The sequence below is a fragment of the Egretta garzetta genome, unplaced genomic scaffold (genome assembly GCF_000687185.1).
Source record: "Egretta garzetta isolate BGI_Z169 unplaced genomic scaffold, ASM68718v1 scaffold367, whole genome shotgun sequence".
NCBI classification, from domain to species: Eukaryota; Metazoa; Chordata; class Aves; order Pelecaniformes; family Ardeidae; genus Egretta; species Egretta garzetta.
The window spans coordinates 1,718,455-1,778,310 of record NW_009260192.1 but is presented as its reverse complement, the minus strand read 5'-3'; the positions used below and the strand labels follow the sequence as shown (position 1 = coordinate 1,778,310).

Genomic DNA, 59,856 nt, shown 5'->3' with positions numbered 1-59,856 from the left:
TTAGGACCAAAAGAATGATTTTTTCGGGCAGAGGCTGTGTGAAAGGAGGTGGTCCACAAATGTTTGTTATTTTTTCAAGAGCTTCTAACTGCTGCTGGCTTTTGTTGCCAGACTTGTACTTCTTACCCCTGCCTGTAATATGTGTAAAAATTCCAGTGCAAAACCTCCATTGTTCCTGATATATTTAGGATTAGGAAAATCTGGGACCCAGCACTGTGCAGAAGACACACAGCAAACCCAGACTGCACTGCAAAATGGATTACTTCAAGGTACAGAAAGCAGGGGTTAGAGCGACATTGCTCAGAGAATTGAAACTACCTTATTCCACACGCTGGCAGTCTTGCTAACTCTAATTTTATCAGAAGGTCTGTCTGATCCAATTTCCATATCCTGTTTCTTTCTGTTTAGTAAGTGCAGTCACTTTGGCCAGTTGTGTTTGCTGTGTGTCCTTACTTCCTTAAATTCACGGAAATGAGTGTGATCTTTCTTTATTTGGAGTAATAAAAGCAGAGAGGGGTTTTCTATCAACATCACTGAAACTGAATTTGTGGAAATATATTGTCTATATGAGGTTTTGATTCTTTAATTCATTTCATTTCCTGAATTTAGATTCAATTATGTTCCTCCTTTTAAATGTATTCTGTTGTCCATGCTAGACTAGCTCTTCTTGTGACGGATGCAAATATTAATGAAATCGTGGATCTGGTGCATAGACATTATTGAACACTTACAGCGCAATCTGAATTTGTATTTGCCTTCTGGCTCCGGAGAAAGCAAATTGTCATCAGTGATGTACCTATGCAGATGATTACTTACCTGACTGCTATGGTGAGAATCTCTGGGGGGGGGGGAAGGATTAGGATGATGTGAGTTTGAGCTGAGAGAAGCAATGCTCCTGTTCTGGAGTCGGCCTCTTTTAATATAAGCTTTATTCTATAGTTTTTCTGAGTGAGGTTGAATGTAGTAGGCTTGTATTGAAAGAAGGACTGCTTTTTTCTACAAAAAGTAAATGGGTAGGAATTACTATATTTAAATAGAATTTAATCTGCTACTTCTGAAGAGCAATAGGATGTTACTTTCTTCTCTCTGCTCTCTTGAGTCCAGGGCTGGGTAGTATGCAATAAATCTTTTCAGCGCACCTACATGGATTGAAATGTATGAAAAAAGATCCCATCCTTAAACATAAGACTTGTGCTGGTCTTCCAGTACAAAGATTCCTAATGTTATTTATTTAACGTTATTTCTAGTTGTATTAGTGACAGGAAAAGTTAGCCAAAAAAAAAAAAAAGGGGGAGTGAAAGGCTTAGGCACGTTGGTGCTATAGGTATGTGTTACAGTATTACAGTTAAGCCTTTGTAATGTGGATTAGATTTTGTGTGATTTTTTTTTTTTTTTTCACCAAAGGGGGAAACTCCATAAGAATGGATATGAACGCGTACAAGCCCAAGCATGGGAAGTTGGGTATGTTTCTATTTTTTTTCCTCCTGTTTCACAGCCCATTTTATGTTTATAGTTGTGTTAAACTGCTGGTTATTTATCTCAAGGTGCTTTGGCACTTCTGAATTAACATCCTACAAATAAACAGATGATGGTGAGGGCAGTAGAGAATCAATCTCTACAGCGCAGGAGACGGTTGGTTGGTTTGTTTGCAAGCTGTCTACCTCCCTTCCTACCCTCCTGCTGCAGAAAGGTGGTGCCCTCCCTCCCTGGCAGACGACCGTGAGGGGAGGGCTGAAGTCACAGCCTTGCTCAGCATGGAATTATGTCAGCTTGGGGATGCCACCCCTTTCCAGAAGAGTGTGGGAGCCCTTCAGGGGTCAGGAGAAGCAGGTAACTACAAGTTATATACCCCCTGTGTTTCTTCCATCTTCTTCTGCCTGGAGGAGAAATCTGTTTGAAAAACCCTTATTGGGCAATTCTTGGAAGAAGAGACCTGGAGATGCATTCTCATCAAAAGAAAACCCAGGAAACATTTGCACAGATGTGGTTGACACAGGAGGTCATGAGCTCATTTCATATGTCACTGCTTAATCTTAGCTGAGATAATTACATACATATGGCTGTCTGAACATGAAGTCAACAGGAAGGTATCCAGCTGCATGTGGTACTACAAGTAAATCAGATTTAACTGCAACTGCCAGCAGCTGAGGATATTAGGTGAGTATCTGATGTTCCCTGAAGAAATTTATCTGGAACAAAAAAAAAAAACCCCAACAAATTTACTTGTATTTGTTCTTTGTCTACCTCTACGGGCTGGTACCAGTATGGATAAAACTCATGGTAGTATCTCATAATGGCCAAGTACTAATCAATATAGAATTTACTTACTTATTTGTATACATATTTTAAACCACGACAGAACGAAAACTCTTTGTCCAGGAAAAGGTGTAACGTTGCCTAAACCATCTGTAGTGCTGGGTTGATGTTGCCAAGTCCTGGATAATACAGAGATGATCAGGTGCTGATCGTTTGTTTCACTGGCAAGCAGTCGGGTAAGCATTTCACAGGATTGAAGGCCCTGCCCAGCTGCCCGCCCCAGCAGGGCGGTGAGTGTGGTAGAGCCCTAGAAAGGGGGCTGTTCTGTAGCACTCGGAACCGCTACAAAACGTCCCCAGTGCTTTGCCTTTTGTTGTATTGCCTGCCGAGTACTTAGTTTACTCCAGAAGGCCTCACCATTACCACATTTCCATGCGAGTGGTTTAATAGCAGCTCACGCCCGCTGCAGTGCAGCCATCGGCTTGGTATGATGGCTTCTGGGGACTTACAGAGTTCCTGGGGAAGCCCATGGGGTATTTTTGTACAATGCTGCCTTTGCAGCATACAGATAAACCTGTTGGTTTGTTCCAAGCTCAGTGGCAGTTTCCTGGACAGCCATGAACAGACACCACAAGCTGACTTAATTTCCCAACCTTAAAACAAGAGATCAGTGCCCTCCCACTCCCTCGTGCCCTGTTTTTAAACTCTGTGTGAGCAGGGATATTTTTTTTTTCTTCCCATGGGTAGTAAACTGAAGTTGAACTCTGGAGTAGTGTACAAAATCAGATTTGAACAGCACCCCTCCCCCCCAGGATTCACTGCTAGGGTATTTTATTTAACCAGGCCACCAGCAGAGACCTGCATGATGAACTTGCGGAAGGTTTCACGTGCCTGCCGGCCACGTGCCTTTTTGTCTAAGTGAGTGCTTATGCTTGCTAGGTCCTGACCCTCTGGTCCACAAGAAGGCCCATACACCCCACACTGAGCCCCCCTGGGCTTCGCCGGACTTTTCACCCCAGCCAGAGGCTACGGAGGCGTATTTGCAGGACGGGAGACAGCAACAGGGCGAGCTGCAGGTAAGCACCCTCCCTCGCATTCATACGTGTTCTTGGAAACTGAGATTTCAGACAAGCGAGTGAAGACATACTTCGGTTTTATTGTTGTTTAGGCATGGATAGAAACATTAATTCTTTTGCACTCTCGGTTCTTGAAACGTGCCTATAGTGAACTCGGAGCAGTGAAAAACCCAGCTCCTTAGGATTGACGATTTAAAGTGCATAGGAGATCTAGCAGAATCCCAAAAGGCGAGGAGTTGTTTTTATTCCTTTTTCGTAGCTGTGGAAGTTGAAGGACTCTCTTTCTTTCTTCTCCTCTCCCCTGTATTCCCCAGACAGTGGTATGAAAATTTTCAGCCCTTCCCTATGCTTCCCTTATGATCTTTGGAGGTTTCTTCTCTGTATTTAAGAACTATTTGTAGTGCTATAAACAAAGACAGGTGATGTTTGCACACTCCTTCACAGGACTCTGTTACAACTCTTCCTGTTCAGAGTCACGCCCACTGCTGTTTTTTGTTTTTTTAAAAAAATGTGTATCACTTGGCAGTGTTCTCGCACCAAAAGAAAAAGATATATTTGTATATAAAGTAACTTTTTTGTGTGTTCACGTTTTATTTTGGAAAAACAGGTGTTTAAAAATTTTAGAATTTTTTTAACAAAATTCTAAAAAGAAAAAAATCACAATATTTACAGAGATAACAGAATGGCTTAGCCATGCAAAACAAATTACTTTGGTTTTTCCCCCATTTTACTTTGGTTTAAATATTGACCAAGATTATAATTTTTTTCTTTTTGCCAAATAAAACAGTAACAAATCAAAGTTTAGAGGCTTGTAACAGGATTTCCCTCTAACATTTTATACAGCATAGAGTTTATAGGACATCTTATGTATTTAATCCATGCCAATGCACTACAGGAAGCTTTTATTAAGACATCAGTCACTACTGCCCAGACATTTAACATTTTACAAATTTACAAGTAACAGTGTTTTCTTCCCCCTAAATAATGCAAAAGTGGCAAAATACATTTCCTAACGTCCATCTTTTTCTTTTTAATTATTTATTTATTTTTGCCTACCAGTCTATAAAAACTTACTTTTTCCCTGGATATTTGTAAATGGAAACCTGATGTTCTGCTTGCTCTACCACTCCTCTCCATCAAAGCTGCCTGTTACTTTCTTCCAGAAACCAACCTTCCCCGTAAGATGAAACTGCTCTCCCTCAAGTACAACCTTCTATCGCCCATTTACCCTAAAACGTTTACCATTCTAAAAATTCCCTCAAGCGTAAAACATGTTTATAAAGTTACAAACTTGAATGTAACTAAAGATACATAGACATTTCATTGTTACAATTATATGTACTGTTTGATAAATTAGGTACCAGTTAAAAACACTAAAATTATCTCAAGGTGCATTCAATATCCGTAGCATAGTTAACAAAAACACACAAAAAATATATATATATTCTATTTTCGTGGGGAAAAAAATGCAGCTTTGATATGACTTTGATACCACTTTTCAAAAAAAGTTTCCAATTCTGACTGGTATCTTTCTGAAATGAAGAAAAGGTACAGTACTTTAAGGCAGCGTATAACATAAAGGAATCAAAATTAATCCAGAATTCCAGTTCCTTATTCTAACTCTAACATGAAAGACGACTGATAACGTATCAATAAAACGTGTGTCTCACTCTAGAAGAAAAGGATTATTAGCCACCGTCTGTACGCAGGCTAGGAAGTTTTCATTGTGTTCCTTGCTCAATACCCAGCCTTCTCCAAGGAAACTCTTTATTCCCTTTCTGGCTGTTTAGCTTTGCATGTTTTTTTTTTTTTAAATGTTCGCTTTTATTAACAATTTAGTCTATTCTTGTCACAGCTGTCACCCTTCCTCTTCACTGTTGATTTCAAAGAATGAAAAAGGAGCTGGACATTTTCCTTTAAGACACTTTTACACTCTAGGTACTTGCTACAAAGCAGAGGCTTCACTGATAACAATCAGAATTAGACATGTACCTGCTCAAAGGGTGTCATAAAACCAACTGAAATGAAACCATTACACTATACATCGGATTAACAGCAACTCCCAGAACAAAGCCTTACAGTGTATAAAAATAGCTACGTAAAAAATTTACATAAAGGCAAACAAAAAGAAATCTTCAGTGCAGACATTTACAAAAAAATATTTCAAACAGAACACAACATGGTGACCTATTATCATGGCTGTTGCCAAAATTAGTTTGTGGGGTTTTTTTTAGCTTGAGATAATTGTGTCTAAAATCCCTTTGAAAACTTGGTAGTATGATCTGTTTAATACTTGAACCATGAATAGCTGTCACTTCTTTGTATATGTTTAAATACAATCCACGTTCATGCTTCAGTTGGTCTACATGTATTCTCTGAAAATATGAAAGATAAAGCCAGTTAAACATTTTTAAATATGTTAACCAAGATAACTCCGCAGTATCTAACCTTCAAATAAAACAGCTGCAGGAATAGTACTTTCTTCTGCTGTTCAGTGGTGAGAATACTTTCTTTCGTGGTAAGAATAGCTGTTGCGACAGTGTTCCCAGTAAATCCAGGAAGTTTATCTGGTAAGTAATGGATTTATGGATAAGCTTTCCTTTATGTAGATCTACTGATCCAAAGAAATAAAATAGAGTAAAAGGTTGCACTGGAGGCACATGATAGTATTTGAACTCCTATATTCAATAAATACCCTCAGCTAAGTTCAGCTCCATCTAATCACCTCAATATTGCAGTGTTGCAGAAGGTACCAGGTCGGGGAAAAAAAATACAGAAGCAGCCAAAAAGGCTTACAGATTTTTCCCGTAGAATTGCAGTAGAAATGCTGGGTATTTACACTGCAACTTTTCCAAGATCCAAATTTGTTTTCCACTTTGAAGTCATTCATAGGGCATAGTGGTGATATTCCCGTTTCCCTCTTTCAAACTAGTGAAATGGTGCTATGGCCAGCGAAGTGCAAACCACGATGCTCCATCTCTTTATATGCTATATAGGCACTCTACCTAGTGATTTCTGAGTATTTGGCACAAAAATAGGGCTTTGTACTTTTAAAATTTCAGACAACACTAATATATTGAAATTATTAAGGAGAGCTGTCTTTATTTAAATAAGACATTTTTAAAACCTCAATATGAAATGTGGTAACTCCACTCACAAGGCACCACCACTGAACGCTTACTACTCTCATTTTTAAGAAGAGTTGATGACTCAGTCAAGAAACCCCAGTACAGTTTAGCTGGTTTCCACACTGGCGTGCTACCACAGTGTTCATGTAAAATGGCCTTAGTTGGTCTGAAAAATGGTCTAAACCCCTACTTTGGGCACTAAGGGGAGAGACGCAGCAGTGGCACATACATATGCAGCAGCGGTGTATATCTATGTGAACACCGGGTGGTGCTGTTGGTGCTTTACAGAACTTCTGCATCTACCTCGTTATTTGCATAAAGTTTATTTTAGCTAGATCCCAGCTGGGGAAACTTTTGTACCTGTTGCACTGTTACTAGCTTAACTTAATATACAGTGTCTCTTTCCAAGATAAAATCAGTAATAGCAAGAGTATGTGAAATCTTGAGTAGAAGAATGATTTTGTTCCACGGGAAGCATCACGCCTCTTGCGGTGACTATGAATAAAGCTGACCAGGAACTTAGAAACTGTTGTTGAGGGAGGAAGGTTCCTGTAAACATTTTGAGTCATAGCTCAAAAACCTTCTAAACTATACCTAGACATACTCTTTATATATACACACACACACACAACACCGCAGCGACACATTATACAAATTTGTATTTTCATTTCCCTGAGTGTGTATGTGGACTAAAATAAAGCCAAGTACTAATTTATGTCTAAATGCCAGGCTGCTTTAATAGGTGCGTATACAGGTATGAATTCTTAACTGGCCCAGGGGCTTGAGTGAGTCTGTCCTAATCCTACACTGCTCAGAATCACTCCACTCCAGCCTCACCTCTGAAAGGTGAGCAACAGGCTCCAAGCTACCACTGTGATTGCCAGACACAGATCACTAGAGAGAAATGGTGGACAAAGAGGTGTTAAACAATGAAACACGTACCTGGAATGATGACTGACATGTTTTGTCTCTTAAGTTTCAGATTTATGATTGTTTTCTTCTAGTTTTTTGTTTTCTTCTATATTTCCAAGATCTTTGTCTACATGTTTGGATGCTGTCCTATAATGAAAAATTAACGTCATTTTTACAGGTCTACAGCATTTTGTTCCATCCTCACATTAATGACAGTCTACTCCCCTCTCAGTAATACATAACATTTCTCACGGTTCTGGTCTGGGCAGAGCAATAGGCTTGCATATGGCTGTACGTATATACCAATAGCACCAGTTCCCCCCCGGAGCTGGGACCACAGGAAGCACCGCAGTAGGGCTGTGTATGTGTGTTTTACTTCTTGAGGAATTCATAATCATTCTGAGCTAGCAGACATTTAGTAAGGTTAAACCAGTCGCGCAGATCCGTGTTTCTTGACGTATTAATTGCGTAACTTGTTTCAATAAACAAGAGTTTGCTTTAAGGCGTACTAAAACATTACAAGTAAGTGTGGCTGAGGTATCTTGATCAACACAGCACTCTTATGTGTACTTGTAGTAATTGACTTTCAGAGCCTGTGCCAAACGGAGGCTCTTTAACTGTGAAGAAATTAATGAAAATTCTGGCAACACCGAAAAAACCCCACTCCGGCTTCCAGATCTGTGCTGGCTATGCCTGACAAGTTTTGGGTAAAGAAGAGATTGTGTAAATGTTTGGGCGGGGGGGGGAAAGAGGTATGTCTCATTTAAACCAGCAGGTCTTCCTTAATGCAAGTAGTGGAGATGAATTAATGAGTTAAGTGCTTAGTTTAGCTTAGCACAATAAGAACTGCTAAGCCATTCATTTAACGTGTGAGAAGCCTCACTGTCTGCCAAGGTGAAAGATTCCTGCAGTGCTGCGATAACATTTTTGAAGGCCACAATTTTTAAAATGCAAATGGGCAAACGTGTTTGAGTGGGACAAAGTAAATCCCTTGTGTCAAAGCAGATTATTGTATACGCATTTTCTCTACGGATAATTTGTTTCCCCTACAGAAAAGTAACGTCTGTTGTGACAGATTCGTGCATATGCTCACCCTTGCTTCAGGGTAAAGACCCGTAGTGACACTGACTGGCAAAATACAATGAAGACACAGGTTAGCAAGATAGTGTGACATGTCACGCTGACACCATGCAGGTATGTACCTCCCAAACCCGCTGCTCTGAGTGTTGTTTGCTAGCGGAGTGTTTCTGTGCACGTCCTCCATCTGAGCAAAGGCCGCCAGCCAGTGGCCAAGCACTGCGTGTGCCCCGAGTGGCAGTAGCCTCGACCGGTACCGTTAGGAGAGTACAGTTTAGTTCTTGTCTCAGAAGAGCTTCTGATGGGGTGCAAACGCACCCAAGCCTCAACGCTTCTGGCAGCGCTGCCGAAATGCTGCTCTCTGGGCTGGGGAGCAGCGTGTGAGGTGGAGTGCCGGGGGGCATGGGATTCTGGGCCCCAAATCCCGCCCATTACTCTGAATGGGGCCATTCTAAAATCTTTTCGGTTTTACAGTAGGTTATTTCCTCAAGGGCTCTAAGTTTTAATGCTTCAAAGCTGTATTTACCTTTTAGCTGTTGGTTTTAGAGTGCCTCTGTTCTGTTTGTGTGGCTGACAGCAAGGTGTGTCTGTGCTGAAAACCCACTCACTGCAAAGATCCAAACTTCTGCTTATCGCAGGCAAATTTTATTTTTAAAATGCTGATGTTATATCACAAAGTAACTTGTCCTACAGTGGTAAACTTCTATTGTGCAGTAACTTTCTACTTTCTTCTGGTATTCAAAACCTGAAGCACCTGATGTGCACAGAAGGAAAGGATGTAAGATGCCACGCAGAAGAAAATTCAGTGCTTTGGTAGGGATTGACCTTCTGTGATCTTAATAACCTTTCACAAATCTCTTTAATCCTAGTAAAGAAGAAACAAACCCTCAAACAAATCCCTTAAAAATTAAGAATTTTTTCTTTTTTTAAATTAAAAAAAAATGTTCAGTTTAGGTAGAGCACAGCATCTGGCTTGTCATGTGGCTAACGCGCCTCTTGAAAAATTGGAGATGGAAAGGAAAAGAGATGAAAAGCTGAAAGAATCTGGACTCGGGCAATCACCTGAGATGAAACGAGTTGGAGGTGAGAAAGCAGAACTGTGCACACCTGCCCTCGTGTAACCGCTTACGCCTGCTCTTGGAGACAAGAGCGCGGCCTGGACAGACTACGGGCAGGGCTCAATGTGATCCTTTTTTTTTTTTTTTGGCCTCTTATCAAGAGTTTTACAGTGCCCAAAGCAGACTGGATTTCACAAGACCTGACACTTAACAGAGGTGGGAACTCTAACTAGCATTACTGGTCTTTTGATTAGGTTAAAATTGTTCAATGACGAAACCTGGGAGGTTCTGCAATGCGATCGGGTTTTGATTTTTGAAGTGTTCTATTTTAGTTCTGCATTCAGTGAAACTGTTCTCCTTGCTAAACATCACCTCTTCACCTCTATTTTCCTAAAGCCAAAATGGGGGAAAAAGGGAGATTTAAAAGGCAGGCAATCCAGAACTCTTTTGGAGGACGGTTGCTTTAAATGAGAGCAGCAGCAGTTTTTCATGTCTGACAGTCAGACAGATTTAGATTCTCAGTGCCCAAGACTAAAATACAGCAGTTTAATTCTGGCCGTTTGGTGAGCTTGATGGCTTTTTTTGTTGTTGTTGTTGTTTTGTTGCCCAAGTACTGATATCTAGGCAGATTTACCACCTCAGCACAAGCAATACTGCTGCCTTTTTTTAATCTAAGTAGTGCTATTAAAAGACAGAAGAGGAATTTTGCACTGAGTTGCAGCAGCGTGATCCACTGGCAGTGCCCTGGCCGACAGCAGAGGAATAGACGACCCTGGCATGGCACCAATCCTCAGGGCTCGACAGACGTGGCCTGGGTTTGTAACAGAGAAATGGCTCAAAACATGGTTTCCATCGCTTCCTGAGGTGACTTGAGGCACAGGACCAGTGGCCCTTTGCCAGCTTAACATTCAACCACAGTTGTGCCTTACTTTTTTTTCTGCATTAACAGCTTGCTCCATTTGCAGCTCAAGAGCGACTTCCTGATGATAGCGGAGCAGCTGGGCAGTGCGGTCCGGACGGATGGAAACATTCCAGTGGATTTGCTGAAAAGGGCAAGACAGCCCGCTTGGCCCGGGCCCTCCCGCACACCTTCACCTTATCTACAGCTCCACAACCAAAGCCCACGCCTTAGCACTGTCTGGCCGTATTGTTCTGAAGAGTGAGAAGTGGATTGTGTGAGTATGAGCCGAGTCTCTCAGCTGTTTATTTTTTTAAATCCATTTGTAAAACGTGGATCATTCTGAGCTCTTGCTAAAATTATGACTCGTATTTTACACTCACTCATGCTTGCTCTTCAGGAAAATAGCTATTCTCAGGTAATCCTAATCAAAATCTCTCCTGTAAGTAGTACCAAAGTGAGGTTTTCAGCTTTCTTTGGAGGGTGTGTATGTGCTGAGGGGCTGCTGTTTTCACGGATTTTGTTTGGATACTGTTCACAGCATTGTTTTCAACATAAAGACCACTTTCCATCTCAATTGTTTTGCCTGCTGTAGACATAGACTGCATATAGATGACTCAAAAATTGCTGATGGGTTTTAATTCCTGATTTCTTTCTATCTATCTCCCAAGTCTAGGCCTCACCATCAATACTGAATAAGGAAGAAAATCTGCAGTGCTCTTTCTCCTCGTTACCCAAGCTTGAGATAACGACAGGTAGGAGAATTACTTGTAGGTGCAGTTCTGGGTGCTGAAGCAAGAGCCACGAATTTCATTAACGCTTGTATTACTTTTGAAAGGCATGTTAGACACTCAACTGCACTGCTGCAGAAGATTTTCTAGGACCTAACAGTCTTATATATCCAATTCTGGATTATTTGCAACCTTTTTCTATTTCCGTCCGTCTTGCTAGCAGGAAAATTGCAGAGATATCAGAAAAGTATTCCAGTCATCAAGAAATGAGTGACCATTGTTTAATTTGTGCCACTTTACAGACGTTTTGTGACATGAGCTGATGTTTTCAGAGATGTTTGTAACTTTGTCTTTTCTCTGGAAGGTAATTGCACAAATCCCAATACAAATGCTGAGTCTCGTTCAAAACATAATACAGCAAGTATTTGACCTGCCACATTTGGATTCATATGCTGGTTTCCTATAAAGTATCAGAAAAGCACAATTGTTATGCTTCAAGCGTTCCGTTTCAGAGACACTAGTAACATTCTTGATTACTCCGACCTAAGAACAATTTCAAGAGTTTGGTGTGCTCTGAGTATGAACAATTTTAAGGCTGCTGCTGTGTTTCAATCTGCCCGGCTGAATTTTCCCTCACTGCATTTTAAACCACTTTAACCTTGATCTAGCCTCGTGTGACTTGAGATTTGTGTACCTCCAAACCCAAGGAGCAAAAATGGGACAAAGGTCCTATCCACACGCAGAACTTCCCTGCCTAGAGAACAGGGATACAAGGTATTGGGTGCATTATTTTCTTTCTAAACCTTTAATTTGTGCTGTACTCTCAGCTGTTTCTGGCAAAGTGAAAATTTCATATATGAAGGATTTACTGAAGATGGGTGTCCTGGAATCACCTGAGGTCTGACACAAAAATTTAGAAAGAGCTAAGTTATATTCTGTTTGGTGCAAATTAGTTTAAAATAACCTTTTTGGAAAAAGGAGAAATCTGTAGAAAACAAGTCTTTGGCCTTCTGCTCAGATGAAGGAAAAACATAGCATGCTAGGGCAGGTAGCCTCAACTCTATTCAAGAGGGGGCTGGTTGCAGGATGTGGAATACAGATGAGTCCCTGATTTACAGGATAATATTCATAGTGAAAAGAATGTGTGGCGATAATCAGCTTTTGCATCAAGTGGAGCTGAGGCAGTGAATAACTACAGAAGTGATTTATTGTGAATATATTCCAAGGCTACAAGTATAATTCCTACTTTGTGTGGATGACAAGACAATAGAAGATTATACAAACCACAACACCAATAATGAAAAAAAGTAATGTTTTTCTTGCCTCGGCAGACTTGGAAAGTTCTGTGCTGCTGCCTTCTCAGACTTTCCTTTGGCGTCACTTTGGGGATAGAGATTAGGTGAGTTACTGTTCAAGGGTGGGTTCAAAAAATAACTACTAACACTGTTGGCCTGTATGGAGATGGAGGGGTTGTGATGAGACACATGTTGTGTCTAAAGGTGCAGGGTGGTTTTTTCAAGGTCTACTTCGATTTCGAGGCTATAATTTGTGCTGAAAACTTTGTCAGAATAGGTACTGACACGCTGCTTGCTCTTGCAAGTACGGCGTGCAGAAAGCAAGGAGGGTAACAACAGAACAACTTAAGTATATGCTGAGAACAGGAGATTGTCAGTGGTGATGCATCAATTAAGGGTTTCAGAGGCCAGCAACCATGTATCATATACGAAGACTATTATTTAACTATAAAGGAATTTTTATTTTCTTCCCAGTGAACCTGTCCGATCAATTCCAGCTCTAATTTTTACTCTAAGCTTGTAGGAGAGAAGTTAAGCATGAGGAAAGGAAGTGTTGTGCATTTAAAATATGTTGTATCCTATCTTTGAAGCTGAAAAAGTTACCTTAAGTAAGTCAAACTCATCTCAACAAAGGACATGCTACATTCTAAGATTCTGGTTAGCTCTCCCCACACCACATAATGGTACAAGAAAAGATAAGTCCATCTTTTCTGCCCTCCTTATACCCAAACCACCTTTTCCAAAAAAACCCAAATCAGTGAATCACAGTTTCATGATTCCACATTCTCACATCCAAAAGGAAAGACAAAAGAAAGCGATTCTAGACATTATTACACTAGCAGCAAACTGTGGGAGGAGCAGCTCAACATGATTAGTACTTTTTAATTTCTACCATTTTTTTTCCCTGTATAATATCTGAATGTGGTTCTGTGCTTGGGTAATTTATAGCAGCTCTATTTGAAAAACTCCCAAAACCTTCTCAATTATGACTAGAGTAAAATCCTTATGTATTACCCAAAAAAGAGTGTCTGCAAGCAGATGGAGAATTCCTTGCTGTACTTTCACATCAATGCAAACACATTTGTTCATAGTAAAATCCCACTGGTATATTTTAGATCTCATTTCATCTAATTTTAATGAAAGGTCATAGAAAGAACAATTGAACTTTAAGATTGTTTCTATACCTGTACTGATTTGTGCATGTCACGCTTAACTACCTTAATCTTCCCTGTTAAAAAGCAGCTAGAAGGAACAAGCCTGCCCTCAGTTTTCCCTGGAGACAAATGTATGGGGATAAGGCCAAATGATGCAGAGTCATGGCCATTTTTAAAAGGAAATATGGTTACTTTTTGAGATCATCCAGTTTATTTTCTAAAGTGAGCCCGTGTGATTATAAAGAAACTTGAAAGCAAGTAAGACTCACTGGGAAATCCTGTTCTATGCCTAGGATGTCTAAATTGTATTGATTCGGATGATAGCTTCTAGGTTCTCAGCAACACAAGGTCTATCTTTACCATTTTTAACTTCAGAGATCCCAAACTATACATGAAGAAATTAAGGATATCTCTTCTCCCTGAGATGGTTTAGACTTATTCTGTAATTTATTCCATTTTTAAAGCGAATGAGCTACCTAACTTCTAAATGAAGACAGTTTCTAGTGCCAGTAAAGCCACACAGAGGTAATATCCCAATTAATTAGCAGGTATTATATTTAAATGCAAGAATCGGCACAGACTTGGCTGTCAGGAAACAGAACCTCATTACAGGTGATGATCTATGAAAAGTCTTGGAGTCCCACCTCCAGGAGATGCGTTTTGTTAAGCATTAGGACAAGCTGATCAGAGGTACTGAGCTTCCTTTCTCTAGTAAATGCACCTACTGTAACAACAGCTTTTCCCCACTCAGACTACTGGAATGCTGCAGGAAGGAAAACTGGTAAACATACATGTCTGCTTGTGATTATCTTTCTTCTTTTTAAATTTAGTATCAAGTTTTCCATAAATTCTTACTTTGATTTCTTCACGTAGAGCCAGTAGACAACACCTGCAACCAGAGCAGCCAGCAGAAGACCGACTACAATCCCCACTATTAGCTTTGCCTGGTCATTAACCTTTTCGCTATTGTCATCTGAAGCAAAGAAGAAAAGTTAATGAGGTGACCTATGATAAAGCAAAGCATAATACCATTTCTAAAGAATTTCCATCAGAAACAAGAAAAGGGGTCAGAAAGTAAAAATTAAAAAAAAAAAAAAGTAGGCATTGTTCTGAAAACCACATTTAAATCTTAAAAAAAGTCACACTCTTAGTCAATCACAGCACTGGCTATTTCAAATGAAGTCCAGCTTTGAGGGACTGTTGAAATCGTTCAGTGACACTAAATGGGTCTTGAACTGAGACAATCAACAGAAAGGGTTACAGAGACAGAAAACCATACATACCACCTCTATCCTCTGGCTCATCGTATTCTGGAATACTTACTGAAATGAAAAATGTTAAAATTAAATTAAAGACAAAATGCATTATACCTAAACATCACCTTTAATTGCCTATTGTCAGGGGTTGAACTAGATGACCTCTAGGGGTCCCTTCCAACCCAAAACATTCTATGATTCTATTTACAGCAATGGCAGAAACACTGAAACTCAATTCAGCAGTTGCCAAACAACAAGGTAATTAATCTTTAAGCAGAAGTCTTTCCCTTGCAACTATTAAATATCTAATTGAAGAATCTTATCCAAAACCTGTAATACTAATCTCAGAAACGTTTCTGACTGAGTATTTCTGTGCTACCTACCCTTCCACAACCTTTCATCACTGAAGTTATATTTGATTAAAGTCCAGTATGGCTGGTTCCTGTTCTGAATCAAGTCATACCAGTAATAACGAACTGGAGTTTGGGAACTAAAAGATGATGTTAATTTAGTAATAAAGACTTCGGTCTTCATAAAAAAAAAAAAAAGTATTATTTTGCATGATTACGTTGTAGTATTATTTGCAAAAGTAAATAAGATATTGCATACATGAAATAGCTAGCCAAGAAAGTCACGAAGATGAAGTGACTTCATCCAGAAAGCTATCAATAAATTTTATGTACTACTGATCCAGCCTGGATTTACAATTGCTTGACTTAAGACAAAAAGGTTCAACATCTCAGCATCAGCATTAATATACAGACCTACTCTTCATATGAGTGTGAAGTGTGGGTACTTTATGTGAAACTATGACTTTAAGGAAACGCTCTCTAGAAGACACTCACTAGCAGAGACGTTCAGGGAGGTCACAGTCCTTTCTAGCTCATTTTCTGCGATGCAAGTTAAAGTCACATTTTCCTCGGGAGCAATTACAATTTTACTGGAAAATTTTCCATTAACATATTTGGTCTCCTCTGTCTGAAAAGGTAAAAAATGAAGATTGAAAAATGCAAAGAATAATACATGCATTGCTGGCATTACATACTGAAAATGTTCAGAGGGAAATAACTTTCAACTAATATTTCAGTCCTCCAAACAATAACGATAGAAATAATGCATTATTTTACTAAATGGTAATGTGAGGATTTGCAAGAAAACACTTTGGCCAACGTATCCAGTCATAGCTACATTGTGCGTAGCGTGCACTGTAAGACCACTGATAAAGAGGCACTTTTGAGAAAGTTCACCACATTCTATATTTGCTTTTGTTTCTTTCGACTATTTAAAAAATATTCCAAGGGACAGAATTCTGAAAGAAAACCCAAACTTCTAAGTTCTCATTTCTTCCACCTTGCTGTTTTTTTCATTTATGTCTTTATAAGGAAAATAATCACTGTAAATCTTCCGCTTTCTGGCATTCCAAGTTATTTCCACACTAAGCATTATTTTGCCAAGCTACATATATTTAGTAGTACCTGCAGTATCTGTCCTGTAATAGTGAGCGAAGTTGTTCCTTAAATTTGCAGTACATCACTCTTAGATTAATACAATGTCCAGAGAAAATTATTTTCAGTCATTTATATAGCTTCAAGACAATTCCTGCCCTATAACTTCAAGTAAATGAACAACTTTTGACAGCTATACATAATTTCTGTAGGATTAAAACAAAACCTAATGGAGTAATGAAATCTACAGCAGCACTGTGCATTGTAATTCCAGTCTCTGACTGCTTGTATAGATGGCATTTATTTTTCCTGCTAAGGCAAAATGTGGCGATGCTTTGCATGTGATTCAGTAATCAATACGAAAACACTTCAGTTTGCTTTTTTCCGGGTATTCTTCCTGCTGCGTATGGGTACTCCTTATTTCTCCCCCAGGACGACTGCATTATGGCTCTGCTTCCAGTAAGAAACAAGTAGGATAAACATACAGAAACGACTATAAAAATTAGGATAAAAACTGCAAAGCCCATAAGGAACTATATTGACTGTATTTTCTGACATGCACTTGCCACATTTCATTACATTTCACTCAGTTAATGCCTGTATCAAGTACCCATTTGCTTTCTAATTTAAGTTCTATAGTTCCATCATTATTTGTAAATTCTTTATGAAATGGTAAAATCACCACATTACCCAGATAAAATGACTAAGTACCCCCACTTAAAAACGCTTATTTCATTTGTAACCTTTTCTTTTTCCTTCCAGCTTCGGCTTGTAGCCAGTGGATCTGCCGTGCCTTCACCTGCTCTATACAAAAGACCTTTACCATCAGAAATCATCCATGGAAGTACCATGTAGCTACAGCTACCACTTAACCTTTTCTTAGATAAATTGAATAGACTTAGCTTCTTCAATCTCACTGGCTGGAAAATGTTCCTTGATTTTAAATCGCATCTCCTATGCCCCTATCTTTTGGTGAATAAAGTAGTAAGAGAGATACTTGCTTTATTTATGATGCTTCCACTACCAGTAACTGTCCATTGCACCGCTGGTTTGGGGAAACCTTCCACGTGGCAGACAATTGTTTTAGACATTTTATTTGTGTTGGTTTTCTTTGTCATTTTGATTTGAGGTTTTCCTACAAGAACAATATTACAGTTAAGCATTTTGTTTGAAAAGAACAATTAATAAATCATAGCTATCTGCTCCCTTACCTTCCACAATAAGTTTAAGTGTCTTTCTTTTCTTTAACCCTTCAACCTCCTGTAGAGTAGTTTCGCAGATGTAGTTTCCAGCGTCTTGATACTGAAGACTTGAAAATGATGGACTTGTTTGCATTCTGGTATTGTCCTGATAAAGTAAGGAGTTAATCTCTGAATACATTAACCTCTAAATTACAAATGTGACTACTACCAACAGAATTTTTCACATGCTTTGGTCGATTACAGCCTCACTCTAAAAGCGTTCCCCCATTAATCACTACATTTGAATAGCTGACAAACTACTGGAGGTTTGTGAAAGCCACCTCCCTTCTTCTTGAACAACTTCACTTCCAAATCAAGGCCGTAGATGTGATCACTTGTTAGTTCTGAGCTTTTCTAGTGGGCTAGACAAAACCATGAGTGGTACAAGCCGTTTGAGACAGACAACTCTCCTCTAGGAACAAAGCTTATGAGATCAACCTATGCTACTAAATAACCATCAGGTATCATTATTTTCTGTTTCCAGCTGCACAGGTTTAATTTAAACACACCATGTGTGATAGCTACGTTTTTCAGCAACCACTGAACACCAGTTGCTAACATCCAATCTCTCAACCTGCCTTACCATTTCATTATGTGTACTGGAACCAAAACCAAGCTTGCCTCTGAGAAAACGATTAATGAATCCAAATTCCTCCAAATGGGCTTTCCTTCTTAGAAGGATCTGATTCTTGAAGGGCCTTGTATAGACCGTTTCAGAAAAGCTGTATTTGTTTTACAGCAGGCATTACTTCTCTCCATTTGAAAACTGAGCTGATAATTACAGTAACTGATTTTCAGTCATCAGCTTCAGTCAGTAGCTCTCATTTTAGCAATATGTGTAAGACTAATTTTAACAATATTCTTTAAAAAGCCCAATGAATGAATGACTTCCTTCCTTCCTTCCAAACCAAAACACTGAAGTAGCAGCAGTAATATGAAGAGGTGAACGCTCAGATGAAGTGTGAAGTAGAAGAATTACCAACCTTTATCCAAAACACAGTTGCGTTTCTACTAGAAGAAATCGTGCATGACACAGGCAGGTCCTCTCCAATCTGTTTGGTGACTTCTCCACTAGGAGTAAGCTGCAAATCCAAATCTGGGATAGAAAGAACATTTGTCAAAAGTTCATCTCAGAATGCCTGGCCCATTTCAAAGGCTTCCCAAGAAAAGAAAATGTGACTAATTGCACTCATTAAATTCAAGATTTCAGTTCTTCAATAAAATCTAAATCAATTTTACAAGGGAGAAGAGAGAATTAGTCTAAAATAGGCACTGCAGAACATTCACGTTTTTACTGTAATTACAGGGTAAAAGGAAAAGCAAAAACTCACTAATCACTAGACAAATGGATACATTTTTTTCCCCTTGTACTGCTGAAAGAATGACAGAGGAGGTACAAGCAGCTGAACGAGTACTTCACATAGCAGCGTGTGCATCTTGAAAGAGGAAGCACAGACTGCTCTGCGGGTAGCTTGCCACGTGCCAGGTAGGAACCTATCTTCAGGGGAGGACTCGTGCAGGTGGGGACAGATTAACTGAAACTAAGTGTGGGGAAGAGGATAGGAGGATAATGGGGCAACTTTCTCAAATCCGATAAAAGAAGTTGATTTTTATCCTCAGCATCTGGAGAGGATAAGGACGGTCAGTACAGGGTGCGTGTGACTTGATACTGACTGAAGGGGTGAGGGGTCTGAGTTATAGGGTTGGGGGGCCACCTATGAGGCCCTTTGATTTATTTGTTTTCATTCGTAACCTAAAAAGCCATTTTGGTGTAACTCAGAGTCCAAGCTTTGCCTGATCTGTTTTGGCTCCAGAGAAACTGCAGAGTCAGCGATAGCTGTGTTTGACACACGGCAGGGTGAGAGCCAGTAACAGAAAGGTCAGGAAACACTGCTTTAGATTCTTCCTCGTATATGGATTTGGTGGGCTAGCCATTTATTTTTCAAGAAGAAAAAAAAAACCAACCCTACACTGAAAGAAAAGCAGAGTTTGCCAAGCTAAACCTCTATTTTGCTTCCCCTCTCACAGTGCCTTGCTTGTAAGCCAAGTTGCCTGCTTGAATGACTATCACAGATGCACAGGCACACACAGACTGAAATGGCAAGCCCACATGATTTCATCACAAATATAGTACTTGCTGGAAAAGGACTGCAAAAGATCCTTTTGGCTTTTAAGCAGAGTTTAAAAAAAGCTTAAGGCAAAATCGCAGTTGGTAGGGAAAAGCGAAAATAGTGAGTTTTCCTTAACAAAACATTGAACTTCGCTACTGGCTTCATTCAGTGGTTGCCCTGGGAACACCATTATAATTAGAGGCAGAACTTCAGGGAACAACTAGGGTCCATCCTGTACTATTAGTCTGTATTATTATCTGAGTTACGAGTCTAATGCCTAGTCCGAGAGGTCACAAAAAAACGTACTTTCATCTGCGCATGAGTAAAGCAAAGATCTTACCGAAGAGATAAAATGGCATTTTGTTTCTGTATCCCTACTGGGATTTCTCCCCCTGCCTCCCCAAACTAGTAAATCCAACCCAAGTAACAAGGCTCTCCAGATGTTACCATTGCTTCCACAAGAAGAAAAAAAAAAAAAAAAAAAAAAAGACAAGACTCAGCCAGTGAGCATTTGTATATAGATTAAGGTGGGTGCATGGGATGTGTTTCTTCTTGCTCTGCTACTCTTGAGCACACACTACCAAAGCAGAGGGGTGGTTGAAGAAAAAGGTAAGTTTCTTTTTTTTTCCCCTTCCCCTCAGGGTGACGTTCCTTCAATATCTACTTAACCTTTTGTTCTTTGAAGCAAGATAGCACCTCAAACCCAAGAGATCACCAAAGACCATACAGGAGGGATTCCTCTCACATACGCCACAGGAAGCAGAAACTCATTAAATTTTTGGTCTTCATCTCAAGGAAGACTGACACTGAGCCCAGAGCAATCCTTCAACCCAGCCTTCCTCCAGCGTAGCATGCCTGCGCCCCCCCACCTCTCCCCTTTTTGTGGTATAACTGAGACTACAATCCCTCGCACACAGTGGTCTTGGTTACTATACAAGTTTGAGAAAATTTACAGCGTGTGAGATGAGCTGCATAGCTCAGAGCAGTGTTTGTAAGGTGATTTATGAGGCAAGTACAGAATTAAGCTACCGTTTAACATAGGATCCCCTCTAGGAACTCTATATAGAGCAATTTTATTTGGATTAATATTCTGCCTGTTTATCTGTAGGGTCCACAAAGAAACATGACATAGATACTTTTACCTCTCAACTTATACGGTCCATTAGTAAATAATCTCTTATTGGTATAGAAGTATGAGGAGAAGATATTTCTTGCATAGAGAAGACTGTCAAAATTCATTTTCCTTGCCGTTGAAAGAAGAACTTTGTTGCAAGAATTTTCCATACATTTCCCGTTTGGCTTTAAAATGTTCTTCATAAACAAACTTCTCATCAGGCACCATTTTCAATATATACTAGCTCTTAATGTGGTCTCACTTGAAGTCTTGCATTGATTTCAGTGCTGTCTTTGCATACCAAGTAGCACAGGGAAGAACCAACGAATGCATTCTCTATGTATTACCACATCATGCAAGAGAGGTATGGAATTACTGTGGGGAAGACTGGAGCAAACATTTTGGTTTTGAAACTCTATTGCACATACAGGACGGGCTCCCAGCATTTAAAGGAGGCCTCTGATGGAATACTGTGCTACGACTGGGAAAACTATGTACAGCACTTGCCTGTAGTCTGAACTCCCCAAATAAAGTAGCAGACAACCAGAAACTTCTCCTAGTGTACTGAGAATAGATTTTTTTCGCTTGCAACATTCAAAAGGTGATTCCCCCTGTATTTTCAACGAGTCTGTAGCACAAGAAAAGACTATAAAAAATACCTATGGAGAAACACAAATGCTAAATTTCTAAAACCTTTACTTTACTGGAAGGTTTGCAAATCTATTTTCCCAGAAAACACATTTTAGCAGAAAGGAAAGTGTCACTAAGAGGACGTTCCACAGCCCTACTCCGTACCAGGTTGTACGTGCAGAAACAATTCTAGCAAGAGAGAAAGAAAAGGGCCTGTGGGTTGAAACAGTCACCTGCTTCTTCATAGCTGAGGGAAGGTACAGCTGTCCTCTACTGCTAGGTGCTTTCCTTGTCTTGCGCGGCGTGTGCTTCTATAGCAGTTTAAGTGGTTGTAAACAGATTTTGCCCTGGCTCCCTCCTTTTTTCCTTCCTGGCCTCTGCCAGTTTTGCTCACCCAATCCTGGGCAAACTCACTCCAGGCACAGAGCTGGCAGAAAATTAATGACCTAGTGTAAAAAAACCCAAACCTACAACATAAATCCTGTTCTGTTGCTCCCGCTGTTAAGGGATAAATCATGCCAACCACAAGCACTCAGTTCTGCCTGACTTCAAACTGGGACCTTGCTGCACAGATCCTGTGCCTGCTCTGAGGGACAAGAGCCCAGTTTGTCCCTTACGTTCTGTGGGTAACGAACAGACTTTTTCTTCCCCCCTCAATTTGCTTTATAAACAAAGTATTTCCCTAAACACTATGGGTAACTCAGATGCTTCAATGTCAATTTTCAGCTTTCTGTGAATCTCATAATTTACATTTACCTTGGAAAAAAAGAGCTTGGTATTGAGCCAGAATATTTTGCTACAAAAATATTTAAGGGCTATAATGTGCTAATATATTTTCATACCAGCAAGAAGCTTTCCCCACCTAGACACTGAAAGGAACCAGTGTCATGATAATGCTCAATAAAATCTGTTTGGGAAAAAGCACTACAGTTGAAATGTAACAAGTACTATAAATAGATTCACAGATTTAAACTAAAATTATTATATTGCCTGTTTTTTGTTGTGTTGGTTGTTTTTTTTAAGTGAAAATGAAAAAATCTAAAGTGGCAAGATCAGACATGAGGAAACAAAAAGCCCTGACTCAGAATGAAGGTTTTTTCAGCATAACAGCATAGACAGAAATATTCATCCATATGTGAAAGGTAAGCAATAAAGCAGAAGAGGGAGAAAAAGTAAGATTTGATAGGCATTAATAAGTATTATTTGAAGAGGAAAAAACATCATGGCGGCATAAAAATAAAAATCTGAATTTCTAACACCAAAAATATGTAAGTACATTAGAATCAGAAAGTGCTAAAATTAGGGAGTTATGCTGGGAAGTTAGTATAAAGTAAGCAACTGGAAGATGGAGGGGGATATTATAAAGGATCTATGGATTTTACGACTTTTTCAGAGGCGTTCCCCTCATGAGAGGAGAGGCTACAGAAATGCTTTAAACCAGCATAAGACAAGACACCGAAGTAGCTTTAAGGCAGATCGTCACAGAGCTACAAAGGTCTGGGCATTCAGGAAATTACAGAACTACTCCAGGCCACTGCGCCTCACTAAGCAAAGGCTTTATTGCAGATAGAGGTGTTTAAGAAAAACAAAACAAAATGAACCCTACGTGAAGTGAAGCAGTAGGGTACTAGACTGTACCAGCGAGTTCTGAGTAGCTGCACTAGCTGCCAACACTGCAAGGACTTCTGTCAAGAAAATACATGCTTCTCTTGTGTAGGAAAGCTCTTCCAACATGCAGACAAAATAGCAGAAAAGAAAACTGGCTTGTTATAAATAACTTGGAGCTGAGGAAGCCATTCTTCAAAGTAACTATTTATGGAAGTACAAGTAGACGTGCAATCCACTTGGAGTAAAATAAAAGGGTCAGTTATACCACAACAAATTACCAGCAAGCTGCCTTTGATACTGGGCAGCTAGCGGCAGTAGTAGAGAGCTCTCTTCAGATCTTACATACCCTGACTCTCGGCAAAGAGAAGGGGTGGGTAGGAAAACAGCAGCTGACCTTATTAAATACAAAATATTCATTAAATGGAACAGTGTCATTATTCATGTACAGATACATTCTGCATGCACTGTACCTCTTCCAGGTAAAAAAAAAAAAAAAAAAATCAGAACCAAGTACATGAACATGAAATTTATTTTTATGTAAAGTAGTCTGGAAGCCTTTAAACTTCATTATCCATCACGTCCCTCTGAACCTGTAAACTATTAAAGGTATTTATGCTATTGGGGAAGACTACAGACCACCAGTGTTTCTAGGGGAAATCTAGAACCATTGGACTGAGTCTCACGTCACAGCCTGTGATAGTACTGCAAAGTTTGAAAGTGTTCCTGCTCTTGTTTTCTCATATAAAGAGATTAAAAGCACCCATTGAAAAGCACCCATTGCTTCAAGGGTTCAACCAGTTCAATGGCTGCTTTTAAAGTGGTGCTGATAAAGTGTGACTAAATACTGTACTATCCAGCTTAAGAAACTTCACTGAGCTCTGTAGCTCTCGTGCTTCTGGGCAAAGTGAAAAAAGCAACTTGCCCTATGTGAACATAATGCACTCCTAAGTCTCTTCCTAGACTACCTTAACCTCATTGAGTTAAGATGAAAGGATGTTACACTAATGTGAATTTAACTATGAAGAATGACCTTCAGTGGTATCGCTGTGGGCCAGTTTGTGTGTTTGAGTATAATCTAAGGCACAGCTGGAGGAGAATAATTTGCCATATATATGTTCTCATGAGTGAAACATAAAATACCAGAATTTTCACTGTATGTGGCAGTGCAAGAATATCATGTACTATACAAAGGCTACATAAAGTGAATCTGTATCTAAGCCAATGAATTGAGAAAGTTAAGGTTTTCAAACAGAAATACATTAGGGAGAAAAAAAAATACAAAAAGAAATGACCTGACACTACTTCAAACGAACCACATCCTTCAGTTCTCCTGCAGGTTAACTGGCTTAATCTATGTGAAGCAGAGAGAGACCATCCCAGAAGGTGCAAGATAGGTTTGTACCCTAACTAGGAGTGCAAAATGCAATGACTTACAGTGCACAGTGATGATGGTCGAGTCCATCATGCTTTTGTCAGTCAGAGAGCACTTGTATTCTCCCGTTGCATTTCGCTTCACATCTGTCATTATGTAAGTATCTGAGCTTCTTATACCTTCTGCTTCTCCCTGTGGATGGAAAATAAAACTTCTGTTGTATATGGGCCTGGTAAAAACATACATTTTTGCCGAGTTTTTTTATTATTATAAGGATCCTGAAATACTCCAAAGTATGGATAGACACAGCATGATTGAAGTGTAGTTGCTACTAACAATGTTCAGGTTTATTTCCTGCATGACGACATGTTCTAGAAAACACCTACCATTAAAAGCTTACTCTTTAATTGAATGACTAACTTATTTTAAGAGAACATTAAAATACAAAACCTGAAAGTTTAGCAGAAAGAAAATGGGGAGAAAACAAAAGACTGAAAACAGCCTACAAATAAGAGCGTTAGAGAAATCGCAACAGCAAAATAAATTGTGGTTCTAAATCTGTATCTGAAATGCTATATTCAGTTTAGGAAAAATCGTAAAATAGTGTGCTCCCTTACACATTTCTGAATAGCGCAAGCAAACCTTGCTCCATCCATATCATAGAATGGAGCCTGTAAGGGTATACACTGACTTACATGCTGCTACCTACAGAAACTTGTGTTTTGAATTAGCCAGAAAATGTTGCTTTCTGGCTGTCCAGTTCCCCAGTTTCCACCTGATCACAACCGAGTGACTTACATCAGCTGTGAAACAAGCATAGAATGAAACCCTAATCCGTATCTCTGAATCCAGGAAAAGATTTACCAGGTCTCTCATGACACCCATAAGTCTTGCAAAGAAACCACCAATTCCAGCTCTCTTTGAGAGAAAGGACGAGTATCAAGTAGCAGGGAAAATTAAAATAAGACACACTGGGGTGTTTAGCTCACTCATTGTGATCCTGGAGCGAGGAGAGATACCATACACTTTTTCCCTGGTGTATAGTGAGTTCTTAGGGTGACTCACTGAACCTAAATGGCTGCTCTGAGAGAAGAGGACTTCAGCTCCTAGTTTCTTTTGCTGCTCTTCAGTGATTCAAACATGCCAGGAGTCCAAAGTACATGGTCAAAGGGTGACATGCAGTTTTGGAAATACGCAAAAGCATGCCACTGTTTTTGGCCTCTCTCAAGATCAGCTCTGCTCACTACAGCAGCAAGAACAAAAAAAGGCATATAAAATAGGAGAGAGGGAAGCAGGACGTGGGACGCAGGACTAGGAATCTCAGAATATAAAGCCACATCTGTCTGTGGATTTCACCAACACTAAGATTAATGGAACCAAAGTCTCTGTTTTTCCCAATTTGCATCTTATGCATTTGACAGATTTGTCCTACACTTTCTCCTGTGCTGTCATACTGGTTCTTCTTTGTATTGTTACATCACCAAACAATTAATTAATTAAAAGACATTGCACAAAGATTCATCTGTGAAAGTCCAAAACAAGCTCAATTAATTTCCTGTACTTTCATTGCTGGATCTTTGGCTGTTATGACAACAGATGAGATGATTTTATTCAAGGTGCTAAACCCCCTTTTGTCAAAACTGCTTCTTATCAAAATATCTGAATGTTGGGAAATGAAACCTAACACTTTTTAGCCGATCTAAGCCCCAAAAAACTTTGGGCGGGGTGGGGGGGGAAGGAGACATTCTTTCAAAATATTTTGCCAACTTGGGTGAGGTGTTCTCAGAGAGTCTGGCATTATGGCCAACGTCTGTCTTCAGTTTTAGTCACATCGAATTCCTTCCTTCATTTGTTATAAAATCACGTATACAGTGACACACAGCGATGTCTGTAGGAAGGGATGATACAGAATATTTCACTATGCAGTGACAGTGAGGCAGGACTTACTGGAATGTAAAACAGGAACTCCTGTGGAGGAGGGTTGCCATTTCCTGAGCACTTCAGAGTGATGTTATCGCCTTCTTTAACAGTAGTACTTTGTGGCAGCACTTCAATAGTCACCTTCTCTGTTGGATCTGTGAAAATAATGTACACATTTAATAGCTTCTGCAAAAAACCACATGGTGATACTATGCATATGATATTCATGGCCAAAGATAATGCAATTTTATCATCAAGCAGGTGAAGGTATTTGCAGGTGTAGATCTTTTTACAATAGAACTGATGTTAATCACATTTTCTATATTTTTGCAAATGAAGTAAGTGCAAAGAAGCCATATAATACAAAATTCATCTTTCTTTGCCAAAATACCTGTAACTGAAACGGCAATGATTACGCCCATGTCATGTGCTTAAAAGAAAAAAAACCCTGATCAGTATGAACAGTTTCATGGTGTGATTTCATTATGAGGGATTAACTTGTCCTCTGTGAAGCTCACTATGTGAAGGACTGCAGCAATCAGAAAAACAACTGAAGCTCTCAACGCCTTGCGTTAGTACTAGATAATAGCCTTCTTGCATTAAAAAGAAAGAAATATGAACTACACGACTACGTTCAGCCTATTCTATATGCTGATCACTACAGGCTTTCAGAAAGATGAATTTGGTGAACATAATAGGACCCTTAACGTAGTCAACAGAACTGTAAATGTAACATATTTCTGTCATGTTCAGTGAAGTTGAACTATAACTTACATTTTACTTGGATAATTTTTTTAAGGCAAAGACAGAGTATACTTTAATAGATGCTATTCTTTCTAAGTAGAAGCCTAAATATAATTTTCCAAAACCAAAGTAAAATGAACAAAGGAAATAATATGGGCAGATAACTATCACTGTTTTAATTTCAATGAATAAACAAAATTCTACCAAAGATGCTAGTCATGCATTAAGACACAGGACATTGCACGCTATTAGACACTAAAAAAAAAAATCCACACAGCAGAGAAACCCTTGCCTGACAGTCGATTTTGGGTGTTTAGTGAAGCATGTGCTCTACAGCCCCTTCTGACCCTTAAGGCATTCATCATGTCTGTCTTCTGCTACTGGATTTCTCAATAACAGGAGCTGCATTCTGCTGTGGCCTCTCAGTGACTGAGAGCCCTAACACGGCTTCTCACTCCTCCTCAGAGGAGCAGTAGGAGCGGTGGTACCAGCCTTCAAGAAGCCACATCCTCCCTCCTTCAGATGCAACAGCCTCGGCTCCCTCCCATGTCCAAACAGCTTCCAGCTCAAGACCTTCAGAGCTGAAGCACAACTTTGCCTGCTTAGGAAAGGTTAGCCCAGCATCGCTGCTGCTGTGGAATACAACAGATGTGATGAAGCAGCTGGCCAGGAATCATGTGCACACGCCTCTGGGCGGCTGCTGGGCCAAAAACCCCATTTCAGGGGCTGTCTGGTGAGCTAGCCTGCTGCAGGAGCTCACCTCTCCCTCTGTCAAGTTTATGTGAAGGTGACAAAATATGAAGAAGTTACCATAAAAGGAAAAGTTATCATAAAGGACATCTAGATATACCCTGCAATTGTTTAGGCTTTGTTTCAAGACTGAAAAGGGATGAATTATAATGAGAAAGACTTTAGGACTTTAATTTGGAACAAGTTTTCCAACAGAGATGAACAGAACTGGATTAAAAATGGATGCAATTAAACAAGAATGACACATGCAAACCACCAAACTTTCCTATAGAAATATCTTACCCTTCCTATGTACTGCAATCAACCAGGAGGAAGTTTTTAATTTCATTCTCTGAACTGCTAAGGAAAAATAAATCTACAGAAGCAAATAGCAAACGACTAATTAAATTGTTCTCTAAGTGGAACAGGTCACCCTTCTGAGGAAGACACAACCTGATGACTGGAAGACACCATGTTCAATGCAGTGCTGAGTGCTGCTGAGCAGCAGTAATGTGCTCCCCTGCTTTCACTAACAGACAGCAGCAGCCTGGTGAAGGTGCATCTTGCCTCCCAGTGGCACATACCCCTGGCTCGGCCCATCTTACCTTGTGCTTTTGTAAACCTGAGACTTTGCACCCACTTTCTGCAAGTGCAGAATTCCGGGAGCCAGCACCAAAAGGCAGTTACTTAGTAAATGAACGCTGCTATCCCAGACCAGCCATGGCCACGACTGACACAATTCTGCATAATTTTAAGAAAAATACCACTGCTGGAAGCAGCATTAAGTACAAAGTGTCTTTGAGTCTAACCTGTTAGGTAAAGGAGTTTATCCATTACAAGAGAGAGGCTTAACAACAGGGCACGACTGCAAAGTTTGCCTGACAAACACTATCTTTTCACACTGAGTAGTGCTGAGCAGAGCCCAACACAACTGGAGTCTAGATAATTTAGATACCTGAGATACCAACTAACCGTCCAGCTCCAACAGTTCCTTTGTATCACTCTGGTTACTTTGAGTAGCTTGCTTGCCACAGCTGCAAACCAGAGCCCACAGTTAAGTGCTGGTAACTACTGCTAGCTGAGCTAAGTTACCCATCTCCAACTAGCACCCAGCTGGGCAGGAACTAATTTACTCTTCTTCTTCCACTATGTTACAGTGGCAGGCTGCTTCCAGCTATTAAACACTTGAGTACTAGAGACTGCACTGACCCAGAGCTAAAAAAAACCCCAGTAAAACATTTCTTAAATTCTGACTGAACAAGGCTTTAAAAAAATCTTGTGCGCGCATAGTTCTAAGCATGCACTCCCCATTTCTTTAAGATAAATGGGTAAGAAGCAAGGAATCTCACTAGATACCAGAAGGAACAGCAGGTCGTCTTTACGATTTTTTTTTCTAATTGCTTCAGAGATGCAAAACATTAGAATTTTGACAGCCAGTCTGAAAAAAACAAAAAAGGCTGAAAGAAAGACTACCGTTTCTTACAGTTGGAGTCTTCCATTTTTTTTCATCTGCATTACATCTGACTCATAATAAAATCACATTTAGCGAGAAAGAAACTAATTAGGATCACTGAACCAAATTAAAAACAAAACCAAATCAGACATGTCATTATCATCACCTAACATCACTTAAGAAATCCATCTGTTGAAGCTTTGGACATCTATTAATAGTTTCAAAAATTCATTCGGAGATGCATTTGAGCAGAGTCAGGAATGGAAATTACAGCAAATGAAAACACTCAGAAAGGAAATTTGGTAACCCCATACTCTAAGGCCAAACAAAATTGATACTTGAGGCCTCTTCAGGGGTACCGAAGGGTGTGCCTGCCTCCCACTGCTGGCTAATGAGCAGTACAACAATACTGCCCATCTCTGGAGGAAGAACTATCTAAATTAAATTGTGTGTTACTAGACCAGGATTAGAAGAGCTAGTTTAGCAAACATTAAATCTTTAATACAGAGCACACACGATACCTGGCGCAGTGACTGTTCTGCAGTACTGTGCAGCCTTCTTTTTCCTTCACGTTGGGTAGTTCTTAATGGCAGGCGCACATAGTGCACGCACCACAGAAATCTGCAAGAGCCTCCTCCTCAACAGGTGAAGTAGCCCAATGTGTGCAAGTGGTGGGGAAATGGGGACAGCAGAGTATCTCTTGGCAAGTAACAGCAACAAGTGCTTTCTGGTCATTCCGCTTCTGTAACACCGCTGTGAACAGCTGCCATTCACAGCAGGAGTTATTCACGGTCGTGGGGCTCCACAGATGACAGAAAAAAACCCCAGTGAAATTTGGTACCCAACTTTAAAGCAAAACCAAAACCTGAAAAAACCCTCTAGCTTTAAAGTGATGGGATAGGTGTCTGCAGGCTTGAAATCTCTATGTTATTTCCAAGGATAATGGTTACTGTCCCAGAGGTTTTCTTCTCCATTAGTTCTGCAGTTGTCATTTTGAAGGAACAGCTGGTGAAAATAAGGCCTTAATTTACTCTGGCTTCTCCAGGTGAAAACAAGAAGCAACTGCTCCAAGGTTTGATTTGATTTGACCGAGGTCAAAACTGATCCCCTACCTTGCTGCTCAACAAGCTCTAGCTGTGAAGGAGAAGCAACTAATCATCTAGGTAGAACATACCCTGCCCCTTTCAAGCCTGCAGCTTTCGTTTTCAAGGCAAAGGAGCACGCTTGCTAGCTGGAGAAATCCAGTGCCTTCCTGATTTTCCTTGTATTCAGCTGGATTACAGCGTTGTAACACAATATACACTAAGACCCAATCAGATGTCTGGAGCGTATACTTAGACCCTATCATTCCCAAAACAGTGTGTTCTCTTTTCTAAGCTGAGGTATTACTTGAAGCATATAGGAAGAGAACACCTGACTGGGCATCTTGCATATCTTCTGTTTCTCTTCATTCTGCTGTGACCTGCTGCCTTCTACAGTCCTTCAGAAGTGTCATTTTATAAGACTTTGAAATACCTCTTCCCCCCTCCCCCCAACTGCTACCACCTACTCTGACCTTTCCTCGCCAACTGCCTGTTTTGTTTACTCAAAGGAGAATTATGATTTCCACATCAGTCAGTAACACAGTAAGGGAGTTGCTTTAGGACTTAAGCCAACTAGAAGTAATTATTTACACAAATCCTCTACTTAAAAGCCTACCAATATTCAAATGATACATTTTAAATGTAAAAATCAGCATCTTACAGCTGTAGAGAAGCTACTGCATTTTGTGCAAGGCAGTCTTGCCCGCATTAGCTATTTGGTGCTGACTGCAAAAACAAAAAACATTGGAGTATACTAAAAACTATATCGTGTATTTATTGCATATTTCAGAGGGCACAGACAGTCACTCTAATCAACACTCTAACTTCTGTTAGAGTTCTAAAAAGCCCATTCCACTGTAACTTTCTGTAGTTACCACTTTCCTCTGGTCAATGCAATCTTGATATGTGGCATTCTACTGTTAGAGAGAAAGAATTCTCAAGTAAATCTCAAGATAAGTAAAAATTGCACAGACAATGTACTCTGACCTTCTTGCTGCAAACCAGCTTTGAAGAAACTGTCTCGACAGCCAAGCAGCAATGTCTCTGTAATTCTGTAAACCGTCTCTGATTTTGCTTTTCCCCACAAGGTAGACTTTGCACAGCAACAGACGCTTCTTAGTAACTTACAGTGAACATCGAAGACAACCGGTTCAGACTGTATTGTTTTCTGGCCAGATGGTCCAAAATACGTCACAATGCAAGAAAACTTGGCATTTGCATCTTCCTTTGTTGGCATGTACTGAAGAGATGACGTCATGGTGAAGAGTCCAGTTGATTTGTCCACAGTCTTTTGCAAATTTATGACCACAACTGAAAAGGAAATGCTGTTTCAGTGTCACACAGACAGAATTTGCAACATTTTTTCCTACACTTTCTTGTCTGCTCTGTATTTGTTATCAGGCTGCAAACGTGGAAGCAACGTGACAAATTGCCCAACAGACTGTATAAACAGTTTTCCTCCAGTATTGCCACTGATGTAGACCAGGAACATTTTATCACCATGCTCCTAACATACTGTACATTTAAAATCAAATCAAAAAACTAATTGCAAACTGATTGGATTTATTTAATATAAATCTCAGCTTACTTCGTAAGCCAGAAAGAAGGCCTCAAAAATGCTGGCAAAACCAATTTTTAGGATCATATTTTTAATATCTTCATTTTGTAAGCATTCTCTGTTTTACGGAAAGTAAAATACTGTGGTCTGACCAGCCTGTCAAAATCAAAGTTGAAAGGGAGGGGAAAAAAGTATTTTCCCTAAACATCCTGGACAGTAAATACCTGTATAAGGAGACAATGTTCCCGAAGGTCTGAAACACAGTATTGGACAGGTGTGAGATTGAGACAGTTAATACCTTATAAGAAGTTGGATATTAGATACAGGTTTCTACTAGCTACATAGGCTCAAGAACAACTTTGCAATAGCATTAACAAAGGCAACCCTTGCCATGATGAGGTTTTAAAGCTGGAACCGAAAGAGACAGATTATAGGGTGTAGCTTGGACGCTCTGAAAGGCCTAGAAGTTTCTGTCCAGTTTCGTCTCTCCATATCAGTAGTCTTCCTCAGAGGAACAGTATGTTACACTAAAGCAAAACAACTCTCACAAGCACAGTTCTTCACAAAGGCATCTCTCTGTGGATTCAGGGACATTGGCCATTACTGAAATGTACCTTTATCCACGGGCTGCAAAACTCTCCCATTTTTGTACCACGTAACATTGCCTTCAGGATAACTCTCCCGTGCGACGCACTCCCCGAGCTGCAAAACAGATAGGAATTATTTGCTGGTTTTCTCCACTATGTTTTAGTGTAATTCTATTTTCATTTATGCGGCTTTGGGCAAAAATTTCTAGAAAGTTCAAAAGCTTAACCCTAACCATTTCTCTTAAATAGGACAAATCCCATCAGTGAGGCTTAGCTACAACTTGGAAGAGGGTTCGGTGGTGGGTCTGCTTGCAGAATCAGGCAGGGCCAATAGAGTAGTGGTGAGGGAACTACTCTGTGCTCAGCCTGGCTACAGACCACGATCTCCTGCAGGCAGGCGTGCACGCACAAATGCACGCACCCTCTCTGAGCCTAAGTTCATCGCCTCTCTCCATCTTGACTATAAAGGGACTTCAGGCAGCTGTCAGGCATATAACTTGGAGGGAGAATGCTGCTCTTACCGTTTGTAGCTTCTCTGTTTCCAAGAAGTCTGCTTGATGTAGGATTTCTGGTTGAGAGGGTTGTTCTAAAACATAAATAGGATAAAAGTACTAGTGAAGGGAGCACAAACAGCTGTTTGAAAAACAGAAAGTTACTGAAAGATACATGGGCTTTAAGACTAAATAGAACAATCTGGTCCGGTATAGTCTTACCTACACTTCTACCTCAATATTAACAAATGGATAGAAAAGGAAAAACCATCACCTTAAAATGTGTCATACTTCCCACAATGAATCCTGTGCATTCTGACAATATATATTTTAGCCAGGCAGAGTAGTTCAGCACCTGGGAGGAGAGAACCTGATCTGATCGATCTGATTTATGAGATACACATGCTGGAGAGGGAACCAGTGGTACAGAAACTATAGCAACAGAAAAGCAGCTTTACTGTGGATATTACTGTAGCTGAGCTGTCATGTTAAAAAGGAACAAATTCAGCCTAATCATTCTTCTAATGTTTATTTTTCCTAACTGGGATTCTTACATTTAAGAAATTCAGATGATAGAGATAAGTGTAATTACTTTAACTGATTCTGAGTTAGTTACGACTCTCTTAAAAAAACAACCTTTTACTTCAGTGCCAGTATGTCGTCTTATTTACTTTTATTATGGTAGATGGACCTCTTAGCTCGCCAAAGTGGAGGATCTATCAGTGTTTCCATCATAAAAAACTACTTTCTAGAGACTATATAACTTGTCTGTTAAAATAGTTTGGCCTGAAGCCCGGAATGCAAATTTTTATCTCCAAGAGAGAGAGTTTTCCCCACAATTTTAGAAGAAGAGGGGAAGAGTGAGGGGAAAAAAAATAAATCAATGTTTATACAGTCAAAGAAAGCCTCTGCACCCTAGCTATGCTGCTTAAATAAGCCTACACATTATATACTTTTACAGACTGAAACATCCTTAACCATGCCAGCTTACAGAACCTTTTTCCCAAATCAAGCTCCCTAAGAAATAACGTATGTATGTCAGTAATCCCACAGCCCAAAGTGAACTTCACACCATCTTGCCCAAATCTCAGCATGCTGATGAAGTTACCAATGCGCAGGTGTACTGCTCTGGCTGTTGCAAAACCAGCAAGCCTACATGTTTCCACAACAACCCGTTCGCTCTGTCTGTGTGTGCGTGCATGTGCTTGCGTGCACACAAATGCACAGACATTCTTCACTTGGAAGGCTACGCCAGGATGGAACGAGAACAGCAGCACAAGAGGGAAATGAAAGGCAATAGGAGAAGCTGTTCATTTGACATTTTCAAACAACTTTGCTTGTGGCAAAAAAACAGACAAGTTGAAGCTATACACCAAGACCATCACAATTTCTTCAAAGTGCTAACAAAGATTTTTTTTTTTCTTTAAATAGTGCATTTTTTAAAGGAAGAATGTTAACCTGTTTTCTGTAAGAACCTGTCAAGGATAAAGCATTTTCATTTCAGTTCAAGCAAATTTGGTTTTACAAGACCATTACCAGGCCTTCTGGTTCAGATTTTCAGGTCCCATAAGCAGGCATAGTTGGCTGCCCGTCACAGTCACCAGCTGATCAAACCACAAACACCACCACCTTCCCCCACCTCAGCTTTGCTTCTTGTCATCTCTCATCTCCCCCAGGAGCGGTTCGGGAAGACCTGCTCTGTGCCTTGGACCTCTGCCCACCACAACATTCCTACTGAGGGATGGGGAGGAGCTCCTGCCCCATGGCCCCTGTACGGCTCTCCCTATTTTGAGCGCTCTGGTGACTGAGCCGATGCTCCAGTTGAGAGGTCACCACCTGCTCTCTCAGAGCAGCCTCCGAAAGGAAACGCCTGCTGCCAGATCCCCACAGCCACGGCACGTGCACTAATGGAGCAATTACAGGTAATTCACTACAAAAGACTTATTTGGCATTTACTAGCTCGGCATCTGAAGCGAGAAGAAATTTTAAACTTGGCAACAGCAGAGCCAACTTTGGTGGGTTTGCAACTTCAGCACACTGCTTATCTCTCAGCTTAAGAGCTTGCCAGAGTACTTTGCAGGTCTATATGGGCCCGATAATAAGAGGGAAAAGAGCCCACTGCCTGCAAAAGCCAAGCATCGGAGCAGCAGGACAGCAGCTCGTGTCCGCTGGGCTGCTCCACTTTGGAAACTGGCCATTTAATTCCAGAAAAAAGATGCTGACAGGATCCATCTGGAAAGCTGGTAGAGCTTGTTCAAGTAGTCCAGCAAGTGAGGCTAGCAGGTGGTACCTGTGCAATGAGCCATTTCAGCTCGTTAGTTCTGAGTTAATCAGGTAACACAGCTGAGGACATGACAAGCTCCAGCGAAACCCAGCTTCAGTCACAACTCCTGGGATACAGCTGAGTTTCAGGTGCACAAGACTTTTGGGTTCTGAGGGTTTGCACTGCTGCAGCCTAGCTCTTTATCTGTGATTCAGAGAGTTAGAAACTCCACTGGTTAAATAAATGAAACTTGGAGGCTCCTCTTAACTCTTTTGTGGTTAGAACAAGCAAGCAATAACAAAAAATGAAACTGCAAAACCCAGAATCAAGGAAGTTAAACACAAAGAAACGTTACAAGAACCCTAAATAAAGTTGTGAACTCCAAATGAAAAACTGAAAAGGTAATGTTTTCTTTCAGTGCTAAATCAGCCATATTACACGTGTGGCATCCTCCATTCTTATCTTGCTTAGTAAATAGACGCTTTCTCTATTAGTATTAATGCATACAATAAAACATACAAGCTGTGCTCCATGGCTGAGTTGGCATTGTGTTAATATTTAGTACAGTACACAGTAATTCAAGCAGTTAGCATTTCGTCTCACCATATAGCACTGCCTCATCTACATATTTACTGCTGTGCGATAAGTAAACGTGATAATTCTTTATCATTTCCTTTGAAGCACTGTGTTTACTATGCGTGCTAGGAGCACACTCCTTCCCGTTGTCATTAATTCGATTGTTCTTGCAGTCAAACGGGAAGTGAAACGAGGGAAAGGAATTAACTGTTGACTCCTAAACTAGCTTCAGACTCATTTGTGCCGCTAACGAACTTCTGCCTAGACACTGCCGACAACTCCCTGACACCTTTCTTCCTGAGAGTAAGGGTGCCCTTCCAAAACACGAATTCATGTTTTTCAAGCAAAGTGCGATCTGTTTGAAACTGTCCATCCCTGCAAGCAATGCACTCCCACAACAGAGTCTTGCTTTGACTGTGTAAGTCTGCACCTGAAGAGTGACAAAGGCCAAAAAGAGCCATATGAAAGCACGAAGCCGAGGACAATACCCACTGCAGTCCCAGGGCAGCATTTACAAACGCTACCCTCAGCCTCAACAGACCTGTACCCTGAAAGAGGCGTGACAGATGCCTCCAGGAGCCGAGGCAGGGTTTGGGGGATTACATGGCTGCTCTGGATCAGCAGCAGGAAGAGGCCAGGTTTGCCCATGATCTTGTGCAAGCTCAGAGCAAGACTGCACTTCAGAGCACCGGGGTTCGCACTGCGGATCAGCCTTGGGATCCGTTTATAGCGATATCAAACGCTAATAAACTCTTCCCTTGCTCTAAAGCAGAACTGCAGCTAGCAACTGGTTTTCCAGCCTCTTGCTCGCTTGCTCACAGTTCATACCATTGCATATCAGCTGCTTGGAGCTGGCTTAAGCCTCTCCACTGATCTAATCCTGCAGACCGCACACAGTTAATGCTTCCCTCCTGCAGAAAAATTTGCGCAGAGAACAAATGGAAAATAATCAGTGCTAATTTTACATTTTTCATTTCCAAGGCCAAATGACATCACGTAAGTGAGTCATTATCAAAGCCTAAAATTCTCTTTGAGCCAGCACTTATCATGAATAAACTGCAAGTGCAGGCAGTCCTGTTACGTAAATGCCACCAGTAGATTACATTTCTGAAAGCTGCAGAAATTTGCTAGTCTTAGTAATTTACTCAGCCAAACTTACTTTCTTGGCTTTAATCCTTCCCTTAAATAAAAGTTTCTGTAATTTACGATTCAGATGATGATGAATGTTCATGGTAGTAACAACTAGATTTACTTACTGAAGACTTTGACTATCGTTGGCTCTTCGGAAACGTCATCTTCTGTAACTAGCATACATACAAATCTCTTTTCATCACTGATTCTTGCATTCTTGATGGATAATGTATAGTTTTCTGAGAGACTCAACCTGTCTTTGTAGTCTGGTACATCATCATACTGTACATTTTTTTTTGTTGATGATCTGAAGGCAATAAATACTGGAGATCCATTTGGCATTTCCTATAATAAAAGGATAAACACCTCTATTTGCATAAACACTCATTTAGAAGTTCCTGAAGATCTGCAATTGGTACAAACCCATAATTCAGAAGAAATCTGAAGACTACACCAGATGGCTTTTTTCCTGATTAATTTCTCCTGTACAAACAAGAAATTCAGTGTAATACAAAACCTAGTTTAAGACTGCCATGGTACACACTGAGACTATCATCAGTAGAAATAATTTCAATCCCTTGGCTCAATCTCAGCGTAGCACAGGGCTTTCTCTGATGCAGGCTGGTGGTTCTGGCAGCACTCACCTCTGTGTGTATGAAAAAGTACTTGAAATAGAAGCGTTTGTGAGCTAGGCTCAGAAGCTTCAGTTTCTTTTTTTTTTATGATTCTTTTACATATTCATATTGTTTGTCTGGGATATTCAGACTTCATTCCAAATGCAGGATTTAATCAGGCATAACTGCCTATTTTATTCTAAATTAGTTTTTGGCTTTTTTTTCCCCTTTGTTTTTAAAGGACCCAAGAGCTTGTGGCATGGGAATATACATACAATCAAATATTGTTATTTATGCATCTCAGGATAATCTGCAAAATATAATTTTCTAGACATCCTCCTTATATTAATAAGTATTCAGGTGCCATCCTAAGAAGGAATACAAAGTTGACAGCCTTGCACAATCCTACCATATAAAAAATTTATTTTCGTGAAAGACAAAGATACAGGCTGAGTTCTGCAGGATTTTATTCTCCCACCACCACCAAACACACACACAGAGCAGGGACAGACACTGTCTGCCTTTAGATAAAGTGAGGTGAAAGGCTGACTCCATCTTTACGTTCAGTATTGTGCTGGGGGCTGGAAGAGCTTTTCATTCCCTTTTATCCCTTGCACCTTGCGGCACTGATGCGAGCAGTACTCCCAGCACAATACCTCAGCTTGACTGCAGAGCCCACAAAAGCATGACGATGCTGTGACAAGAGATGATGCAAAGTTTAGATTCCCTTACAGTCTTTCTCCCTCTCCCACTTTTAACTCTCGGATTACTCTAGATGTCTGTCACACAGGAAGGGAAGCTTTGCCTTTACTTGATACACACAAAGTTGGCTGTCAAACACAAACAAGCTCTTAACTCCATAAGCCTGCCCAGCGCACGAGCATGCACAGGTAGACGCTGAAGGGAGCAAAACTTGCCCCTGACAGGATGCAAGTCTCCCAGTGCCCCCAGGCTCCCACCAGCAACCCAAATTGCTACTCCCAAGGCAGCACAACAGAAAACAAGAGTTCCTCCTTCTTCCAATGAAAAAATAATCACCTGACCAAAAAAACCTCCCCCTGCTAAAAACAAGTGCTGCCAATGCTAGGAGCTGCCCCGGGAGAACGGGTAGCACTTTCACTTGGTTGTGCAGGCTGCGTCAACAATTTCATGCAATAGCAGTCGGACGGGCTTTTCTGCACTCTAGGTTTTGTGTCCCTTTCCATTTAGGGGAAGCTACAACGTCTCCATGTGCTGCTTGGTACTTGCCAGAGATGAGCAATCCAAATGTACCGGAAAGAAATAATGCATTTTTCTCAAAATAGCCTTGCGTCTGCATACAGATGGACTTCTTCCCAAGAAAAGTCATCAGACTAAAAAGCACATTGCAAAATGTAGGCCCTGCATCTTCTGAACGCTTATATGAAACAGTTTCACTGATCCTTTTAGGGAAACGTTCTCCACAGACTTCTGACTTCATTTCCCAGAACATGTTTGTGGGCAGGAACTCTTGAGTGGAGCGGATGAGGGCTGCAAAAGCTGCAAACTTCCACGTCCAAGGGAAGGAGCCAGGAGGGATTCTGAAACATCCCCAGGGGCAGACCAGTTTGCTGTAAAATAGGCAGGCGGATGCCATTTAAAAAGAGAGAGAACGACGTAATTTTAAATCCGCTGTCAGAGTAAACACCACCTGTTATTGCTGGTGACATTTTGGTTTGAGCACGAGAGGAGATGGAGACGAGCTTTATAGTAGCAGGAAAGCTGATTGTCCCAATGTCAGTCTGAGAAGCAGAAGGGTTTTGGTGTCCTGGCGGTTTCTTCCATGTACGCTTCCAGGTTTCATTTGACTGTGGCACGCTTATTCTCCTTTTGATCCCGGATACCAATCGCATGCAGGTGAAGGGCATCCTGCGGTGTTCCCACTGCAGGCTGACCGAGACAACCAGGAGAGCATTGGTGCTTTTGCCTCTCTTCTCTCCACACACCAGAAATGCCAGAGCGAAACCACCAGTAACTCTACTAAGGTCAGCTCTGCCCTCTTCTTTGCTGTGCATTAAACACACTGAAGCACGAAATGGTACCGAGTGACTGTCAGATCAACCAGACCCGGGGAAAGCGCTTTCCCAAGGATGAAGCACACCTTGCTTCAGGCAGCCTGCTTCAAAAATATTCAAATGTACCACGATGGCTCTGTCAAGCGGGTGAGGCACCACTGGGTAACACGCCAGATCTCTAATACAGGTTGGCAGAGAACTCCTGGATAATTATTTCTCTTGAACAATGAGATTAATTCCTCAAAACTCTAATCTATGCTTGGCAGAAATTATGCAGATTGGAATCTTGCAATCTTACAAACACATGAATGAATGTCTTCGTATCCGAGCCAGAAATCCTATCGATTGGAGTCTTGTAATCTCACACACAAAAAATACACATCATCTTATACCAGCTCTAATGAATGTAAAGGTAAGCTATACTTACATATTTCCATTTTCCAAACATAAGACCATCTGGTACTTCTAGACGACAAGGCATAGTAATAGTATCTCCATATACTGCATTTACTGTGTACAATCCCAGAGCTAGAGGAGAAACAGAGAGAGAGGAAACAATGTTAAGCATTTTCCTGAATTCCAATATGCTCGCTAATGTTTGGTTCGCAGCTATTATAAAAGCAGAGCCAAGTCCTTAGTACATGGTTATTTTTCAGTATGTAGGATTTATCCCCAAACCTCTGAAAAAACAGGATTCCTGTCACTAAATTTGTTTACTTAAACGTGATGACCTTTTCAGACCCATGTTTCTGCTGCAGTCAGTGGGAGCCAAGTGGATTTTCAAAGAGGATTGCACCCGCCCAACTGGATGAATGCGTACACTACAATCAGTATCCACAGCCATTGTCCCAAATTTAAAACTTGAAAAGGAAAATCCCTAAACTTTTATTTTCTTCATCTGGAAAAACCCAGTCACTTCTGCCTGGAGAGGTTATGTTGCAACGTGGTATTGTGAGGAAGCCAGCAGGCAAGTGATATTCTGACTGCTGCGCTACATAAAAACTTAGAGAGGAAAGAGAGTGTTATTTAAGTGGTGGGTTCCCTTAAACCTGGGAAACAAACTAGTCTGCGCATTTAGATTTCGGAAAAATGAAGTGAAATGCTTCTATGAATTATTTAAGAATAGCTTTTTTTGAAACCTCAGCACAATGTTATTGTGCTAATGCATACAAATTTACAGAATAAACCCGACCCACTTATTTTCATTGTCCAAAACACGTGAATTGAACAAAACCAACAGACCCTAAAGTGACGAAATGTTAAAATGCAAGGAAGTTTAAAGGGGAAGATGCTACAACTTGGTGCATTTGCTGTAATGCAACTTTGCTTTGCTCCCATTTTCCATAGTTCCTCCTGCTCTCAGTGATGCTCGCTGCTTTGCCTCGGGTGCTTGCCCAGTGTCAGTGGGCAAGAGCGCTGGCTGCCTGCTCTCACCCACATGTCTGCGGCTTTTGCCAGGGTCTTCTGCCCAGAGACTTGGGATCTCCCCCTGTGCTCTCCCTTCATTCGCAACTGGAGCTACAAAATCAAAGGCTTGCTGCCAAAGAAACCTCATTTAAGAGAGCAGAGTAGGATGCTGATGATGTAGCCAGGGCTGCAGAAACAACCAAGCTTCTGGAGACGTTCATTTCTCCAGAGTTTCAGCCCTTCTTGCTAGAGCTGGAAAAAGCAAACCTGTTCCCATGCACCCCTGAAAGACTGGATCTGCAGACCCCTTATCTTTTCCTGAGGCAGCAACTGGGATGACCTGATGATTCTCTTGCTTTCTGCACTGAATTCCTTGCCTACAATCTAAATGAGAAAGACTCCAGAGCATTTTCCTCAGGTGAGGACTTCAGAGCTCAACATTAGCACCAGCTCGTATTTATCATTTGTATCACAGTGACAATCAGGCTGTGATTTCTGCGTTGTGGTACTGCACAAAGAAAGTGAGTTCCAAAATCCTGCCTTCGAGAAGCTTACAACCTAGATGGCATCCCATGGTAAGGCAGAGAAGCAGGCAAGCAGGCTGGAGCTCAATGGACTAAAGGAACACAGAAGATAACAGGCGCCGCTACCCACACGTATCTTCAACTTTCCCTTCCTTCACACCGCTCCTTCTCAACAAAACAACTGCTAATCTTCTTCTGATTCTGTCATGTAATTACTCCCAAACATACTTCAGGTACATCATTCACACTGTAAGGACTGCATGCTCTAAATTGCTTTACGGTTTACAAAGACCAGCTGGTTTCTACATGACAATAGTGGTCGGTCCACTAGATGGTGCTGAGTAAGTGCGATCTCTAAAAATGAAACGAAAATTTTTCTGAAGAGATCGTCTAACTTCAATTTTATGGAAATAGGACCGATGTTTTACGAAATCAACTATAAATGGAAGTAAAATTCAAAGCTGGAACAAATTTTTCCCTCGGCCCTCTCTTGCACTCACCCTCATTCTGATCTCCAGGAGGGGATCAATGCAACTTCAGCTTTACAAGTTGAATCCCAATTTTCATTTCTGCTAGAGCTATAAAAACCAGTCCTTTTTGGGTCCTCTCTCCCATGGGTGCAAAATTACAAGAGACTTGCAAATCTATATTCAATCTATATACTAACCAGCCAAGTGTCATTTAATAATTTGAAATTTGGTAACAGTATTTTGCATCACACTGAAAAACAGAAATTGCTCCTCCTGCTAGGAGATACCCCCTGTCACTAGGGGAAAACAAAATGACCCTGTGAGATCTGTAAGGTTGTTCTCTCCTAGACACCCGTTTAACCCCTGCAAGTTGCTAAGGTAACAGGTATACGCTACCAAAGACTTGACAAACAGCCTCACGAGTGTGAATGAAACTCTTTCTGGGAAGGATTTACATTTACAGCATTCCGAGCAGGTAACTGATGAATGGCCTCGTAAAGAGAAAGACTGGCCTCCGATTTTAGAACAACTCTTTCATCTGAAAGGCATTCCTCAAGATGGACAACCCTCCCCAAAATCAGGTCTTGCCATAAATTCTGCTTAAACTAAAATTATACAGTTTTCTAGGAATTTGTTAACACAGTACCAGAAAGACACAGATTTTACTTTGAATACAGAGAAACGGTCCTTACAAGAATACAGGAGGTCCTGCTGTAAAATTTTCTCCTCCCACTTCTGTAGCAACAAATCTAGGACATTTAAGGAGAGCAAACGAGTTGAATAACTGCAAACCTGCACTGCAGGAACTGCAGTACTCTCCGCAAAACAACTTTGCAAACGTATACATTTAAGAAATAAACAAAAAACCACCTCAACAAATTTGGAAATTCCTCTCTCTGTTGCCCTTAGATATATTTGTAAAATGGTGGGATGCGAAACAAAAAAGAAGAAAATGATGGCTTAACTGTATGACAGTGCTTACCATCAGCCATCGTTTTCTGAGAGCCTTTACATGGTTTCCAGCTCATTCTAAGAAAAAGAGAACAAAAGCGGGATCTACAAATACATAACAAATTTCTCCATGCCCTAACCCAACGCAGGATCAATGTCAAGGCTCTCGTCTCTCATTAACTGCAAGGAGGGCACAAAAGCAACTGTAGGGAATAACGCTGCAAGAAGTCACCAGACGTCACACCCTCCCCCTTCTGATGCACCTTTCCGTAGCTAATTAAGAGCTCAGCCAGGCCCCCTGCATGATTTTCAGATGTTGCCTTCTAAATCTGAGCCGGTGCTGTTAATAACAACACTAATTCCGAGGCAAGATCTCATCCCATGCACGCCGGGAGAAGCTCCACTTGAACTAGCTATGAATTACACCTGCATCATATACTAGGTTAATCCAGCTCGCTTTCCTTCCAGGTCTTTACCTACAGGTTTGAGCAGGCTAAAGTTTAACTCATTTCCCCCTCTTTGATCCAGTGCTGAAGAAACTCTACTTTGAGCCAGATTAAACCCTTCCACATAGGTTTGGACAGGGGAAGAAAGCAGCAGCAGACGGAGGTATTACGACTCAGAGAACGATCCCAGCAGGACACTGCTAAATTAAGATGGCATTTATTGTTGATACTGTTAATTACAGTACTTTCCACGTCCCTGTGACAGTGCTAACTGGCATCCTTCTTTGTCCCCCTCTCTGCCTGTGTATCACAGGGGAAGAACCAGACAGTACCCAGATATTTGGGTGACAAAACAAAAAAATCTGACTATTTGACTTAAAGGCAGAGGAGATGCTACTTGTTATTTTAGATCCTCAGCAAAAGTATATGATGCAAGTCATGATTTAGACTAATTATTATTTTTAAATCAACAAGGTCATATAAGAGGAATGGACAGAAGGTGAATATCTAATAATCAGGATGCTGAAGTTTTTCCAAAGAAATAACAAAAACTGGAGGAGGTATGTGGGAAGTAGCCCTGTTTCCCACCCCTACCTTGCATTTGAAATACCAAATAGTTTTCTTGCCACAAACACTTTTTTATAAATGCTTAAGAGTAACATTTTTGTGATAAATGTAGAACAGACCAAGGGCTGTTCCAACACCCTTTGGATGCAAGATCCACTGGAAACTATGAACCTGTATCTGAAAACTATGACTGGCAGAGGTACTGCCCGAAATGCATCTTCACTGGCCTGCCTGGCTGCCTCACAGCACAGCTGACTTCCAAGTTACTAAAGCAATGGAAAACCGGGCAGCTGAGCCTCCCTCAATACCCCGGAGTCCACCAATTTAAATGATGTTTCACATCTACAAAGATGTCCTGTTATTTTCCTTCTGCACCTCATTTTTTACGGCTGATGCTTCTGCCCCAGCAGGTTCTGCAATGATGCTTTCTATTAAGTTTTCTGGACCCAAGGAGCAAGGTCTCATTACCAGAGAACAGCAGGACATGTTGGCCACTACAGTTCTTTGCAGCAATCATCATCAGTGGGCAGGGGAGGTCAATTAGCAGCTTCTGGAATGGAAGTGTCCAAACCCAAGAGGTATTATGTCTACCTAGCACCTGTTTCAGAAACTGTAGTTAACCCCTTTGGAAAGTCTGAGTTTGGTTTGGCACTCCAAATCCTTAGTTGAGGTTTTGGCCCTCCCATCTTATCTTCAGGTAGCCCAGATTAGCTTGTCAGGAATACGTTGTGGGAGGCGAAGAAATTTTGCCTGATGAAATAAATATTTTATTAAGTTGCTTGTTATCAGATCTGAAGTAGCAAGAGGCAGATTTTTCTTTCTGCCTTCCCCACCACTTCCCAAAGGGATTTCAGCTATCTGGCATACATAGGTCCTCTTGAGCATCCATTTAGGTACTACCCAGGAAACATCAGCATTTCACAAAACCAATAACTGTGTGTTCTTAAGATCAAGAAGTCACTTCTTACTAATAGTACTTTGATGGGTTTTGGATTTTTTTAAGGGACAAAGCAGTATATGAGTGACAGCTGGGTGTCGGTCCAATGCAAAACATACTAGGGAAAAAAGCGTCCAAGATTCTGGTACTTACTGTCCCAATTGTTGATACTGATAATGCCTTGAGGTGGATTTTAACACTGAAAAGTATTCTCTATTTAATTAAAAGCACTATTTAGAGAAAAAAAAATTAAGAGAGTTCACAGAATCACAGAAGGGTTGAGGTTGGAAGGGACCTCTAGAGGTCATCTGGTCCAACCCCCCTGCTCAAGCAGGGCCACCTAGAGCCAGTTGTCAGACTGTGTCCAGACAGCTTTTGAATATCTCCAAGGAGGGAGGCTCCACAACCTCTCTGGGCAAGCTGTGCCAGTGCTCAGTCACCCTCACAGGAAGAAAAAAGTGTTTCATGATGTTCAGAGTCATGTCCTGTGTTCCAAGTTGTGCCCACTGCATCTTGTCCTGTCACTGGGCACCACTGAGAAGAGCCTGGCTCTGTTCTCTTTGCACCCCCCCTTCAGGTGTTTGTACACATTGATGAGATCCCCCCAAGCCTTCTCTTCTCCAGGCTGAACAGTCCCAGCTCTCTCAGCCTTTCCTTATGTGAGAGATGCTCCATCCCTTCAGCATCTTCATGGCCCTTCATTGGACTCTCTCTCTAGTATGTCCATGTCTCTCTTGTACTGAGGAGCCCAGAAATGGACACACTGCTCCAGATGTGTCCTCACCGGTGCTGAGTAGAAGGGAATGATCATCTCCCTTGACCTGATGGCAATACTTTCCCTAAGGCAGCCCAGGATACCATTAGCCTTCTTTGCTGCAAGGGCCCATGGCTGGCTCACATTCGACTTGGTATCCAGCAGGACCCCCTGGACCTTTTCTGCAAAGCTGCTTTCCTGCAGGTTGGCCACCTTCTATGCTATGTGGAAGTTGGACCTTTCAGTCAGGACTCAACTTTTAACTACTTCTCCTCCCTCTCTTTTCCTTGCTTGGCAAAAAGTAACTCTTCCAGTAAGACATGTAGTAAACTTTCAAGACACTCACAAGACTGATCATGAGAGCAGAGAAGAGAAAATACAGCAAATATGTCATGGACCTCCTGTTTCCCTACCTGGGCCTGACAAAGTCAGCTGAAAAAAGGGTAAGTCCTGTATAGAGGTAAGGGGGTTTAACCAACCGTTCTGCCGAGCCACAACAGCCGGGGAGCCAAACACTGCTCAGCCTTGAGCCTGCAGACCTCTGCAACAGAGGCCCAGGTGCCATTTTTTCAACAAGCTCATCCCTGTGATCCAGCTCACTCTACTGAAAACAAGCTTCTTCGCACGAGCTGCAACAGGTACCCTTACACACAGCTCACACAGACATGCCCTTGGGCGTTAATCTTCTGACACAGCACAGAAAACACAAGATACACTTCAGGACACCAAAAGACTGGTTAAAGCAAGAGGAAAAAAAAAAAAAAAAAAGGGCTTGTGTTCTCAAAATTCATGCATATTGCAGCCCCCATTTCAGTTTGGTGGCTACGAGCGTTCTTTGTTTTATATGCTGGGCATCAAAATAGAGAAGCAGGGCAAACGCATCCAAGAGAACACATTGACCATCTTCATCATACAAATATGATTAAAAAAAAAAAGTGTGTGTGTTTGTGGCTATGTTATCTGATAGGGGTTATACAAGCAGAATATTGTTTAAATAGTGAAGCAAATCCACACGTGAGTGACTAGGGCTTCAAAAGGACTGTAAGTTACAAGAGTACGGTCAGTACTATCCAATAGGGAAACTGCAGATAAACATATTCAACAGTATTTAATGTAACATACACTTGTAAAACAACGTAACAGAACTTGCCAAAGGGTTTCTTACACTTTATCACAGTATTCCTTCAATCAATTTTAAGCCCTGAATAATATTAGAGCAGAGGCAATTTTAACACCAACGGAAAAAAAAAAAATTCTTTATCACCTTATAAGCACTGATGCAATGGACAGCAATTACCCTTTGGAGTCATCATCGCTAACTTGAGCTCTTTGAAGATGAGAAGTAACTGAATGGGAATGCACATTCAAGGTTGTTTTTCTTCTTTTTTTGTAAGACCCAACTCAAAATATGTTTGCGACTCTGGAAGACGCGAGTTCCTTTTGACAAGCTGGTCAAAGAAACACCTACTTAACTCCAAAAACACAAGTAAGCCAACCCACGCAAAGTGGAACACGTATGTGCTTAACACTGATTTTGCAAGTACTGAGGCAAAGTAGGGAGATGGGGCTTGGCACCCAACAACATCAAGGGTATTTAAAGCTAAAGAGGGCAGAATTCAGCTACCATTACCCTACAAGAAGCATTATGCTTGTTTAAAACACGGAGTTTTTCCTTATGAATGAGGAAAAAATCCCAAAGGAAACATGCCCGCACTTCAGAAATCCTCTCTCCTACGAACACTAACAACTAACTACCGCTCCTACTCCTTTCTAATTCCCTATAAATCAAACGTTTTCCTCATCAGTACAAAGAAATGAGCTATAATTAGAAACCAGCCGAGATAACCTGTCCCATCTGCCCAAGGCTGCACATGCTCTATCACCTCCTTACTGATTAAAGAAATCCTCAGCCCCTTCCTCCATCTCTGGTCTAGAAGCCGGAGGTCAATGCATGCTTCCCACTGGTGTTTTGCTCTCTAGTTCAGCCAGTTGTGCACTGCACAGGATGCACAGTTTTCCTACACATGCATACAGCTTGGCTTTCTACGTAACCCTAAGTGCAAGCTGAAGGCTGGGACCTCCAGGAGTTTAAGTCCAAAATCCCACGGAGCACTTTAACCACGGTTTGCAAAGTCCTACAAAACATGACTAAATAAAACTCTGGGTGCTGTGTGCCTCTTCACAAACCAGACTACTCAAGGCTGTTTATTTCACTGAGGGCTATTTCTGCCCTAAGATTTCAAAACATCCAGCTGTTCCAGTATTTCGGTGGCTATTTTCCCCGCTTCCCACAGCAGAATACAGCTTTTGCATCTGTACAGTCTCTTCCCATAAGCTTTGCTTGTAGCTTGATTTGGAATGATTTTAGCACAAGCTTTTGAAAAGATTGAGGGAAATTTCAGTCTGCAAGAGAGAGGTCTTAGAAAGTTATGTCCTTCCAAGAGCAGATGGTTTTGCAGTAGATGCTACAGTGCGCAGTTTACAGGGGTTATCGTTACTGCAAGCTTTACCCTACGGAGGTTCATACCGAGCATTTCTCTGAACATTTTCTGTCATTGTCGCTGCTGAAGCAGTACACTGGAGAACATCCAGAAGAAAAGCTGCTTCAGTCTGAATGTACTGAAACACCTAGACTGCATCTAAATAACGATGACTAATAACCTTTTGTCAGTTTAGGAACTTCAAATGTTATATATAAAGCAATAATCATGACAGTAATCATAATCATCAAAATTTTCTAGAATTTTTGATAGGTATGCAAAAGAAAATTGTACATAGTCATACGCCTTTAAAATTCAAACGTCCATCATTAAATGCATTATTGTTGTCATTTAGAACAAATACTGCTTTCCAAGTCAGCAAAGCTTTCAACCTGCATAAAAAAGCTCTTCCCAGCATTAGCTTCTGCAAAGCTTAAGACCAAATGAGCAGTTCGAAGCTCAGTAACTGATGCAGAATGCTACCGCAAAATTCATTACTTGTGTCAGCACATCAACCTTCCTACCTTCCCACCTCGGCCTCTGTTCCAATGCCCAGCTCCAAGAAGACAAAGGAAACTGCTAAGACCAATGGCTCTGGTTTGCTTGGCAGCAGTAAGCGCATCTCTGCTTCTTAATCCAGTCCCTTTTAAACCAGGAAGGCTCCAAAATCTACTAAAAAACTGCAAGGAAAACCCATGAAAGCCACCTTTGTACCTCATGGGCTTTGTTACAGCAAAATTTTCCTTTCAAAGGGAAAGTCCTAAGCCCTAAGCTTCTTTGCACAAACCACCACCCCAAAATATCACCTGTGATTTCAATGGCCTTCTAATCGCACTGTTTTACAGAAACTCTAGCTTTTGGCTCAGAATTACGTACCTCTCATTTCTGGATTCAGTGCTAATCCAAAACTCGTCAGATTTGTTTTGTAGGCCTATTTGCGGGTTTACATTTTCAAGTCCTTTGAGTAAACCTTGCAGGTTTTAAAAAGTTACACATATGGTGGTGTTGTTCTAAGTAGGAAAAAACGTAGTGTAAATCCAAGCAAATATTTACAAATAGGATGCAGGGAAAAAACATTTACCTACTTAAAAATGCTCGAATTAGTGTAAGACTAGCAGAGAGAATGTCTCCACAAGATCTGGGTGGAACCACATCAAAAGACACATCCAACATTGGCAAGCTGCATTCAGCATCAGAAAACTCATCTGTGTTTTTTATGAACATCGTACAGTTGGGAAAAAGTGCTCTTTCCCACAGTTGATGCTGCAGCTGAACGGCCCCTGTTGACGATGTACTTTGAGGCAAATTTTTACAAAACACTGCTTAGGATAGTTCTCATAATTCAGAGGAAGAGATAAGATGGCCAACATATCTTCTTACAAATACCTCTGTTCAAGATGTAGCCGTGACTAAAGGAACTATCATTAATTTTTTTTAACATACTGGAAAATTAAAACTAATTTATTAAAATAGTTACCAACATATGGTGTGATTTTTTTACAAATGGTCTGGCACATCTGCCAGGGAAGTGAGTTGTAGCTTACTAAAATTTGATGATACAACCTATCTGCCAAAAGATGAGCAGCAAATGTGGGAAAACAGTTTCTGAGTCAATTCTGCCATGAGTTTCAACTTTAAAGGGTGGCTAATTAGGCAAAACGGGATCAACTAAGCCTTTGCAGCTCAGTGGTACTTCTCACTCTTCTGAGGTTAGCCTCTGGTTGCCCCTGCAGCATACTTCTGTTACGCTTCTCAGTTGCCCTTCCAAAGCACTTTCCCATTTGCTAAAACCACTCCAATGGTTTTTTACCTTCTTGCTATGCTAGTCAGCAATGCTGCTCTGTCTCCAATAGTGACATAAAAGTTTCTATTAAGTCAAATAATACCTGCAGCTCAAAAAATAATTATCTAAAATCCCCCCTTATATTTTGCTATGACTCCTTTTTTCCTTTTTTTAAAAAAAAAAGTCAACAGACAGCATACTAAAAATAGAGCTGGCCCCCTTGCTTTTTCATAACTTGATATTGGCAGTGTGGATCAATATACCCCACAGGCTAATAGTGCCGAAAACCCACATAATTTATACATAAATGCTGCGTAAAAGGCTAAACAGCATATGTTTTTCATATCAGAATTATGAGAGATTTTGGTTTGGTGCTCTAAGTAAGAGTGTATTGCCCCATCATCCTAGATTTTAAGTCAAGTTGGCAGTGCACAAGGGAGAAGACCTTCTGAAAATGGAGGCTGAATGTGTGCCTCTTGCATCCTTCCCCCTGCCCATGCTGCTGCTTCACTGCAGCGAGAGGCCTGGGAAATGGGGCTGCAATTGTGGTTGCACCGGAGCGGGGATCGCAAAAGGGGCCCAAACCTGCTGGCTCCTTCCCAAAGGCACCTGGAAGCGGACGGACTGTTCCTCACAAGTGAGACACTTGGGTTCCCTTCCTACCACAGCCATTAATCTCTTCCCATCAGCCTGCGCAGGATTAAACCAACGACAAGAACCAACTGCAAGATGACAAGGAGGTGGTGACTCCATCCCACTTGGTCAACTGCCATTTCTGGGAAGGTGCAATCACAGCAACATATTAAGACTTTACTGCGATCACCATTTAACAAAAAACCACTACAGCACCTGAGTCCCTGGCCCCGGGTGCTCCTCTCCAACTATGGAAAATGGCAGGAGAAAAAACCCCTCTTTTCTTTCACACACATGGTCCACGTGTGCTAGTAAAGTATACACTAGCTTTTCTACGTACAACTATCCCTTGGAAGTACTTCCCTTTAGATTTTGGTCTGTGAGGATCCATAAGCAGATTAAGAGGATGAAGAGCAGGTGGACCTTCCATATACAGTTGTTCTGGAGTTAGGCGCTATCTAAGAAACGTATGCCTTATAGATCTATGCTCCAATTCTTGCATCAAAACAGAGGAAAAACAGTTCAAGCAAGCCCCTAGCTTTGGAAAAGCAGCCAGTAAGCAGCATTTTCTTCCCCCTGGCATCAGCCCGATGCAAGGAAGCACACAAAGACCACAGCATCATAGGAAAGCCTGACCTTGAATCCATCTACTCCCAATCAAATACACGGAAGTGCTCCATGGCCATGTTGGCAGAGGCAACAGCAGCATTAAAGCCACTTGGTTTTCCTTACTTGCTTTCTACGCCTTTTGTACTTTTACTTAGTAAAATTGCATGATTATCATACCTAAGGCTTGGCAGTACGGTAACAGATAGGAGTTATGCATACCTCCCACGATAAAGGTAAATAAAAGAAAATTACTTATTTCTTGCTAAGTGAAAACTTAGTAACAATTTGTATTTTGAAAAATATACTTTGAAAAAATGTACTTCCCAAAACATGTATATATTTCTTACATTTTTTTAAGCATGGAGGAATCTCAAGAGAAAAATCAAGGTACCAGAAAGCAAATCAGAGGATCATTTTGCAAAGTATAAGCAAAAAAAAAAAAAAAAGGGGAAAAAAAAAAATTCACTGATCATTCCAGTTAGAAGTAAATAAATGCAATGGAAAAAAATTAGGAATTAGGAAAAACAAGCTAACAGGAAAAATTATTAAAAAATAATGTAGTTAAATCAATGCCACCACAGTCCTCCTATGCAAAGGAATCTCAAGAGCAGACACTGTTCTAACCACTTTCCTCTTGTGAATTTTCTGCATTCTGCCTACAGTCCTTCTTATAGGAAGAGGCATTTCCCTTCTGCCTGCCTAGGGTCCTTCCAAGTTGAAAATTAGTGCTTGACAGTTTTCAATAATGTAATTTTTTTAAACCATGCTTGTTGTTCCTCTACTTCAAAATGTTATTTTCTCTATAGAGTAATCCTAAACAAAGAAAAAGGCCAGATCCCTACTATTCAGTGTGGTCCAGATCTGCAAACTTCACCCTCTCCACTGCCTGCACGTTCACCTGAGCATTCGCTTACTCATGCTAAACTATCCCAAGGTTCAGCTCCCCAGCCAGGCTTCCTGTCTGCCATCAGCGTTCCCCTATGCAGTGAACAGGGTTTCCAGCAAGAAGAGAAGAATCTGTGGGGAGAAGGCATCATTTTTGCTTCTCTTTCTTTATCAGTGCTCAGAAACATTTGCAGAAGCTCCAATCGTATTCCTGTAATAATCCCATACACCCCAATAACTAAGAAATAAAATATTTGGCGAATGCAAGTTTGATAGGCGATTTGCAGAAGTGCACAATGCAGCTTCCACCGATGTTCTGCCGAGACGGGGACCCAAAATCGTGCATTGAATGCTGTGTATCACAGAAACATGTTCTTCCTATCTGCCCTTCATCAAAGCTGTGAGGTCCACAGCTAATTAACAGGCAGCGTCCTGCCACACTTCTCTGCTGCAGTCACACTTACCAGACCTGCTGCTTGCTGGTTTTAGCAGTGTTTATTGCCAAAGAAATCAGCTGGGTTTCACCAACAGAGCAAACCATAACCTGCAACTGTAACATGTACGGAGTATTATTTTCAGTGAATGAGCTTCATATACTTGTGGTGAAAACCATGAGCTAATCACTTCCAAAAAAAAAAAAATCCTTACAGAAGTCACGACTCTAAAGGGCATAGATGAAGGACAGATTTATCCTTCCGTAACGCTGAGTGGGTGGAAAAAGCTGTACATGTTTTCAACAGAGAACATCCAGCCCTTCCAAATTAGGCAAGTAGATTGGTAAATGGAAAGCGTCAGCTTTATGTGCCATCAGGTAGCTCTGGTTGGACGGGCACCCCCCAGCTGCTGATAGGCTTTTGGCTGCTCCATCTGTTTTCCCACTGCGTTCCCCACAGATAAGGGAGAGGACAAAGCGACACAGATGAGATGAATATAGCCTCCCCGAATCATCAACAGGTCTTTGTTACCTGGAGACAAGACCTATCATTTCACTGATAGCACAATAACATAGGTGTGTGTGTGGGGGAAGCTCATTGAAAGTATAATGCTATAAATCCTTATGACTTATGCTAAAATAAGTGACTGACAGCTCCTCTGAGGCTCTCTCTAGATTTAATGGGCTCCTCACAGACACAGCTTTTTACATTTCGCAGATGCCTGTAGCCAGCCCTGGTACTGGCAATTGTCTCCTGCTGTAGGAGGATGAGCTGAAGCAGATGCACACTTTCACCAATGGGAGAAACCAGCATCACCTTCACTTCTGAAAGTTCCGTCTTTGCCTGCCTTTCTTAACCAGGATGCTGAAAATTAACAGGCATGTCAGCAGCACAAACTGCAAACTATGTATGAAAAGAAAAGAGTTAACGTTACACAGACGCTTATCCAATGGTGAAACACAGACACCGGCATATGGAAATACGTAAGGCTGGTGTGACTTCAGTGCCCATCATTTCGACCGGTGGGTATTACTGATACGTGCGATGGTATGAAATTCTGCCAAATATCAGGGTCTGTTTCCACCTCCTATGTATTTATATATGTACATGCACATATAAGCTAGCATCTGATGCTGTAACACTTTTCTTCTTTGCATGAATTCTTCATTGTTTTTATGAAAAAACCCCATTGCTTAAAATAATGCTGCACATATAAAACAATGCTGGAAAGGACCACACAACTGCAGCTCAAATCTGGTGGATGGGCTCACAGCTTACAACAATTTTCCAATACAACACAACATTAGAACATACAGGTACTGTCCAGTTATTGAACAAATGGGGGTTGGCTAGATGACCTCTAGGGGTCCCTTCCAACCCAAAACATTCTGTGATTCTATGAAATTGCTGTAAGTCTCAGCTGCCCTCTGGAGAAAACCATGAAGGGTTAGAAAATGCGAAGTATGATTCCTATTCATTTTTTAAATTAACATACAAGTTACTTTCTAGAATTTTAAACTGTAGGCATTGTTTCCTGTAAATACAGTGGTGCTACAAAGTTTAAAAGCCACAGCATACGTTCTAAGGCCTATCTGTAGTCCCCAAAAGGGTACCAAAGAGTTACTGTAAGTGCATGCAAAAAGAAGCAATACAGAAATTCAATCTTTCAAATATTTATGCACATATTTACCTTCAAGAACAAACAGTCCCACAGCATGAGGATGAGGGCACAAAACATCAGCATTACTACTAGAAAACAGCTATGCTGACTAGGCCTCCCTCCCTGTTATTATACACATTGCAGTAGCTTCCTGAAAGCCCAGAACCCAATGGGACTCAGTGAGACCCCAATTCCAGGCATGCAGCACGCGCCTCTGCCACAGATAAAACCTGGTACGTGCTTTGCAGGAACAGAGAAACTTCACTACCCAGGTAATACACTATGCTGGCTTTAGGGAATGCGTTCGCTACATGCCAATCGTCTGGACGTAGTCCCAGACAGCAGTATCAGAAATGATAGCAGCTGCACAGACTTGGATGCTTGTAATTTTAGATTTCAATGTGAATGGTTGAGTAAACAGCAATTCCTACAGAGAAGCCCGTCTCGGTTAGACGCATGGCTTCCAGTGCAGTGGCCACGCTTATTCTGTCATTGAAACTCTCTGTAAACACATATCTGGGTGTGAAAGTTGGCAGCTTTCTCTAAATACCTGTCAGAAACTCTTTGCGGAGAAGGCAATCGTGCTTTAGTTAGCATGGCAGATTCTGCAGTGCATTATGCCCTTGTAAACTGCATTAATGCCCAACTGCGCTTTTAAGTACGGTTCAACATGCTGTTTTGACCTACGTATTTGGGTCATAATTACCAATTCCCTTAACGAGATGCTGCTGCCACCCGTATCACCACTTCTCCCCAAGCAGGAACACAGAAGACAGGTCTCCCGAGTCATTATTTTGATTTGCAGCAGAGCCTTCGTGGGCATCTTTGCACCGGAGTACTGCAGAGTAAATGAGAGGTACCACACATCTTTCCTAAGAGCCACCTTGTGTTTTCTACAGATGAACAGCATTCGCACAGGGCCCGGTGAGGGACTGGTTCAGCTTTTGGTAGGTTAAAAGCATCCCTGAGCCAGTCACTCACAAGCCGTCCCGCTGCGCTGTGGGATCTCAAAGCCATCGTGCCTGAGGGGGCTGCTGGAGCACCTGTAGCCCTTCCTCACCACTCCTCTGCGTCAAGAGGAGCATGACCATGCTGGATACCTGGCAGAAAACACTTCTGAAAGGTCAAAACAATTTCGCAGCTACTTCAAGCCATCTCTTAGTGTCAGGAGGGGTGCTAGGATGGCTCCGTGGGGCAAAGGATCTGGTCCCCAAAGACAAAAACTTGTCAGTCTGTCTTTTACGAGGAAACAGAATGATTTTTTAATAGTCTCCAGCTTCTGCAAAAACATGCACTAATTAGCACACATATTTAAAAAAATGCTCCTATACCTAATTACTCTGAAGAAATCCTGAAAACTAATTATTAGTTCTGGAATCCTTTTTCCATTTTGGAGCCAGATGGTGCCCTCCCTAAAATACCAAGGCTACAGAATTATTTATGTGAGCTTTGACCATGCCTGAACAGCTCAGGGAATGATGTATGTTTTTAATGCCCCGATACTGACAACAAGCCTTTTTACTTTAAATTAATGGGAAACAAATGTCGCACGGTGAAGATAAAAGTGACTTTGCAAAGTTTTATTCTTCAGAAGTCGCCTTTTTTAAGAGACCAGGGTCCTTGCAGAAATGTCAGTATCGGCTTGTCTGACAGAACGGAGGGATGCCACGGCACATGCACGTGCTCATGACACGTGCATAGCATGGGTTGTGTGTGCACAGGGAGGCAATCAATAGCATTTGGGATAATGCATCTAATTTTAGGTTGGTCTTAACTGGGTCTCGCAAAAAAACCCAAGCCCAAAATGCACCCCAAAACCCCACAACACAAAACCAACCAACCAACCAGAACAACCCAAGCCACCCTCCAGCAAAGTAGCTGTTGCCTTTAGTTTCTCATAGCTACAAAATGGCTTTTTAGGCGATTTGCTTTAACTTTTTTATATGCTTTTTTCTTCTTCCTTAAATGCATTTGATATGCAAATTTAGTCTGAAAGATGGATGTTCACAGCCTAAACCAAATCCCTCACCAGCCGGTCCCCAGTCGCTCCTTCCTGCCAGGGCGTGACGGGGACCTTTGAACAGGACCCCACAGCTTCTGCCCACGTGGGCTGTCAACCTGACCTTCAGAAACAGCATTCAAAAGCGTCCTTTTAAAATAAGTCAGTAAGAGCCTAAAAACATCCAACTTCCTGCTTACAGATTACTGTTTTCACCAATGGATCTGAACACAGTTTCCCATGGACATAACCGCTATTATACTTGTTTTCAAACAGCAAAGCAAAAGGCTGCAGACACGCAACGCCTTGCCCACCATGGGTGAGGAGAGCTGCCAGCTGTGGCAGAGCTGGGACGGGTAAGAAGAAGCCGTGGACAGTTGGCATAAAGAAGCTTTGAATCGGGTGACAGACCACCAGGCTGCAGAGTTGTAAGAGGGTTTCTGCGGCACCATTCACGTTGTACCCTTGGCGTTATCCTATGGCACCGTTTAATAAGCATCATGCCTCTGCTTTGAGGCTGAAATACCAACAAGTCCCTAAAAGTAGCTTCACACCCGAACCTGCCTTCTGTGCACCAACAGCTGCTCCAAGAATTATTTTTCCTCTCTGGACAGTCCATGTAAATATCTGAAGTTGGCTGCTGCAGTATTGAAATAAGTCCAACATAAAATTAATATCCATCATAGTTATTTAAAAAAAAACCCTCAATATATTAAGTACTCTACAATCAAAACAAGGCACCTTAAATCAAGCTGAATGAATCTGAGCAGGTTTTCATTATCTAGATTTATCTTAGGTACATATAATTTCTTTCTCATTAAATCACAATATGAGCCATTTTGTACATATAAAAATATTAAAACATATTTTCTTCTCAAAATGACTAAAGTGTGATAAAAGCCCACACAATACTTCCCTTGCCTTGATGTTGTCAAGAGAGTACCATATGGCTCGTCTGAATCCCTCAACAAGAGGTTTCCTGAATTCAAAACTAATTTGATTTGGCAGCTCCTTCTTTAGAAAAATGTAAATTCCCATAACATATTTTAAATTATATCCTATCTAACAAACCATTGTTTTCTTGTCGTAAGCACAAGCAAGCTTTTACACATTTTTTCATTTTCATTGTAAAGGTAAATTCTTCAGCTTTTAGAACTGGCAGTAGTAGTATTTTCAAACGCAGTATCTCTGCACATTATACTAATAAAGTAATATTTCATAGGCGCCTCCATGCCTCCCCTATATCTTACTCCAAAGATCTGCAGTACATGGTAATCTCTTTCTTAAACAGCTGTGCAATCCAAGTAAGAAAGAGAAGCAAAGAAGGAGAAAAGCCTTCTTGCAAACCCTTTTCTCCTACAGGGAAGCTGCAGCAGAAAGCTCTTGAGACTGACGGAGGCCAGGCTGGCAGAATTCAGGAAGATGATTACTTTGAGTTGGGTTCTCCACAGTCCTGCTACAGAAGACCATCCTTCCCAGGACTTGTCTCACAGACCAACCAAAGTAAGAAAATCAACAACTAAAGGCTTTTCTGAAGAAATCAGCTCATGGGCCCAAGTGAAATGCAGTAAAATATTCTGGGTTTGTCCTGAATTTTGCACCAGGCTGAAATCACTTCTTTATTTCCAGGACAGATAAAATAGCTACAACAGAAAATACTGTTTGGTTACACTTCAGAGAACAAAGTAGTTTGCCATCACAGGATGCTTCTGTACTGCTAAAAATAACTGGAATACAGTTAGTATGATACTACCTTCTTTAGAGCTCTTCTTAGTGCTAGAGGCTTTTCTTTCCACCCCAGGAAAACAAAGCTCACGTGATTGTGCTGCTCATGGGTACCCCCACAGGAAGCCAACAGGTTAAGAACTTCACAATTCAAGCTTAAATTGACAGGCTACCAGAGCATCCACCTTGTGGAGAAATTTGCAAGGCTCCCAGGAGGGGACAAGCTTCCATGGGTGCCTCCACCAGCTTCGTCTCTAGAGGACACACCAAAGGGCATGAAGCCACAGAAAAAATAGCCATTATTAGCTCTACTGCCCCTCATTTACTCCGTTACCTCTCTGCACCTCTATTTTCAGTCATTTCTGTGGAGAAGGGTAATCTGGCAGGAGCCGTCAAGCTGCACAGACGTGTATCTCAGGGAGGCAGGCACCCGGGAACGCCACTCCCAGTGTGGCAGGAAGACACAAGGGAGCATCAACGCCCTCCCCGGTCTCCAAAGCTGCCGCCCAGCTGAAATGATCCTTAACAGACACGGTGAGCTACGACTGTACGCCCGTTTTTCTATCCCCAGCTATTAAGGGAAAAGGTAGTGGTACACTGTTCTAGCAGAAGTATCACTTCATTAAAGATAATATTTGAAAAGCAGGAAAACAACAGGAAAAAAGGCCTTCCACCCCCAGAACAACATTCAGGGAGTTCAGAGGGTGCAGCAGATTTGCTGTATCGAGGCACAATCCTAACTAATCTTACAGAAGCAATTCTAATTAGGCAGGAAATGAAGAACGGTTCCTTTCAGGCTGGCTGAAAGAACAGTGGATTGATTTAAATCAAATCACTGATTTTAATCATGGATTTAAATCAACCAAGCAGGACACCTTGATTTAGCTCATCAACTTTAATCTTGTACTTTTTACTTTTTTCCTAATGAAAGCTCATTCATTTTGTTAAGATAATGTGGGGAATTGTAAAAAGCACACACTTTATGTTAAAATGGATTAAAATTTTGATTCTCACTCAACATTGATGACTTGTGACTACAAAGCCTGAGCTAACTAATTTTTTAACAGTTAAAAAGCATCACTTTTAAAAACCATTCAAATCTGAAAGCTCATACGTGAAACACATTGCAAATTATTTTAGGGATTGTACTAAATTTAGGCCCTAATAAATATAAAGGATTTCTGCTTAGTTTTCTTCTAAAACTATTTAAGTAAAACACCCCAAACTTGCAACATCACTGACTTTTATCTATTTGTGTCAACGAACATCAGAGCCTGGTAAAAGGTAATGTGTTACATTATTTAGGGACACCTATCAACTGTATGAAACCTGGTATTAGCATGCTCTTAAAAAGTAAAAAGCTGTCAAAATACAACTGTGGCCTCGGTTAATTAAAAAAAAAAAAAAAATGAGGAAAGCGTTGGTGCTGGGATCACAACGCTGAACTATTCAGAGTACTTCGAATATGAGGTAGAAATCCTGATTAGATGGTACCCAGAAAAAAAAAAGCTTCATAATGCATTGTGGGGAAAAATAATCCAAAGCAAGCGTCAGCAGAAAGGAAGAGGATGCGTATGGATGGCACTTGTGCTGGAAAAGACCCGGGGGTGACAGAGGAGCAGAGTGGATTTCACGTGTAGGTACTTGTAATACGATGTGGCAGCAGTGTACGGAACAAAAAAGTGTATTAATAAAGAATGAAAAGAGAGACCTTAAAATGATTTAAAGGATGTTTCAGGAGAGTGGGTTGGCAGGCACGTTGTATCTGGTACACCCAAGCATTACCAGTGTACAGCATTAGTGTTCCATTCGAAATTGTTTCCCTTTTTCCTTTATTTAGAGCCTTGCCAGAGACAAAAGTTGTCAGAAAACACTCATTTTGTACCAACGCACACCAAGACATACTTCTCCATATAAAACTCTGCAAACCAATACGAAGTTACATGAGCTAAATACATTACAAAAGTGCACAAATCTTGTAGCCGAGTAATATCTCATTTTAATTGTACGTACAACTCTGACTGCTTTTGTTAGGGAAAAGTTCCTGCT

The 59,856-nt window shown here is 41.1% G+C and overlaps 1 protein-coding gene across 1 annotated transcript; it reads right to left on the bottom strand.

Moving 5' to 3' along the window:
- Window positions 1–7,431: 7,431 nt before the first annotated feature.
- ALCAM (activated leukocyte cell adhesion molecule) lies at window positions 7,432–40,039 on the bottom strand. Its single transcript, XM_035897560.1, has 14 exons — window positions 39,971–40,039; window positions 37,022–37,241; window positions 32,957–33,021; window positions 32,463–32,550; window positions 31,419–31,601; window positions 26,310–26,437; window positions 24,425–24,554; window positions 18,511–18,623; window positions 17,498–17,633; window positions 17,288–17,421; window positions 15,687–15,819; window positions 14,869–14,907; window positions 14,441–14,558; window positions 7,432–7,519 (listed from the first exon to the last, which is right to left on the bottom strand). The coding sequence occupies exons 1-14, from the start codon at window positions 40,022–40,024 to the stop codon at window positions 7,432–7,434; spliced, it is 1,629 nt and encodes a 542-aa protein (XP_035753453.1). The 5' UTR covers window positions 40,025–40,039.
- Between the last annotated feature and the right edge of the window lie 19,817 nt (window positions 40,040–59,856).

Coding starts and splice junctions, on each gene's coding strand:
- ALCAM (XM_035897560.1), bottom strand. CDS start 40,024: ATGCCTTGTCGTCTAGAAGTACCAGATGGTCTTATGTTTGGAAAATGG. Junction 17,634..18,510: donor CAACTGTGTTTTGGATAAAG/GTTGGTAATTCT, acceptor TTACTTTATCAG/GACAATACCAGAATGCAAAC. Junction 17,422..17,497: donor ACTTAAACTTATTGTGGAAG/GTAAGGGAGCAG, acceptor TTGTTCTTGTAG/GAAAACCTCAAATCAAAATG.